This window comes from Lacerta agilis, chromosome 17 (assembly GCF_009819535.1).
Source record: "Lacerta agilis isolate rLacAgi1 chromosome 17, rLacAgi1.pri, whole genome shotgun sequence".
Lineage (NCBI taxonomy): Eukaryota > Metazoa > Chordata > Lepidosauria > Squamata > Lacertidae > Lacerta > Lacerta agilis.
Genome location: NC_046328.1, coordinates 30,877,679 through 30,947,484, shown reverse-complemented (window position 1 = coordinate 30,947,484; position 69,806 = coordinate 30,877,679). Strand labels below are relative to the sequence as shown.

The 69,806-nt window shown below is 48.3% G+C and overlaps 4 protein-coding genes across 11 annotated transcripts in view; all 4 read right to left on the bottom strand.

The window, feature by feature from the left end:
• FAM189B (family with sequence similarity 189 member B) overlaps nt 1-7,724 on the bottom strand; it is a 23,755-nt gene extending 16,031 nt beyond the window's left edge. For 2 of the 5 annotated variants that reach the window (XM_033136295.1, XM_033136294.1), the window contains exon 1: nt 190-393. In XM_033136295.1, the coding sequence (XP_032992186.1) occupies nt 190-330 (141 nt within the window). In that variant the 5' untranslated portion in view covers nt 331-393. Of the gene's footprint in view, nt 1-189; nt 394-3,134; nt 3,192-7,152 lie in introns of those variants that run through there. The other 3 variants (XM_033136296.1, XM_033136297.1, XM_033136298.1) reach the window with 2 other exon arrangements.
• An 11,412-nt stretch (nt 7,725-19,136) lies between these two features.
• Nucleotides 19,137-41,259, bottom strand: SCAMP3 (secretory carrier membrane protein 3). The gene is made up of 9 exons (XM_033174160.1): nt 41,126-41,259; nt 33,981-34,058; nt 33,282-33,416; nt 31,188-31,308; nt 28,719-28,847; nt 27,174-27,333; nt 26,036-26,137; nt 22,008-22,125; nt 19,137-19,470 (listed from the first exon to the last, which is right to left on the bottom strand). The coding sequence occupies exons 1-9, from the start codon at nt 41,180-41,182 to the stop codon at nt 19,324-19,326; spliced, it is 1,047 nt and encodes a 348-aa protein (XP_033030051.1). The 5' UTR covers nt 41,183-41,259; the 3' UTR covers nt 19,137-19,323.
• A 1,347-nt stretch (nt 41,260-42,606) lies between these two features.
• LOC117061390 (complexin-3-like) lies at nt 42,607-47,942 on the bottom strand. Its single transcript, XM_033174161.1, has 4 exons — nt 47,905-47,942; nt 44,896-45,073; nt 44,062-44,149; nt 42,607-43,333 (listed from the first exon to the last, which is right to left on the bottom strand). Exons 2-4 carry the CDS (start codon nt 45,060-45,062, stop codon nt 43,124-43,126), a joined length of 465 nt encoding a protein of 154 aa, XP_033030052.1. The 5' UTR covers nt 45,063-45,073; nt 47,905-47,942; the 3' UTR covers nt 42,607-43,123.
• An 11,124-nt stretch (nt 47,943-59,066) lies between these two features.
• Nucleotides 59,067-69,806, bottom strand: part of CLK2 (CDC like kinase 2) — a 19,260-nt gene continuing 8,520 nt past the window's right edge. For 2 of the 4 annotated variants that reach the window (XM_033174156.1, XM_033174157.1), the window contains exons 4-13: nt 68,511-68,604; nt 68,061-68,127; nt 66,164-66,280; nt 64,540-64,706; nt 63,275-63,369; nt 62,288-62,417; nt 62,040-62,122; nt 61,175-61,254; nt 60,932-61,022; nt 59,067-59,805 (exon numbers count right to left, since the gene is read on the bottom strand). In XM_033174156.1, the coding sequence (XP_033030047.1) occupies nt 59,623-59,805; nt 60,932-61,022; nt 61,175-61,254; nt 62,040-62,122; nt 62,288-62,417; nt 63,275-63,369; nt 64,540-64,706; nt 66,164-66,280; nt 68,061-68,127; nt 68,511-68,604 (1,107 nt within the window). In that variant the 3' untranslated portion in view covers nt 59,067-59,622. The remainder of the gene's footprint in view (nt 59,806-60,931; nt 61,023-61,174; nt 61,255-62,039; nt 62,123-62,287; nt 62,418-63,274; nt 63,370-64,539; nt 64,707-66,163; nt 66,281-68,060; nt 68,128-68,510; nt 68,605-69,806) is intronic. The other 2 variants (XM_033174158.1, XM_033174159.1) reach the window with 2 other exon arrangements.

Here is a 69,806-nt window from a genome sequence, read left to right as displayed (position 1 = left end):
GGCTGATGGGAGCGGGAGTCCAAGAACACGGTTAAACTACAACTCCCATCATCCCTCAGCATTAGCAGTGCCGGCTGCCGGAGGGGCGGGTTGCTGGGATCTTGGCAATGCCTGGAGAGCACTCGGTTGTGGAAGGCTGCGCTGGAGGAAGAACGTAACGTATTAGCTCTGCTCTACGTCAAACCCCACCTGGAAGTCCAGGCTCCGTATCCCCTGCTCCTTCCAGACCGCATAACGGTCCCGTTGTCTTACCGGCTCGCAAGCCTCCAGGGACTTCACCTGCTGCTGGGCATTTTGGCAGGAGAGGATGGAGCCAGCCAGGGTAAGCATGACTCCGAGCACTGAGAGGAGCGTGAAGAAGGTAATCTGGGGGGTGGCGGGGAGAAAGAAGGCCGTTAAATCCCTAAGGAAGAAGAGGGGGGAAGAGACACACACAGGAAAACGGAGGAAGAAGGCGCCTTGTACAGAGCCAGAATGCTGTACCATCTAACTCAATAGTGTCCACACAGGTTGGCAGAAGCTCTCCAGGGTTTCAGGCCGGGGTCTCTCTCCCTCCCAACCCTGCAAGGTGGGTGGGGGACCCTACAGAGTAGAGTTGGGAAAGGAGGACTTCCGCAACAGCACAAAGCAGAGGGAGAACTAATTTCACCCTGGCTAGTAGCCTTTTGACAGCCTCATCCTCGGTGAATTGGTCTGATTCTCTTTTAGGTTAGCGGCCGTCACAAATTCTTGCAGGAGTGAGTTCCACAGTTTTGACCACATGCCACGTGGGGAAATGACTCTTTTGTCTGACACCCGAATCTCCCCCTCAGTTGGCTTCATCCGATGTCCTCAAATTCCAGCATTATGGGAAAGAAAGAGAGAGCGAAACTTTCCTCTGTTCACTTTCTCTGTGCTATACAGCCTTTTATGCGCATCTATCATGTCTAGGGCTGGGCGAAATCTGATTTTCAACATCGCGATATCTGGTTCGTCAACATCGCGATACACTGATGTATCACAATGTCTGAAAAAAGGATGGAGCTGGGCTGGCTTCACGGTTTTTCACGCGTTGTGATTTTTGCATAGCACACAGACGCGCGCACACATTATGGTTTGTGATATATTGCTAGGTCAAAAATTATGAAACTGATATCATGACAGGGACTCAAAACCAGTTTTGGACAATATATTAATAAATTGCCCAGCCCTAATCATGTCCCTCTCACCTGACTTTTGCTTTCCTTCTTAAGAGAACTCAGCTCTCTCTCTTTCTTTCTCTCTCTCCCTCTCTTGATGCCTCTCTCGCCACCCGCCTTCCATTCAGAGGCCTCCTCAGAACCCACCTTTTCCATAAAGCCTTTGGCACAACCTCAGCTGGAAGGAATCCTAAGTATAAATGTGCTTCTTGACCATTTGTTTCCATTTATGCCTGCTTAGCCTTCCTTCTGCTCATCAACCCTTTCCTCCCCATTTCTCCCTTTGCATTTCCTAAGAAAATTTGCTTTTCAGAGCTCGTTCTGGTTCAAGTTCAAGACGTCCAAAGAGGAACAGATTCCGACGAATGACCATCCCTTTACAAAGCAAACTCGTTCAGGCCAGAGTTCGATTCAAGTTCGTCCAAATGATCCTCAACATTCAGATAGTTGCAAGCTGCTGAAGTATAGAATACAGTGGTACCTCAGGTTACAAACGCTTCGGGTTACAAATGCTTCGGGTTACAAACTCCACTAACCCGGAAGTAGTACCTCGGGTTCAGGGGCATAGCAAGGGGGGACGTAGGGGGCGGATCGCCCCAGCTTCCATAATGGAGGGGGTGACAAATTATCAAGGAACAATTACTGCCCTACTAGGGCAGTTCATTAAAAAAAAACTTTTTTTAAAATGCCTGCTCCAAAGGTCTTCTCTTACTATACTAGGTATTATATAGCTATATATGAAATTTCATGCATATCGGTTAATATCTTGACCCTCCTCCACAAAAATAGCTGTTTACTTGGCTGTTTTCCTATGTGGTGAAGGCTGAAATTTCAGTTCAGTGGAGCACTTACTGTTCCCAACCCTAACACTGTGGAAAGCCATCTAATTAGACTTTAATTTGATTTTGAGATGTTTTTAGGAGGTAATTTAATTATTGTTTGATTTTATACCAATGTTATGTATCTGATGTTAGCCACCCTGAGCCCGACTTCGGCCGGGGAGGGCGGGATATAAATAAAAGTTTTTTTATTATTATTACTTGTTATTATTCCTTTGTAAGAAAATATGAAATAACGTAAAACCATTTTTGCAGGGGGGAAATCAATGGGGGGGTGACAAGAAATGTTCCACACGGGGTACCACCTGACCTTCCTATGCCTCGGGGGGGGGGTAAGAATTTTTTTTGCCCCCGGGTACCAATTTACCTTGCTACGCCCCTGCTCAGGTTGAGAACTTTACCTCAGGATGAGAACAGAAATCGTGCAGTGGCAGCGTGGCGGCAGTGGGAGGCCCCATTAGCTAAAGCGCGCTTCAGGTTAAGAACGGTTTCAGATTAAAAACGGACCTCCAGAAAGAATTAAGTTCATAACCCGAGGTACCACTGTATACTTAAAAAAGACGAAGAAAACATCAAAACACACGGTGGTGTGTGAATGGTTTTCTCCCATGTATTTCCCCCATCAGTTATGTACTTTAATGGCCCGAAAAGTCCAAAGCTTATTTTTTTTAAAAAAAAGGCAAATGAAGAGAATGAACTTGATGATGAACTAGAAACCTTCCAAAGTTCCACCGCCAAAAGAACTTTCTTTGTGTTCATTTAACTTGGCAGTTATGCGAACAACTTTCAGGTGCAGCCCAGAGATTTCTGAAATAATTCAGTTAACTGTGTTAAGAAGAAGAAGAGTTTGGACTTGATATCCCGCCTTTCACTACCCAAAGGAGTCTCAAGGCAGCTAACTATCTCCTTTCTCTTCCTCCCCCACAACAAACACTCTGTGAGGTGAGCGGGGCTGAAAGACTTCAGAGAAGTGTGACTAGTCCAAGGTCACCCAGCAGCTGCATGTGGAAGAGCAGGGAAGCGAACCCGGTTCACCAGATTACGAGTCCACCGCTCTTAACCACTACACCACGCTAGACTAGTTCATTCCGAGCACGAACGAAGCGTCAATACTTACCACCGGGGTGAATGGGCGCCTCCAGGAGATGATGCCAACCACTCCGGAGAATGCCAACTAGAGATCAAGACACACAGAGAAGAGAGGTTGCCTTGATTGCCAAAGATCTACAAGTGGCTTTGAGTGACCACTGTTGGTCCTCTCTAGGTAACTGCTGAGAGCTTGGCCAGGGGTGGGACGGCCCCTTCTATGCATTTTTTTTTTTTAAAAAAAGAAGAAACATGTCTCCCCAAACTGGAAGCTTTCAGGTTGCTCACCGGGGCAAAGCGATGCGAGCATATTATACCGAAACTAATTGGCTGCCAATTAGTTTCTGGGCCCAATTCAAAGTGCTGTTTTTGATCTATAAAGCCTTAAATGTATCTGGACCGCAATACCTCAAGCACTACCTCTTTCCATATGAACCTACCCAGACCCTGAGATCATCTTCTGAGGCCCTTCTTTGTGTGCCTCCTCCACGAGAGGTCTGGATGGCAACAAAATGAGAACGGGCCTTTTCTGTGGTGGCTCCCCCTTTGTGGAATGCTCTCCCCAGGGAGGCTCACCTGGCACCCTCATTAAAGCTTTTAGGCACCAGGAGAAAGCGTTCCTATTTAACCAGGCCCTGGGCTGACATCTGATGCCCTTTTAAATATATGGTGGGGTGAGGTTATTGGTTTGTTGTTGTTCTTTATATTGTATTTTGTGTTTTTTTATATTGCAGTTTTATGTTGTCAACGGCTCTGAGATCTACAGCTAAAAGGTGGCATACAAATTTAATAAATAATAATAATAATAATTTTCAAATCTTAAACTCAGTTCTCCCTTATTTTCACATCACTGTACGGTTTGTTTAAAAAAACAACCATTTCTTCATAATAAATTGCCAGCATTTTAGTGCAAACCTCCTAGTGGGCACACTTTTCTACGCAGCATCGCCTAAAATACACATTTTTGCAATGCGTATTTCCCCTCACATTTACATTTCCCCAGACGTAATGCATTTTGGGCTGCTCTTTTCTTCAGCATATGCATTTTTAGGCATGCTTTACCTCAGCGTATGCATTTTCATGCACGTTGCTCAGCTGCAGAACTGTGCTACAAAAAAAATATGGAGAAGCACCGGTTTCGAAGCTGCTTCAGTTCAAATACAGCTGCAGAAAGTGTGAATCGGGTAGATTGATTGGCCTTTAAACGAGAAGCAAATCACAGAGATTTTTTAGCAGTTGCTAGCAAGGACCTCCTGGAAGAAGTCTCTGTCCCTGATAAAACATGGGAGAGAGGCTGCAAAGCTCATCGTTCTTTCCCATGGCTGCTGGCAGCCGAGTTGACTCTGATAGCCGATGAGGGATGTAGCATTTCTCAGTAGGCTGTGGATTTTATTATTATTATTTTATAATGGAGTTCATTCGCTCTAAATTATTCATGATTGAAAACACAGCCGGCAAAAACTGCCTCGAGCTGAGGAAACGCAGGATTGGTACCTAAAGCTAAGTCCTGCTCAGAGGAGATCCACCGATATTAATGCTCAAGGGTTAACTGAGGCCACCTCGCTGCAATGGGTCTATTCTGAGCAGGATTTCATTAGATCTCAGCCTAAAAAATGCTTAGAATGGGGCAGGGGCCAAGTATCTCTGTGTCGTTTGAGGTTTCAGGCCTTCCTCTCATAGATATTTGGAGATTGGGTGCTAGAGGACTGCCACGCACTGCACATGGGGCTGCCCTAGAAGATGACTCAGAAAGTTTGTTGCAAAATCGCAGCAGCCAGATTACTGGTTGAGGTTGCCTTTAGCACTCATAAAACCGTACATTGGCTGCCGGTTGCTTTTGGGGCATAATTTAAGGTGTTCACACTAGTTTAAAGCTCTAAAGCAGGGGCCAGCAAAACTTTTTCAGCCGTGGGCCGGTCCACCGTCCCTCAGACCATGTGGGGGACCGGACTATATTTGAGGGGGGGGGGATGAATGAATGAATTCCTATGCCCCACGAATAACCCAGAGATGCATTTTAAATAAAAGGACACATTCTACAGTGGTACCTCAGGTTACAGACTCTGCTAACCCAGAAATAGTACCTCGGGTTAATAACTTTTCTTCAGGATGAGAAGAGAAATCGTGTGGCAGCGGGAGCTAATGGAGGCCCCATTAGCTAAAGTGGTACCTCAGGTGAAGAACGGACCTCCAGAACGAATTAAGTTCTTAACCTGAGGTACCACTGTACTCATGTAAAAAAACACTGATTCCCAGACCGTCTGCGGGCCAGATTGAGAAGGCAACTGGGCCGCATCCAGCCCTCGGGCCTTAGGTTGCCTACCCCTGCTCTAAAGGACTGGAAAGCTGGCTCCTTTCCTAGAAACCCAGGAGGCTCTCTTGGTCAGGGCCGCATTTAGTTTGATGAGGCCCTGAGCTACTGACGGTAACGGGGCCCTTTATATGTCCAGTTGTCCTTTGTCAACAAAAAAATTGTTGCTGTTTTTTGTGTTGAATATATGGTAATTTATGGACCTAATAGGTATCTAAAGCCGTTTGCGCATGTTGCCATGCAACCAGTCCATGCAGAATGTAGGCACCCTATATATAGAAAGGAGCAAACCAGTGATATTTTAGGGAACAGGCTAGCAGGCGGGGCCCATTTCTTACAACATAGGAGCCTACAAAACACAAAACACTGTGGCTGGATGTAGGTTTTATTTTATTTGCTTTTAATCTTATATTTTGGAAATGTACATCCAGGTGTTTTTTCCTTTAATTTTTTTTGGGGCCCCCAAGAGAGTGGGGCCCTAAGCTATAGCTTGTTTAGTTTATATGTAAATCTGCCACCCTCAAAGGTCCAACACGGTCTTTTGGCTGTGGGTCCACCCCACCATTGACTTCCCCTTCATAGGGTGGAGAATATTCCAGTTCACGCGTTTGTTACACAACATCGCCTTGATTTTTTTATGGCAGTATTTAGAAATGTGCCTGTAAATAGTTAGTTGTTGTTGTTGTTATTTGAATTTATATACCGCCCTATACCCGCAAGTTTAACCCTACAAAAGTAAAAACCAACGCTAACTAACGTTAAAATGCCTAAATCAAATAGACGTGATGAGAGACCAAATAAAAGTTTGCCAAACCAGAGAGAACTTGAAATTCGGAATCCCCCTGGCAAAACACACACTGTGTTTGCAGAGTCGTTTATTCTCTTTGAGTAATTAATGAACTGGAATGACTACTTGCTCTCAATGCTGTCATGTGAATCTATTGCCTATTAATGGCAATCTGCATCAGAGGCCCAACTTCCAGGCACCACTGCCAGAGGTGAGGTGGGCGGTGATATCAGACAGGGCCTTTTTAGTGGTGGCTCCCTAATTGTATAATTCTTAGCCTTAGGACAGCCAGCTGGTATCTATTTTGTTTGTCTCTCCAGATCCGGGTTAAGACCTATGTTTTTAATTTCCCTGGGCTTTCAGTGGATTTTCTGCTGTATACAGTGGTGCCTCGCTAGACGAAAATAATTTGTTCTGCGAGTATTTTCGTCTAGCGATTTTTTCGTCTAGCAAAGCACCAATGCAAATAGCTGTTTTCGCTAGACTAAAAAAAAAAAATCGTCTTGCGAGGCAGCCCCATTGACTTTTTCGTCTTGCGGGACAGCTTCCGCTAGACGAATGCCGTTCGTCTAGCGAGTTTTTCGTCTAGCGAGGCATTCATCTAGCGGGGCACCACTGTATTTTAATTATGATTGCTACTTATCAACTTGCTTTCAGTTTTGCTGCTGATTTCAGTGTTAATTAGTGGGTAGTTTGTTTTTTTAAAAGATATTCATTGGAAGTGGTGGCTGATGGATGGCATCCCAGAAATCTGTTAAATAAGTAAATTTCACCACACTTTTTGCCTTTTTTTAAAAAAGCATCATCCGCATTTGGCTAGAAATATTTAAATCAATGTTTGCTGGATGGGGAAGGCAGGGGAAGCCCAATATCTATCAATAATGGATCAAAAAAATGGATCTGAGGAAAGCCTGAGGTTTCACCCAGCTGTGCTTTGCAAGATGCACTCACCGGAAAACCAGCCCAGATGGGACACGCGTTCCGGATGTGGCTCTGCGAGGGCATGTTGGTGGTTACCAGCAGGCTCAACGTCACGATCAGGACGCCTAGGATCATCTGAACGAAGCCGAGGAGGAGGATGATCTGAAGCCAGGCCCGCCGGGCACGGAGGTGCGTGAAGCTGCGGGACGTGGTGCGGGCCGTCAGCGAGTAGCTGGAGTCGCTTCGGGAGGGCATGACTCTGGCCCAGAGGAGGGCAGCTTCCGGAGAGACCCCAGAAGCAGCTGTAAACAGAAGCGACCCTGGTCCTTAAAGGCTAGGCCTCGAACCCTCCTGTGTAAGGCACAGGACCCGCTTTTCAAAAGAGGCAAGCTTTTTATGGCTGACCCACAGCTTTCCAAAAAGCAGTTTCTCGCTGGCTTGTTGTTTTAAGAAACCCCAAATCCACTTGGCTCTCCGGGCTCTGTATATTTGAGAAGAAACCAACGAAAAGGCGGGCGGATGCTGGTGTATAATCCCAAGACAGCAACACGACTTCACCAGGGCACCGCCCTAGAAGATGTCTCAATGGTGGAAGGGTGCTTCTGAGCATGTGTGGAGTGCCTCTGCCCTGAGCAAACACACACATAAATGCATCAGACGGGAGAGGGATTCCAGGAGAGGAGACAAGGGGTGTCGAGGAGAGTTTGGCCCTGGCACACTTTCGCTTTTAGCTGTACGCCTCCGAGGAGATGCAGATGCCAACTTCCAGGTCTCTCCCCCCCCCCACAAGAAAGCCACTGCCCAGGAGAAGGGACACCAGAGCTTAGCTTCAAGATAGGGATCATCCCAACCTCAAAAGCCCAGAGGTTGCGGAGACATAGCCATGAACCCAACCCTCCCGTCTTCTAAAATGCACCATGCAATTTTGAATCTGCAGGCCTTTCCGCTCTCCCTTTGGAAGAAGGCCTCCAGGCCACCAGGAGATGGAGGACTGGATGCAGGGAGATTGGTACACAGAGAAGGGGCTTTCTGTCTTTTTCCACAGCCGGGGTCCTCAAGAGAGCCATCTTTCCCGGATCAGGGATCATCATGGGCCAAAGGGGATCTTCGCCCGGCGTCCATGGGGTGACTGCTTATCCAGACAGGAGTTTGCTCCCAAGGAGGAGAGAGAATCGCAACAGCAGCAGCAGCAGCAGCAAGCGTCTGATGCTGTTTCAGAAGGATGAGAAACACGAAGCGGTTCCCGGACGAGCGATGGATTCTCAGCCGACCACTGCTCCTCTGACGGGCGGCCTGGCACCACCGCTGCCATCCACGCGGCTTGCCTCCTCCCTCCTCCCCTCAACCCAGCGTTGGCAGATGGATAAGGAAAAGATGTCCGGAGTCAGCTCCAAAACCCCAGAGGATTCTCACTGAACCGCTGGCAAACCGACCTGACGCTGCGGTAACCACCCCAAGCAGGATGGTGGCAGCTTGGCTTGGGAACGGCCGAAGGCACCAGTCTCATCCGGCACAGAGGTTGGCAATTGCCAGAGTTCAAGCATTACCCAGGAAAAGTTTTTTGGGGGTGGGGTGGGGGGTGGGGAGAGGGTCCCAGCGGTCCGGAGAGAGGCTTGTTCTTCTGTGCCGTGCAGGCAGAAGGCGTCAGCTCTTAAAAGAGGCCACAAAACTCTGAGGCATCTGAAAGACAGAAGAGCCACAGGATAAAATAAACCGTCTTGGTAAAAAGCTGGACACCTTGGCTTCCCTGTCACGGTGTGGGCAGGAGGCTCCTCTCCCTCAGCTTCAACCCCACCCCACCCCAGGTGTCTACTGGGAAGCCCCCAACTTTGCAAAACACCCAAATCCCTCCATCTAAACTGCTTCTAAGGAAGAGACCAGCCATCAGCCTGACAGGCTTGCTACAGACTGCACTCCTCCCTGCTCCCCACCCCACCCCCCTCCCCTCTGCTCCCCATCTCATCTTTCTTCCTCCTCCCCCCCCCCCCACAAACAGGAGCTAAACACAGCTGCAGACTTACCAGGCACGGGAGGAGTCTGCCTGCCCAGCTGCAGGGCAGCTCTTGGCCAGGGATGTTCCAGGAGCCACCTCCCCCTGCCAGGCGCCTGCATCCCTCTCTCTGGAGGATGCTCCGGCTGGTCCTGATGCTGCAAGGAGGAAGGGCACGCCCTGCCGTGATGCATCTTGGGAGTTGTAGTTAATCAGCCAAGGACTAGGATCCTGTGCTTTTGCCCTGCCAGGGGAAGGGTACACGGAGCCCAGCTTGAGCAGGGTGGGTGTGGGGAATTGTGCTTCCAGAGTTTTCCTGTTTGGATGGCAAGGGGCATGGGGACATAGAAGAACAGGGGAAATCTCAGATCTTTCAGGAATGAGCAAGGTATTGCTGGTAGTGGCCTGCCTACTTTAACAGGACCAGTGCTGATTTTTTTTTAGTTTTGTATTGTTTTGATTGAGAATTCGACTCATGTGCTAATCCTGGCTGACACATTTTAATAATAATAATAATAATAATAATAATAATAATAATAATGCATAGCCCCTGTATTTAAGGAGAAATCTGTTCAGTCATCCTCTGCTTCCAAAATAGGGTAATAAACTCAAGGTCTGCATTAGGCTTCAGCTGTCCCATAAAATTGTATCATCTGGCCTGTCCAAATTTACAACCAGTAATTTGGGCTTTCAGATTTCAGCAGCCCCCTGCGCAACACCAAAATCCATCCCCCACCCTCCGTCATTCAGCTTCCGTTCTAAGTCATTGTTGTCGCACCCCCAGCAGCAACCTCTCAGCTCAGTGGGAGTGAACCGGTTGCGCTCCCTTAAATCTGCCTCTGTTCACAACCCTCATGCTGAGAAAGAGGAGCTGGAATTTTAACCTGACACCAAAGGAGCTTCATCATTGGTGTGGGTGTGTCTGCATCTGAGCATGCACAGAGTGCTTCTTCTTTTGAATAAATGCAGCCAGTCAGCTCACTTCAGGGAATGGGGGAAATCAATGCTGTTCCAATGACCACTTGGAAAGGGTGATGATTATTAAGTAGTGGGTAGATGCTTTTTATTTGAAGGTTATTCAAAGTGCAGGTTCCAACCCACGCTAACTCCCATTCCTATCAGCAATAGGTTTTTTGCCATCATATAAGCAACTAATCACTCTTGGTTTAATGCATTTCCACTTTCATACATGCACAGAAATACAAATTTGTTCACTTTTAAGGTGTCACAAAGTTGGATCTATCTATCTATCTATCTATCTATCTATCTATCTATCTATCTATCTATCGTATTTTCTGGCATATAAGACGACTGGGCGTATAAGACGACCCCCGACTTTTGAGAAGATTTTCCTGGATTAAAAAGTAGTCTTATACGCCAGAATATACAGTATCTATCTATTTGCTGCAGCAGACTGAAGTGACTATCCCTCTAAAAGAGGATTGGACAAATAACGCCAAGGTTGCAGGTTTGATCCCCGTATGTGACAGCTGCTTATACCTGCATTGCAGGGGGGGTTGGACTAGATGATCCTCAGGGTCCCTTCCAACTCTACAATTCTATGAAATTCATGGAGGATAAGGCTGTCGGTGACTACTGGTCGCAATGGCCACGTGCTGCTTCCACTGTCACAGGCAGAATGTCTTTGAATGTCTTTTGATTGCTGGGAATCGCAGTTGGGGAGAACTGCTGCTGCAATCAGTTACGGCTTGCAAGCTTCCCAAGAGGCACTGAGTTGGCTGCCACGAGAACAGGATGCTGGGGCTAAATGGGGCATTTGGCCTGATCCGCCAGGGCCCCTTTTATGCTCTGGAAATGGCCCTTCTGCATCCATTTCACAGATTTATTTATTTTTCTTTGAGAGAGGATCTCTTTGTAAAATGCTTGTTCTCATACGAGCATCTGACGGTTCACTCCCTCCCTCTTCTCACCAGGGCCTGAAATTGCACATTGCCGAGTCTCCCGTTATTTGTTTACTCCCTCTGCGCTAGCTTCTCCCACCGATTTAAAAGCCAAGTGGGTGTTTGTTCTTCCAGCTAAAGGGAGCGTTTGCAAAACGCAAAGTGCTTGGTGCCGTGTTATGTATGGTTCAAAGATATCATAACCCTCCAATATTTCTCCGATGAAAATACGGGTGTCCTATTTAATAACCCTTCTGACTGGGTTGTTGTTCATTAAATTTGTATATTGCCGTATACATGTAAAGATCTCAAGGCGGTTCACAACAGAAAATTACAATTAAAAAAAAAACACATAACAAAAGTAAGAACAAAGAGAACCCAGTAACACCCCCCCCCCTTCCACAACATATTTAAAACCAGGCATAAGGCCTTATCGGTAGTTACGCCTGCCTTGTGGAATGCCCTCCCATCAGATGATAAGGAAATAAACAGCTATCTGACTTTTAGAAGACATCTGAAGGCAGCCCTGTTTAGGGAAGTTTTTAATGTTTGATGTTTTATCGTGTTCTTAATATTTTGCTGGGAGACACAGATGGGAGGGCTTTAAATAATAAACTATTATTAATTATGATTATAATATAAAAGGGTGTATCTCAACCCAAGGCCTGGTTGAAGGGGAACATCTTTGCCTTGCGCCTAAAGGTGTACAATGAAAATGCCAGGTGGTCCCACAAACTGGGAGCAACTTGCGTAAGGCTTGCGTAAGCAAAAATGTTTTTAGCAGGCACTGAAGAGCACAGAGAAGACACCTGCCTGATGTCAATAGGCAGGGAATTCCGAAGGTTGGGCGCTGCCATACTAGAGGATAAATTTCTTAAAAACACGGGACAAGTGGCAGCTGTCGCAGTACCAGTTCCCACCACCTGATTCAGTATTGTTGGCTCTGACTGGCAGCAACACCCCAAAGTCTCAGGCATGGAAGGCTCTTTCCCATGCCACAACAGCTGCTAGGATTTTAATTGCTAAAAACTGGAAAACTGAAGAACTACCAACAGTGGAAGACTGGCAGATGAAGTTAATTGAGTATATGGAACTCGCAGAACTGACCGCGAAACTCCGAGACGAGAGGGAGAAGGTGCAAGAAGACTGGAAGAAATTTAAAGAATATTTGAAACGACGTGAAAAGTTAGATCTCTGAAATTGAAATCAGTGGATATTATAGGCAATAGCATTTAAATGTTAGTTTAAAATAGAATATAAGAAGATAAAATTGTGATTTTTTCTATTTTTTGTATTTCTGTAAAGAATAAGGTGGTGGATATAAGATGATAGATAAGGAATTAAAATTAGTGGTAAAAGAAGAGTTAAAGTGGTTACAAAGTTACTACAGTATATTTGAAATGAACGCAGAAGAGAGGGCGTGAGGAAGTCCCCCAAGTAAGATTATAAACAAGACTAAAATAGTAAAATAGGTGTTTGAATGTAAGGTTTGGTTTTTTTGTGTTGTTTTAATTGTGTTTTTATGTATTGTATTAGTTTTTTGTTTTGTATCTTGTAGTTTGTATTTTGTATGAATTTTCTTTATGTATTTAGTTTAAATACCAATAAATTCCTTTTTAAAAAAAAGAAAAGAAAGGAACGCTCTTTCCCATCACTAGGTATCTGCTCCCTTTTAACTAGACATAAAACTAAGCATGTATAATGTTAAGTCTCATCACCATAAACAATAAAACAGAAATCTATAAGGTCTCTGAAAGTCACTGCTGATCATAAATGGCAGAAAGTCATCCAATGAAAAACAAGCTGAAATGTTTTGCTTTATGAAGTTCCAATGTATCTGAAGTGGTAAACGGACTGTCGTAGGTGTACAGTGTTTCCGGATATAATCCACTGTTTCGGAAGAACTTCTTCAGCACAGCAATGGAAAGTTTAAGTATATCACGAACGGTGAAAAGTTAATGAGACAATGTCCTATTTCTGCATAACAATGTTAAAAGACAAAATATACAATAATAAAGTACAAATGCAAAACACGTACCACATTTATCATGCGAATGAGTATGTACTTACGGAACAGCGCTCATAAACTTATGTAGTCACTGCTACTAAACTCACAGCTTCAAACAATATACAGGTGAAACTCGAAAATTTAGAATATCGTGGAAAAGTCCATTTATGTAAGCAATTGTTTTCATTAGCTACTGGAGTTTAATATATGAGATAGACTCATGACATGCAAAGCGAGATATGTCAAGCCTTTGTTTGTTATAATTGTGATGGTTATGGCGTACAGCTGATGAAAACCCCAAAGTTGAAATTGTGAATTTGGGGTTCTCATCAGCTATACACCATAATCATCACAATTATAACAAACAAAGGCTTGGCATATCTCGCTTTGCATGTCATTAGTCTATCGCATATATTAGTTTCACCTTTTAAGTTGGATTACTGAAAGAAATGAACCTTTCCACAATATTCTAAGTTTTTGAGTTTCACCTGTATATAGCCGACTCCAGGTGGTGCCGATTACAAGGGGATGGTGTTTAAAGGTACAGAACTAAAAAGAGCCTGAAACTAAGGCATCAAATGAAACAATTCAAATCAAATCCCGAATTGAGCCCCCCTGGGTGCATGGTTTTGAATATAAAGATAAACCGGGACTCTTGCTGACGTAAATATTTCTCATAATCCTTCCTAACTCCAATGGTCTTCTGATTAACCCACAGTACCGTAAACAGCAAGTCTGTATCTGAATGGTTGTGCGAGACAAAATGTTCTATAAGGGGCGCCTCCCTGTTAGCATTGCGGATGTGAGAACGGTGTTCCCCGATGCGGACTCCAACTGCCTGGGTAGTTGAGCCAATATACAACAAATTGCAAGGGCAACGGATCAGATAAACAACGTTTTTAGTCTGACAAGTACTGAAATGCTGAATGATGACTCTAAAATTAGATGTCTCGTCATAAATTTCTTTGGCCTGTAAGGAAAACGGGACAGGAAGCGCATCTGCCACACCTATGATGACCAATAGGCCCTGAAATCTCAGTGGTTCGGGTTTCAATTTTTTCAGAATTGATATCAGTATGGACTACTAAGTCTTTGATGGATCCAGTCCTCCTAAGGCCGATCAAGGGAAATTCATTGCAGCCTGGTATGTTCCAAAGTACATGCCAGTGTTTGTGAATAATTCTAATGACCCTGGGTCTGAGGTGTATCCCAAGGACCCCGACACACGATTATGGACACGTGAGTTGGTAGTAAGACCAAGGAGAGAAGTAAAATCCTTTGATAGTGATTTAATCTTAGATTTATTAACGATGGTAGGGGGATAACTCCTGGAACAAAGAGAAAGTGATAACTTCTCGACATTGTTATGAAAATCACGATCCAGAGAGGAATTTCTTTTAAACGTAAAAATTGACCGTAAGGTAAATTATCCCTCAAACGGATTTTAGGAAGGCAGTAAAACACTGGAATACATGGAAATGATGGTAGTAGAAATTCAAAAGTGTGTTTATCAATGACCCCAGTAGTATGAGCTTGCTGTAAAACTGTTTTAAAGATGGTGACTATAGAGTCAGTGGGATCTTTAGGTATTTTCCTGTAAAAGCGTACATCAGACAACTGCCTCAAGGCCTCTGCTATATATTGCTGTCTGTTCTGAATAACTACCGGTATGCCGCCTCCCTTGTCCGCAGGCTTAATAATAATATTGGGAAAACGCGGTAAGAGATTTCAAACAGTCACGTTGTGACTTAGACAAATTATCTTTGATTATGGTTCCCTTCTTTTCTCATTTCTCCAAGTCCCGTAGGACCAATTGATGAAATAAGGAAATTGATGGATTTGTGTTGGCTGGAACAAATGTAGATTTGGGTCTAAATTGGCATATAGCATGGTTGCTCATAGCAAAGAAGTCTCGTAATTTAATGTTACGTATGAGTTTAAACAAGTCTACCCTGGTCCGGAAAGCACTGTAGGAAGGTTTTGGAACAAAACCCAGTCCTAATTATAAAGTTGCTAACTCTTTACTGGAAAGAACACGTGAGGAGTTGTTGACAATTAAAATTTCCTCCTTGTTCAGGAGCACTTGCCCCTGCGAAAAACCCCTTGGTAACGGGATGTAATCCTGGGAGTTTTCCCCACACAGAACTGCAATTCTCAGCATCCTTACCAAGCTACAGTTCCCATGATTCTTTGTGGGGGAGGGGAGGAATAACATGATTTAAATTTACGGGGTGCCCCGGTCAGAACCGACTCCAGCTACCCTGGGCGAGCAAAGGGGCTATTGGCTTCGGTAGCCAAGTGGAACCTCCAGGTCCAGCAGCAGTATACCTCCAAATACTGGAGAGGCAACCAAACACGAGGAAGTCCACCGTCTACACATGCCCTGCTTGCGAGGTTCCAGAGGATGCTACTTGGGAAAATATAGTTATGCTGGTGGGCGACGCGGCCTGGTCCACAAATGTTGCAGCCGTTCCGAGAGGTTTGTTCTGCGGGAAGAAAGAGGCAGCGAAAGCCCAGCAGCTCCAGCTCTTAGTTCTCCTCTCCTGCCATCAAGGCAGCTCCCCAGAGGCCCTCCATTGCTGCTTAATGGATGCTCCTCCACCAGCAGCCGCAGCCCAGCTCCTTCCCCGCCCGACGCTAAGTGCAGTACGCTGGAGCTGGCGGAAACCCCAAATGGGCCAGGCCCGGTGGCTCCCTGCTCATCCGCCACCCCACAATATGTCTTTTCATAAAACACCAGCCGGGGCTCCCAGGCTTACAAGCAAAGCGAGAGCCATTAGCCTTCCCCCCCCCCATGTGTCTTTATTTATTGAAACCGATGCCAGCAGGGCTCAGATCCACCTGACAACACCACCACCACCCTGTGTGACCAGGAAGGTCTTCTCTGGGGTTTTCGGATGTGTGCGGATTCTCTGAAGCAGTGGTGGGGTGGCAAAGGCGGAAGCGCAGGGCCCCTCTTTCGTGGCTGGTCACAGCCTCTTCTCAGATTCTGCAACCTTCCAAGATAATAATAATAATAATAATAATAATAATAATAATAATAATAATAATAATAATAATTTTATTTATACCCCGCCCTTCCCACACTGAATCTTATAATTATGCAATGAAAGTCGCCCTGGGTACTTTCTGTATACAGAAAGTACCTGCAAGGCATCAAAAATGGTATAAAGTCTGTGGCGGCTTTTGAATGATCCTGGAGAAAAAGATTGTCTGTCAGAAAACGAAGCTGTGTTTGGGTTTGTAGAAGGTTTTGGAATTAAATAAAGGATAAATGAAAATGTTAAGTACTTTCGCTAGTAGAAAATGAACACTTATCAGGAAAGACAGGAAGTCTACAAGTGGTGTGTTTACTTAAGCATTAAATTATGGTTTAGTTTATGTTTATAACTTAGGTTTAAGTTAAGAAGTAAAGAAGAATTGAAATGTTTGTATGTGTGGGTGTGGGTGTGATCAGTTGTCTTATATAAGTTCTCACATGTCGTTATGTACTACTGGTACTACTGGTACTATCGGTGTTATTTTTAGTTTGTGATTTGTGGTATATTGTTGTTTGTTTATCTTCTGATTCTGTATTATTATTTTTTTATGTTAAGTTTGACTAGTGTATGTTTATGTGTTGTAAATAAACTCCAAAAAAAAAAGTCGCCCTGGGATGTACTGCAACCATCAGTGCAGATCTCTAGGTGGGCTCACATACTCAGAAGATCGCTCATCAGATGAACTCAAGTTGTTGAAACTGAAAACTTGCTGAACGTGCATTTGGCATCTTAGCAAACAAAGGATGCTTAAGAGAACAGACAGATAAAAATGGCCTCTTGGGTTTCTGCGGCGGAACAACTTGCTGTACGGTAAGCCACCCCAGCTGGGGAAACCCAGGCAGATGGGTGGGGTATAAATAATAAAATTGTTGTTGTTTTTGTTGTTAGGGTGGTGGGACAGAATCGCTGGCATTACAATCAGGAAAGCTAATGCAATGTGGTCCCCCGCCCCCAGTCTAAACGCCCCCCCCCCTCCACAGAGAAACCCCTTATACATCAGTCCAGGAGACCAGCGAGTTAAAATGTAGTTTATTCCTTAAATAAAGTTCCGTTAAGTCATCTTGCATTTGGCACAGCAAAATAAATAATAATAAAAAAAGTTGGGGTGGAGGAAGAACCACGCACGCATGGACAAGAAAGTCCAACACTGGGGCGGGGGGGGGGGGGAGAGAGAGAGAGAGAGAAAGAGCATCGAGTGAGTCAGGGAAACATTGGCTAATTTCAGACGCAGGGGAAAAAGAGAAGGGCGGTCGGCCTTGAGGGGTCAAACAAACGGAATGAGCCACGGAAGAGAGGATAAAGCCTCTGGGCTAAGGTTGAGACCTGGAACCTGCAGGAGCTGAGAGAAAGAGAGACAGGAAGAGCACAGGTGTGAAACCGAGACCGGGGGGGGGGGGGAGAAGAATCGGCAGGTCCTCTTTGCTATTCAGGGCACCCCAGGCCACAAAAGCAGGCCTTCGAGGCACAGGAAGAGGAAGGGGACGTGGCTGGGCCTCAGAACCCCCCCCCCAACCCTCACCTGTTTTACTTTTCTCAAGCCATAGCTCAGGAGAATAAGGCGAGCGCAAATGGGGACGGAAAAAAGGAATAGACCGTTTTAAGTGGAATTTGGACAGTGGGGTGCAGGCTCCCCCCTCATATCTGGAGGCAGAGAAGGAACGGGGAGTGCTGGGGAACCTCTAAAAGGGGTGCCAAACCCAAAACAGATACCTATTTATATCAGCCCCCCACCCCCACCCCTCACTTTAAAAAATGAAGACACAACATCAAAGATAAGGCAGGGCTGTGATGATGGATGAAAAAAAAAATAGGGAGAGTTGGGGTACAAAGATTTGGGGGCACAGAGCTCCCCACCCACAGGCCACGTGGGGAAAGCAGGAGGCATGGAGATGAATTTCTGTGGCATCACCCGCAAGGGTTCAGCTCAACAACGACAAGGGGGGGGGGAAACAACCCACTACTGTTCTATTTACTAAAATAATGCAGATGACTGTGTAGTAGGCCAACACCACCCTCCAGTGGCCAGCACCGGCAAGAAAAAAGCCCTATAAAACTTTGTGGAGGGGAGAGCCTAGGAGAGGGAGCCATGGCCGCTCTGAGCACAGCAGTTAGCTAATGAAGAGGGCACAGCAGAAAGAGCCAAGCGCCTCTTCTCCCACAGACAGACACACACTCACAGGCCCCCAATCTGCACTACACATTTCACATTTGCGTCATACCGCTTTAAGCAGCTACTTCGGCTTCCCCCAGAGAATCCTGGGAGCTGTAGTTTGTTAATAAGCGTACCAGGAGCTGCTAGGACGCATTAGAGGGCTATAAATTCCCAGTTCCCTGGGAAGAGGGACCGATTGTTAAACCGCCTCCAATAACTGCGTGAGGGGAAAGAAGGCCTGCTAACAGGTCTCGGCGCTGTTGACAGACTAGTTCCCCAGGATCCTTTGGGGGGAAGCCGTGACTGTTTATAAAGTGGCGTGACCCTGCTTTTAAATGCAGTGCCGAGGGGGCCACAAACGCACACACACACACAAACAAGGGTCTAGGAAGCACCCCTCTGCACCAAACAGGAGGAGGATGACCCCTTTTACTGCCAGTGTAGTTCTCCCTGCTCTGTTTTCCGCCTGCAGGGAAGATGTTGAAGGCGGCAGAGCCCCTTGCTGTTTAACCAAAGGGGGCAACCAATCAGGAAGCAAGAGGGGCAGAGAGAATTGTGGGAGATTGCGAGGATCCGGCAGCCCACGGTTGCAGCTCAAAGGGAGAAACTTGGGGAAGTCGGGGAAGTGCCCCCGCCTCACCCCACCTGGGCTAAGCTGAAGGAGGAGGGGTGGGGGCACGTGAAGAGGCTCCAGCAAATGAAGAGTCGCTCCTAAGCAAGGCCTCCATCCTCCCCGCAGCCTTGGGAGGAAAGGCAGAGAGGTCCCCTGCTGCGATCTCCGGTGCCGAGGCGATCTCGCAGAACGGTTGGAATTGCGGGAGGTGAGGCGGTGCTGCCGATTCCATGCTGGGTGGTGGTGGTGGTGCCGGGGTGGGGTGTGGGTGGGGAATGAAAGGACAGAGGTGGAGCAAGGAGAGCACAGCCTTCTAAAATCAGCACACACAGGAAGGACTTCCGAGGATGGAGGGAGGGAGAGAGAGACAGAGAGAAAGTGCAACTCGGCTTGTCGGTCAAAGCTGCCCCCACCCCGGTTGGGAAGGGGCCGGAAGAGGAAGAGCGGCGGCAGATTTCTAACACATGCGCGTGCGCACACACACACACGCACGCCTTTACGAAGGCCGGAAAGCGTTGCTCGCCGCCCCGGTCGCTGCGTTGGCGGCCGCCGTGCGGACCGCTTGGTTGGAGAAGACGCCGGCGGCAAACTCCTCCTGGGCTTTCTGGAAGCTGGCGCCCGTGCGGCGGTAGAGAGAGTGGATCTGTGGGGAGAGATTGACCGGAGACGGCGCTGGTTGTTCAAAGTGCTGGCTGTGTCCTATAAAAAGCCCGAGATTGGTCATAGGCAAACTCCGGCCCTCCAGATGTTTGGGACTACAATTCCCATCATCCCTAGCTAACAGGACCAGTGGTCAGGGAGGATGGGAACTGTAGTCCCAAACATCTGGAGGGCCAGAGTTTGCCTATGCCTGCCCTAGATGGTGCCAGCCGGGTGACGGACGTTAACTCCCTCCATGCCCACCCCGGGATGGCTGCGGGCAGGATTCCCGCATTGCAGGGGGTTGGACTACATATCCCTCAGGGTCCCTTTCCAACTCTACCATTCTACCTGCACAGGTGCTAAGATCCTCAGGTGAGCACCTTCTCTCCGTCCCATCAACCTCAGAGGTGGGGTTGGTGGTGACCCGAGAGAGAGTGGGTGCAGAGAGCCTTTTCTGTGGCTGCCCCCATTATTGTGGAATTCCCTCCCGAGAGAGGCCGGACTAGATCCTTCCTTGTTATCCGGCAGGCTCAGATCTTCCTGCTCAGACAGGGCCTTTGAAAATTAAGGTGCGGACAGGACTGATCACTAGGACTCTGTCAGGGCACACTGCACGCTACTTGCTGGTTCTGAACGTATTCTGACGTGTTTTAATGGTTGTTCTCAGATAGTTTGTTTTCATTACTTTGTATTTTATGATGATGGTTTGTTTGGTTTTTTAAGAAAAAATGTATTTAGACACCAGGCAAAAACATTCCTCTTTACCCAGGCCTATGGCTATCTATCTATCTATAAATGTAAAAGGTGGATGTTTGTGACCGATCGCCTTTCTCCGTAACCGCTTGACCGATTCCGTTGAAATTTGGACACAATGTTCCATGGCCGTATGGGAGTGTTTGTATGTGCTTACATTGTACATATAGCACACCTTTCACAGGTAAAAACGTGACTTTATGCAAAAATAGCGCCCTCCAGTGGACGACAATGATATTGTACAACTTCAAAACATCACCTTCCCTTTCCTTTCTTTTCAATTTAACACACTAAGCCACAGCAACACATGGCCGGGTCAGCTAGTTACATAATAAAAATAATTTTATTATTTGTAGCTTGCCCCTAATCTATTGCCTGTAAATTTGGGGGGGGGACGGGACTGTTACGATGATGATTATTTTACTATTATTTTACTATATACGATTATTATTTACTATTTTACTGTCAGTATGCTTTTTACTATGTTTTTACTATGCTTTGTAATGTGTTTTTCGTGTTGCACAGTGCCCCGATATCTGTTGATAAAGGGTGGCATATAAATTGAAATAATAATAATAATAATAATAATAATAATAATAATAATAATCCTCCAATCCCACTTTGGGATTGAGGACCCATCATATAATCCCTGAGTTAAGTGGAGAGTCGCCTGTACTACAATAGCTACAATTCATAGAATTGTAGCGTCAGGTGGGAACGCGAGGGTCATCTAGTCCAACCCCCTGGAATGCAGGAATCCTTCTGCCCAACATGGGGCTCGAACCCACGGCCCTGAGATGAAGTCTCATGCTCTACCGACGGAGCTACAATAACAATAATTTAAAAAAATAGTGTGGGAAAATTCACAGCAGGGTGAAAGCAAACCATAACACCACCCCCCTTATTTTTTAAAAAAATTGGGAGTTCCCTGGGAAGAGGTATCGATTGTCAAACCACACTGGGAACTGTGGCTGTGGGAGGAGAAGAGGGAGCTCGATTGACGGCTCACAGCACCCTTAACAAATTGCGGCTCCCAGAATTCTTTGGGGGAAGCTGTGGCTGTTATTGTATCATGGTGCTTTAAACGTCATTATTATTATTGTTGTTGTTGTTGTTGTTGTTATTTATTGAATTTATATACTACCCTATACCTGGGGGTCTCAGGGGGGTTCACTGAATAAAATCAAGATATAAAACCACAAAATACATAATAGAAATAAAAGCAGCAACCCAATAGCCCCCTCCCCCCCCCCCACAAAAAAGGGCATAGTATGTAAATCGGATCAACCAAAGGCCTGGTTAAAAAGGAATGTTTTTGCCTGGCGCCTAAAGGTGTATAATGAAGGCGAACTTCTCTGGGGAGAGCATTCCAGAGACGGGGAGCCACTGCAGAGAAGGCCCCGTTCTCGTGTTGCCACCCTCCGGACCTCTCGAGGAGGAGGCACACAAAGGAGGGCCTCAAAAGATCTCAGGGTCCAGGTAGATTCATATGGAAAGAGGCGGCCCTTGAGGTATTGGTGTTCTGTAAGGTAAAGGGACCCCTGACCATTAGGTCCAGTCGCGGACGACTCTGGGGTTGCGACGCTCATCTTGTGTTACTGGCCGAGGGAGCCGGCGTACAGCTTCTGGGTCATGTGGCCAGCATGCCTAAGCCGCTTCTGGAATGTGGTGCAAATGTGGCCACGAAACCACAAGGAATCTATGGCCATCTATGCCACGTAAAGAAGGAATGAAGGAAAAACAGGACCGGGAGCTCAAGCAACCTGTAGCTGCCACCATACTTACCCGCTTCAGCATGATGATGCCGAGTCCGGCGACGACCGTGAAGAGTGTGGCCACCAACATCATGAGAATGGCCACCCCAGTGTTCAGCTTCAGCGCTGTGAGGCTGACGATCCAACCACTGCAGTTGGGGGTGGGGAGCGGAGAGAGAGAGAAGGATCAGTGCCCGTGAGCAAGGGGGCGGCAATTGATAACTGTGTGTAACGCAGCAATTTTAGGCATAAAGAAAGTCTCCCCTAAAAGCAGCCACAAAGTGTAATTATTATTTATATCCCTGGATTTCCGCCCCTCCTCTCTCGCACAAAGCAACTTGCAAACCATTTTAAAAACAAAGAATAAGAGTTTAAAGAAGGGGGCCGGTCACCATCTCTTAGCCTAACCCTACCTCACAGGGTCGTTGCGAGGATGAAACAGGGAGGAGGAGGAGGAGGAGGAGGACCACATACACTACCTTGAGGTCATTGGAAGATAGAAGTGGTATACAAATACAATCAATCAATCATTTTTTTTTTTTGTTAATTAAAAATAAAATAAAATCCAGCAGGCATTTCAATTGAATTCCAGTTTTACAGTTTGGACCGATTTTTGGTTTTGTTGTATTGCGCTCCTTGTACATTGCTTAAGAGAACTCTGCAATTGAGCAGTATATGAAATGTCTAAATAAATAAGAATCGCCCCAGGAAAGCATGGGCCGCTTCCATTCCGTGAATTCTGCTTGGCCGGCACATTTTAACACTTTCCCTGCAAAGGCCCCAGATGGCAGAGTTGCTAAACTTCCCTTCAAATATCAGTGTCGCCTTTGCGAACACTTAAGAGCTTGAAACAGTCCCTCACGTGTTTTCCCTATCGTGCACATTAAGAAAGGGGTTGAGAACGCTAAATTTATCCCCTTAGGAGCCAGTTTCCTGGTCCATCCCTAAAGACGCTATTGAACTCCTTCCTTGAGAGGCTCTAATCTATTATCTATTATGAAACAGGTGGTGATAGATGAAAGGGGTGTGTAAGGTCCTCTGTTCGTTGCTCATGAGTAAGCAGGCAAAACTCCAAGTTTCCTTTAAGAGTTTTGTTGTGCAAACTATGTACAGTGCAGAGCTAACAAGTTCATGTCTGTATCGAGCGTCGTCAGAATCCGGGAATGGCCCCTTCCGGTTCTGACCCCAACAAAAGAGCTTCGGTATACGGAAACCCCGCCTCCCATCCTTTCGTTTCACCCCTCCACGCCTTTGGGGCAACGGAAATTGCGTGCCTCCTTCATCACCCCTTGGGCTAGGGGAGTGCTGGGTCTCTCCGGCATCCTCAGAGCCTCGACCCACCACCCCCTGAAACCCATGCCCCTCCCCGCTGGAAGCCTCACTGCTCCCTCTGCTGCCAGAGGAGATACTGCTGGTCAGGTGGGACCAGGGCTCTCTGTAGCATCCCAAGAGCCCTTCCACCACCTTGCGCTGCGCCGGGGACAGTTCCCTGACAGGGTGTAACATATTTTACACCCGCTAAGACAGCTCCTAATTTCTCACCTTCGCTCTTCGAAGGCTGTGGTATTCCCCCCCCCCCATTTTTTAAACGTCTGCACTTCTTCCATGGTCAGTTGACTGTAATTCTACATTTGATTGATTGAGCAACCCCATTCCCTGCCTCACCCACTTTTGTGTTCGCTCCCCATTCAGTCAGAATTATGGGGCCCAGAGTTTCCTCAGCCTTTGTTGCTGGGCTGTTCCCCAGCTCCATTAGGGTCCCCCCCCACCCACATTTCATTCTGCTGCAAAGCTTGGGGTTCCCAAATACCCAAAAGCAGTGCTGTTTTTCTAGAAAAAGAGGTGCCCGAACTGACAGTGAACACCTTCCCTCGTCCCCTTTGAATGGCAATGGCGCTCAATGGCTGGAACAGAGTTCCGGTAAGTTCCGGCTTAAAAAAAACACAAACGCCCTGCATGAAAAGCCGCCTCCTTCCCTACAGACCCCCTTGGGTGTTAAGATCAGCACAAGTGACCCTCTTGGTTCTTCCGCTGCCCTCAAAATCTTGGGTGGTGGTGGCAGCCCAGGAGAGGGCCTTCTCTGTGGCGGCAGGGGCGGACCATGGCAATATGGCTGCCCTGCGTGAGGCCAACATTTGACGCCCTCCCTGTACCAGCTTAAAGCGGGATTTTGGGAAGGAGTCGTGTGGCTCTAGCAGGGTCCTAGAGCCCCGCCTACTTCCCAAAGCCCGGAAAATGCTTGTCCGGTTTTGGAAAGGAGACAGGACCCTGTCAGGGCCCTTGTGCCTCCTTCCTGAAGCTGGCTCAACCAGGCTTTGAGAAGGCGCCCTTCTGAGCTGACAGAAAGACGAGGAAGGGGCCTGTGAGAGGCCAGTCAGAGTGGGTTTTCTCAGGGTGGGAGGCTGAGGAAATGGAAGCTCTCCCAGGTGGGAGAATTCTGCTCTCTGTATGTGTGAAGATTAAGATAAAATGGTAACTGAGGACCGCACAGATATATTTATAATTTTGCGTTATACAGTTGTACTTTGGTTGTCGAACACCTTGGTACTCGGACGTTTTGGCTCCCGAATGCCACAAACCTGGCTGGAAGCGAGTGTTCCAGTTTGCGAATGTTTTTTGGAAGCTGAACATCGGATGCAGCTTCCAATTGAGTGCAGAAAGCTCCTGCAGCCAATCAGAAGCTGCGCCTTAGGTTTTTGAACCGTTTTGGGAGTCAAATGGACTCCCGGAATGCATTAAGTTCGACAACCAAAGAACGGCTGTCTGAGGATCATATGAGAATTATTATTAATGTATCTTTCTTTTTCTCTTTGGTGTTTTTTCCCCTGTTTTATATATTGTTTTCTATTATTCTTTTTAGCTTAGTTTGAATTTCATGGTATATTCAGTTGAAAACCTTTAATAAAATTGATATTATTTTTTTAAGAGAGAAGACGCCCTCCTCGGCTGTGGGGAGAACCTGTGGCCCTGCCCCTAAGCTATGAAACTCCCTCCCCACAGAGACGCAACCTGGCACCTTCATTATACAGGTGAAACTCGAAAAATCAAAATATTGTGGAAAGGTTCACTTCTTTCAGAAATTCAACTTAAAAGGTGAAACTAATATATGAGATAGACTCATGACATGCAAAGCGAGATATGTCAAGCCTTTATTTGTTATAATTGTGATGATTATGGAGTGCGGCTGATGAAAACCCCAAATTCACAATTTCAACTTTGGGGTTTTCATCAGCTTCATGCCATAATCATCACAATTATAACAAACAAAGGCTTGACATATCTCGCTTTGCATGTCATGAGTCTATCTCATATATTAAACTCCAGTAGCTAATGACAAAGGTCCGTATAGTTAAAGCTATGGTTTTCCCAGTAGCGATGTATGGAAGTGAGAGCTGGACCATAAAGAAGGCTGATCGCCGAAGAATTGATGCTTTTGAATTGTGGTGCTGAAGGAGACTCTTGAGAGTCCCATGGACTGCAAGAAGATCAAACTTATCCATCCTTAAAGAAATCAGCCCTGAGTGCTCACTAGAAGGACAGATCCTGAAGAAGACTCCATAGAAAAGACCCTGTTGTTGGGAAAGATGGAGGGCACAAGGAGAAGGGGACGACAGAGGATGAGATGGTTGGACAGTGTTCTCGAAGCTACTAACGTGAGTTTGGCCAAACTGCAGGAGGCAGTGAAAGATAGGCGTGCCTGGCGTGCTCTGGTCCATGGGGTCACGAAGAGTCGGACACGACTGAACGACTGAACAACAGCAACAGCTAATGAAAACAATTGCTTACATAAATGGACTTCTCCACAATATTCTAATTTTTTGAGTTTCACCTGTACAGCTTTTGGTGAGTGCTGAAGGTGCGTCTCCTTTATATCCCTGGTCTTTTCACGCCCGAGACATATATTTCCAGGACCGGCCTTATTTCTGTGATCGCCAGTTGATTTAGGCTGTTTTCAACGTAAGTGCTTCAATTGTTTTAGCTTACCCTGGGACCTTAGGTAATAAATTAAAGTGGCAATACTGCAGGCCACAGAGACAGCGAAGAACAGGGCGCCTTTACCTGAACCCCCAGCCTGGGATGCCAATGGCCTGGAGAACGTACACCACATCTTGCGCAAAGAAAATGAAGAAGAAGACAAAGAAGTTGAAAGAGCTGTCACTCCTGAAAGAGAAGGAGAGAAAGGAAGCGTTAGGCCCTCTTGCCATTAAAAGGGTTGTCTCTATTTATAAGAATATTTACATACTGCTGTTCCACTGAAATAAATAAATGCCAGAGTGGTTCACAACAGTCATACATAAAAATCAGACAGTAAAAAACACTCTATCCATATAAAACTCTTATCCACAAGAATGGGGAATTGGTGACCCTTCAAATGTTGCTGAGCACGGTTGCCATGTGTCCTCTTTTTCCAGGACACATCCTCTTTTGCAGGGGTAAAAATTCTGTCCGGGTGGTTTTTTTTATTTTTATATTTGCCAAATTGTCTCTGGCTATAACTTCTGGATGAGACATAGACATAACTGGTGGGTGAAGACTTGCTTTCTTCTTTTCTCCTGCCTCCCCTCAGCAACAGATCACAGCTTCTATAGCCTACATATAGTAGAGGTAAGGGAAGTGGGTGGCGCTGTGGGTTAAACCACAGAGCCTAGGGCTTGCCGATCAGAAGGTTGGCAGTTCGAATCCCCACGATGGGGTGAGCTCCCGTTGCTCGTTCGAAAGCGCGTCAAAGTGCAAGTAGATAAATAGGTACCACTCCAGTGGGAAGGTAAACGGCGTTTCCGTGCACTGCTCTGGTTCGCCAGAAGCGGCTTAGTCATGCTGGCCACATGACCCCAGAGCAGTACACCGGCTGCCTCGGCCAGTAAAGCGAGATGAGCGCCGCAATCCCAGAGTCAGACACAACTGGACCTAATGGTCAGGGGTCCCTTTACCTTTATAGTAGAGGTATTTAAAAATGAGAGTCGTCGTGGCATCCTTGTTTTTGCTCTTCAAAATGTGGCGTTCCCCTGACTATGCTGGCTGGGAATGAAGGGAGTCGTGAGCCCAGGACCGTTCGGGTGGGGCCAAAGCTTCCCTCATGCCTTAGGCAGCAGAAACCAACTCCCAAAATACCCCTGCCCAATTTGCCTGCCGTCAAGTTACCCCGCTCCATGACAGCATCGGGCCTCACAGCCGCACACCCTTTTTCCCGCCGTACCTGAAGGCCTTGTACATGGGCCGATACCAGCAGAGGAAGGAGCAGGGCGTGAAGATCAAGGCCCAGAGGATTGAGAGGCCAAAGCCTGAGCCGCCCGCAGAATCCACGCAGAAAAAGGCCAGGGAAGCCAGGAAGTTGAAGAAGAGGGTCACAATGCTGGCTGTGGGGACGGGAAAGGCGGCGTGGATTAGCGGATCTCGAGGAAGTGGAGAGAGAGGGGCAAAGGCGGCCCCCAAAACTGCAGCTACCGGGGGGGGGGAGCTAAAGCCCTCTATCGGGACGCAGCTGTGCCCCCCCCCCGCCCTGTACAGAGTTAAGACCAGGGGTAGGCAACCTAAGGCCCGTGGGCCGGATGTGCCCCATTGCCCAATCGCCTTCTCAATCCAGCCTGCGGATGGTCCAGGAATCAGCGTGTTTTTACATGAGTAAAATGTGTCCTTTTATTTAAAATGCATCTCTGGGTTATTTGTGGGGCATAGGAATTTGTTCTTTTTTCCCCCTTCAAAATATAGTCCCCCCCCCCACAAGGTCTGAGGGACGGTGGACTGGACCCCCTGCTGAAAAAGGCTGCTAACCATTCTTTTTAATTCAGCTGCGCAATCTGCCCTCAAAAGGCTGCTCATTTATTTATTTGTGGCTTGGGTTTCTTTACTATCCTGCCTTTCTCCCACAGTGCACAACCCAAGGCAGCACAGAGGATAAATTTGAAATGATACGCAACTTAAAAAAAAAAAACACCCCACAATAAATATAAATACAGTGGTGCCCCGCTAGACGAATGCCTCACTAGACGAAAAACTCGCTAGACAAAAGGCATTCGCTAGTGAAAGGCTGTCTCGCAAGACAAATTTTCCTATGGGCTTGCCTCGCAAGACGAAAAAAAAAATTCCCGTCAAACCGCTATTTTCCCGTTGGTGTTTTGCAAGACGAAAAATTTGCTATACGGCAGTACTTGCAGAACGAATTATTTTCGTCTTGCGAGGCACCACTGTATTTAAAGAAAACAAATTGGTACCCCTATTCAGTGAAAACACCAAGAAGCCTTTAAAAGCACACCAAAAATAAAAAAATGATGTGGCTTGTGTTTCCTAGTTAATTTGTAATTATGCCGTGAGTGAGTGTGTGTGTGTGCAAGCTTGCAGGGCACACAGAACGCTTCTTCAGGTGGCTGTTTGTTTCCTGTTTTGAAGCTGCAAAGTAACTAAAGCATGTGAGGAGGATCCCCATTGACACAGTGGCCTTAGGCTAGTTTATCTACGTTCTCCCTGCGCTGACAGAGACAGCGTGGCTCTGAGCTGCCAGTTGCCGTGAACCTCAAGCGGGGAGAGTTGTTGTTGCCCTCAGGTCCCCTTCCTGGGCTGTCCATAAGCACCTGGCTGGCCGCTGTGAGAAAGAGGACGCTGAACAATGATGGGCCTTTGGCTTGATCCAGCAGGATTAAGACTACCTGCTCTAAGTCCTCCCTGTAGCTGCTGCTGGGGACTCAACCTTCTGCCTGCAGGACATGGGACTCCTCTGCCGCTGTGCTGTGGCTCAAGGGCTTACCCATCCAGAGGTAGTACATAGTCGTGACCGTCTTCTGGGAGTCCACGGGAATCTCCACAGGGATATCCTGATAGAAACACGGCTTCACGGGACAGAAGGAAGGCAACGGCGGCCAGTTGTTCTGATGGGCTGCGAATCCAAAAGCAGAGAAACAAGAGTGAGGCAAGCATGCATCTTGGAGAGAGGCAGTGGCAAATTGAGGGTCCTGTCATGATACTCACAGCCAAGCCCCCTCTAAGATTATGCAATAATCTATATATATATTGTCAGGACGTTCAGTGGTTGCTCATGAGAAATCAGCCAAACGCAGAACTTCTAAAACTAAGTTCTTTATTGTGCAGATATTTACAGTGGAGCAAAAGTTCAAACGTCCATCTCATCCCTCTGCAGAGTCCAGGAATGAACCCTTCCGGTTCTTTGTCCAGCAAAAGAGGCGCGGGATCCTGAACCCCCGCCTCCCCCTTCCACGTCTTTCCTGTCTGCGAACTCGGGGCGCGAGAAACTGTCCCTGTTCCCCGCTTCCCCCTTGGTGCTCAGGCACTGCGATCTCTTCACAGCCCCTGCGCCGACTTCCTGCCTCTAACTCCCCCTCCCCACTGGAGGAACGGTCGCTTCCTGCAGAGGAGGGGGGTGACGAACTGGTGAACAAAGGGGGTGGTCCCCTGTACTGCAAGCTCTCCCAGGATGCTACCTGTCATGGGGAGGGGGGTTTCCTGACAGATATATATATAAATGTTCCCATTGCGTGCGCGGCGGTTACCAACTTGCTCCGTAACCGCTGGACCAAATAGCATCAAATTAGGACACAGCATTCCATGACCAGCAGGGAATAACATGGGATAATTAATTTTTTACAAAACCACACCTGACATACCTAAAATAAAGAACAAACGCCCCCCCAAAATTGGCGCCCCTATTACACGTCACCAGCAAAAGCACTGAAGGCTCCAACACCATACAATAGAAAGGCGGATTGCCCGGCAGTGTCACAGAACCTGTGCAGACAAAAGAACCTCCGGCGCTGGGCTGGAGGGGCGGGAAGGGGCCGGGGCCGGTGGGGGACCAGGCTGAGAGGGCAGGATAGGCCCAGTGGGCGGCGGAGGCAGAAGCCGCTTCCCCTTCTCCTCCCCACCCACCTCCCCCTGCGGAGTCCAGGCTGAGCTTCCCTCTCTGCCTCCCCTACGGAGCTCTGCCCGTTCCCACACAGGGAGGCTGAGGCGCGGCCGCTTCTCATGCAGGAGGAGCCGAGGACGGGGAGCCGACAGAACCCCTCCCATTACACAAAATCAGACGCAGCAGGGCGCGGCTGGGTCAGCTAGATAATACATCGCAGTGATCCATGCAGATCTCCACCATGCAGATCAACTAGATCAGGCATGTTCAACAGGTAGATCACTGGACGTCTGCGGTAGATCACTGGTAGATCATTGGCTTCCCCCCCCGAAAGAAGCTGAACAACTGTGGCTCCCCTAAAAAAAGCTCAACATTTTACCTCCTCCCTGAAAAAAACTCAACAACTTTGACCCAACTCCCCCCCCCAATGGGCCTTCCTCCTTCTTAAGAAAAGATCAACAACTTTGACCTGAACCCCCAAAAAGGGGGTGGATCACTGCCAGTTTTTAACTCTGTGAGTAGATCGTAGTCTCTTGGGAGTTGGCCACCCCTGAAGTAGATCTACTATTTTCTGCGCACCTACATGGGGGCAAATGATTCGGAGCGCTCCAATATATTTTTTTTCAGAGTAACTTACTGTATTTTTTCCATTTATAAGACTAGGGTTTTCTTCTTCAAAAACTAAGCTTAAAAATTGGGGTCGTCTTATACGTGGATAGTGAAGAGGTTGGACAGGTGATCGGTAGCTGCCGCGAGCCGAAGATTGTCAGCGGCGTTTCGGCGGGTGATTTGTTGTTGCGGCAAGTTCCACAGGCTATTATTGGCTGCTGCGGCAATTGGGCGGGCGACTGCCGTTTGCTGTCGGGGAGCGATCCGTGCGATCGGCTGTCTCAGCCCCACAATTTTTGGCAAACCCCCCCCCCCAAAAAAGCTCAACAACTCTGGGCAATCCCCCCCCCATTTTCTCAATTGGGAGTCACAAAAAAAGAGGGGGCGTGTTATACACGAAAAAGTAGACTTTTTCCATTGTACATAACAGAACTCGCATGTCGTTCTCTTGAAACCGAAGCACCTTGTGGTTTCGGTGTTCCTAAACACTTTGCTTTGCAGCCTACAAAACAACCTCCTTTTTTTCTCCAGAGTGACCCCTGGAGCCCATCCTCAGAGGCTGACTCCCCTCCTTTCACTCTGACTGGCTCCAACCCGGCCCAAAGGGCGAGAAGATTTCCTTTGCAGTGGCTAAAAAGCTCCCCTTTCGTGCCGACTGGGCAACTCTGAGACAGACCCTGCTCCAGGAAACAGTTGTGGTCTTTGGCACCGCGGCCCCAGATCGCTCACTGCCAGGGTGGGCTATACCTGCTCCGCCACTCAGAGCAGCGTTCTGCAGTTCTCGCTCCCGCCGGTCCAGCTCCTCAGCTTTGCGGTTCAGTTCCTCTTGCCGTTTCAACAGTTCTGCCGCGGCGGCCGCAGTCGACTCCTAGGGGGAGAGCAAGAGGAAAAATCAGACGGAGGAGGAGGAGAAGAAGAAGAGTTTGGATTTGATATCCCGCTTTTCACTACCCGAAGGAGTCTCAAAGCGGCTCACATTCTCCTTTCCCTTCCTCCCCCACAACAAATACTCTGTGAGGTGAGCGGGGCTGAGAGACTTCAAGAAGTGTGACTAGCCCAAGGTCACCCAGCAGCTGCATGTGGAGGAGTGGAGAAGCGAACCCGGTTCCCCAGATTACAAATCCACCACTCTTAACCACTACACCACACTGGAGAGGAGGAGGAGGGACAGTTCCTCCCTATGTATATTTTTCATCCGATTTATTAATTATTATTATTATTATTATTTAAATTTTTATGCCACTTAATTTGGTGCTTTTGTTTTTGCTATTTATTTTGTGTGTGTGTGTGTGTGTTTTTTAAGGCTTTTTCAGTTAATTTGTTTTTTGACTGTGTGGATCCCAGTTCAGCTACTGATTGATTGATTGATTGATTGTGTGACTGCGTAAATGGATAAAAGCCCCCCATCCAAACAATGACTAACATCAGTGCAGGTAAGAAAAAATAATAATTTTAACTATTACCATCTACAATACTGTTTTATTTATTTTATAGCACAGAGATGGATTGTTGCTTTCGTTTTGTGGATCAAATGGTCTCGTTAGATAGTAAAATTCATGCTAAATTGCTGTTTTAGGGGTTGTTTTTAAAAGTCTGGAACGGATTAACCCTTTTTTGCATTACTTTCTGTGGGAAAGCGTGCCTTGGTTTTGGAACGCTTTGGTTTTGGAACGGACTTCCGGAACGGATTAAGTTTGAGAACCAAGGTACCACGGTACATCACTACTAAATTATTTTAAAACACAAACACTCCAGCCAATAACACAAATTTGGTTATATGAACATTCAAAAGCATTGAAAAACAAAACTGTCAATCGGACAAACATATCAATGGTGTCACTGAGAGGGAACAGACTTCCAGAACGGATTTTTTTAAGTTTGAGGACCAAGGTAACCACTGTAACTGCAAAGCCTCGATGTACAGAAAGGCAGTCCTGGTAAAAGAGCCTTAAACTACTGCTCCAAAGGGAAAATGAGAAAACTATTCCTGCCTGTGGTACATCAGAAGGTCTCTAATCGGACAAAGGAGGTGCAGTGTAACCCATCTATGCAAACAGTGCGCTGTTTCTTTAAGGGAAGTGGTTTGGGAGTGTCACAGGGAGAGAGGTCTGATATGTCTCAGAGTTAAGTCCCACTCTGCTGAGTCTTCTGAGAAGTGAAAGCAACTGGGTTTCTCTTTCTCCGCTCGTTCGCTTCCTTTTCTATACGGTTTGTAAAAGCAGCATTCTGCTCGACGTAAACCAGGCATGTCTAAAGTCCATTTCAGGGGCCTAATCCGGCCCTCTGGTTGGTTTAATCCAGCCCCTGTGGCAGTTTATTTCCTGGGGTAAAATGCTAAAAAAAACCTCAACAACTCCAACCCTAAAAAACCTCTACAACCTTGGTTGGCCCTTTGGTTGGCCCTTCACTTCATCAAATCTGGGCATCTTTATAAACGAAGTTTTCCAGTTAGTCAACAAAGATCTGCGTTAAAAGAAGCCAAGCTTCCGAGAACCGTCATTCCGGTTAAGAAAGCCTCGGCCGGCGCAACACCACGTCATCACAGAAAGTGGCAACGGCCTCAGAAAGCAGCATTATAAGAATACCGGTTTCATTTCTTTTTTTTAAACCCACACAATTACAAGCTGCTAGTCCTGAAGATTCCTCTCTTGTTATTTCCGTCATAAAAGCAATGCAGCGATGAAACAAATCGCATCGCCTGAACTCGCCCACCGTGCAGGAAACAAAAGCTGTTTTGGAGGATTTGAGAAACGGAAATAAGAAAGTAAAATAAAAAGGTGACCATCCTGGATTTATAGTCTCGAACCCAGGAGCGTTTAAACGCAGGCACTTCCCCCTTACCTGCGTGCCGTAGGAGCCGTAGTTCTTGGGCTCGGTGGGGCTTGGCTTCTTGGCGGGCTGCAAGGCAGGAGCTGGCGGTGCTGCAGGGGGGGCCGGTGAAGCCGAAGGAGGGGCATCGTAGGGAGGGGGCAGCTGCTGCAGAGGGGAGAACGTGAGAACATAAGATGCGCCTGGTTGCTGGATCAGGCCAATGACCCATCTAGCACAGCATCCTGTTCTCACAGTGGCCAACCAGATGCCCCAATGGAAAACTCTCAAGCAGGATTCGAACACAAGCCTGCGGTGCCCAGCAACTTTGGATTCAGAAGCATTCCTGCCTCCAACCGTGAAGACAGAGCATAGCCGTCATGGCTAGTTAGGCTACTGGCAGCCTTCCCTTCATCCTCATTGCCTCATCCTCTCTTAAAGCTGTCCGAGACGGTGGCCATCACGGCTTCCTGTGGCAGGGAGTTCCGTAATTTAACATGCTTTCGGTCTCCCTACATGCTGCCCTGCCAGCCTCAACAGAACCCCAGCCACCATGCGCCCATGTAAAGAGAGACACGGCAATTTCTCTCACAAGCACACCAGTTCTAGAGAGTTTCCCCTCAGCACCCCATACGCCGAGTGCAATCTCAGCCTAGCTGCAAACTGGGCCTCGGAGAACTTTCGTTCCCCCTACAAAAAGAAGCAACAGCGAAATTGGTGTAACGCTCCTACCGCTGTGTTGTCAAAAGGGTTGTAGACATCCAAGGTGGCATAATCCGACATCGGCCTGTGCTGTACGATGGCGGGGTCCTGAGAAGACAAAAGAAGTTGCGTTTAGATTCGAGAACTGGTGTAGATGTCGCGATGGCAGCCACCTCCGGAGGCTGTCTCTGATACGGTAGACTAGCCTTCCCCGACTTTGGATCCCCAGATATTGGTGGACTACAATTCCCATAATCCCTGGTCACTGCGCCATGATGGAAATTGTAGTCCAACAACACCCAAAGACCCAAAGTTGGGAAATGGCTCTCAATGGCTCCTAGACTTAGTCATCATCATCATCATCATAAATTTATACCCCGCCCATCTGGCTGGGTTTCCCCAGCCACTCTGGGCAGCTTCCAGCAAAATATTACCGTAATATACAATAATTCATCAAATATTAAAAGCTTCCCTAAACAGGGCTGCCTTCAGATGTCTTCTAAAAGTCAGATAGTTGTTTATTTCCTTGACATCCGATGGGAGGGCATTCCACAGGGCGGGCGCCACTACCGAGAAGGCCCTCTGGCTGGTTCCCTGTAACTTCACTTCTCGCAGGGAGGGAACCGCCAGAAGACCTTCGGAGCTGGACCTCAGTATCCAGGCTGGATGATGGGGGTGGAGATGCTTCTTCAGGTATACTGGGCCGAGGCCATTTAGGGCTTTAAAGGTCCTCACCAACACTCTGAATTGTGCTCAGAAACGTACTGGGAGCCAATGTAGGTCTTTAAGGACCGGTGTAATATGGTCTCGGAGGCCACTCCCAGTCAGCAGTCTGGCTGCAGCATCTAAGGCAACAGGCCTCTGAACGGCTGTTACTGGGGAACCCAGACTGGGAATGTTATGCACCTCCAGATGGTGGAGATGTCAGGTGCCATCCTGGCACCCAGGCATCCTCACTTGGTCGCAGGTGACTGATAAAAGGTAAAGGGACCCCTGACCATTAGGTCCAGTCGTGGATGACTCTGGGGTTGCAGCGCTCATCTCGCGTTACTGGCCAAGGGAGCCGGCGTACAGCTTCCGGGTCATGTGGCCAGCATGACAAAGCCGCTTCTGGCGAACCAGAGCAGCACATGGAAACGCCGTTTACCTTCCCGCCGGAGTGGTACCTATTTATCTACTTGCACTTTTTGGTGTGCTTTAGAACTGCTAGGTTGGCAGGAGCTGGGACCGAGCAACGGGAGCTCACCCCATCGCGGGGATTCGAACTCCCGACCTTCTGATCAGCAAGCCCTAGCCTAGGCTCTGTGGTTTAACACACAGCACCACCCGCGTCCCAGTAGGTGACTGATAGCCAGGTGCAAAATGCAGGACCCACAGTTTAATGCTCCCCTCCCAGCTGAGCAGCGCAAACAAGCTGTGTTGTCCCTCCTCGCAAGGCAGTGGGGTGAAAGTGTATCTCCAGATAGTGATGTCTGGCTGGTGATACATCGTGATGTTTCTTCTTATTATTATCATGCCACTGGATTGCTAGTCAGCATTGTTTATGGTTGGAACCAGGGTGGATTTGATTTAAATCAAACTGATTTAAATCACGATTTAAATCACTAGTCAGTAAGGCTTGATTTAAATCACAGTTTTCTACATAAAGACTAATTCTTGCTGGTATAACTTTAATATGCAAGTAGATGAAGATTTTTAGAATAACAACTTCTCATATTAGTTTTTTTATCCACAGTTCAATAGGTTAATCATTCATATTTGGACATTTCTGTTGTACTTAGGAAGGAGAAAAATAATCATTACCTTAACAATAACAATTTAAATAGATTTATTAGATCCATTCCACTTCAAACAATCAGAAAAATATTGTTTCTATTCTATTCACTGAACTTCTTGAAACTTAACACTGAAGGGGTTGATTCTGTATCATAGGTTTGTAGAACAATAGGATTAAGGTCTTTTTCTCAACTCTGTTCATGTTATAACATTTTTGCTGTGAAGAAGAGGCATGTGATCTCTGCTGAGTCAAATTCAGTTTTGAGAACTGCAAAAGTAAACCAAGCATCTGTGATAATATCTTGTAGGCAGAGAAACTGCCCAATAATCTTACAAAAACCTCTGGAAGAGCATAAATGGCATTGTGAATGGATTAATGGAACTTATTTACCAAAAAATTAAACATATACAGCCTTATTCTACATAATTAAAAAACTAATCTTTATTTCATGATTGAATAACCTTTGGATGGTAATATATTTTCCCCAAAAAGCATTTTATTTAAAAAAAATCCGATTTAAATCAAAAAATCCGATTTATATTTAAAAAATCCAATTAAAAAAAAATCCAATTTAAATAAAAAAAATCTTTTTTTATTTTATTTTTAATCATTGGTTTTTATCCACCCTGGTTGGAACTCCGACAGTATCTGACATCGCCCAGCCCTAGGGACTAGTAACCATTGGAAAAGTTATCCTCTGCCAATTTGTCTAATCGCCTCGTGCTTCGTGGCACAAATCCGCTGGATGCCAAGGTGGCAAAAGGGAGCCACCTTGTGCCCTGCCAATTCCACATAAAGCAAGGGGGTGAGGGGAATGCTTTGAATGTGTGGCATGGATATGACCCCCATGATCATCCCAGGAAACCCCCTGTCAGTTCTCTGGAAGGCTCTTTCCTGTTGAAAACAGACAGGCACCTGCAATTCTGCAGAAACCGTTTCTGCTTCACCCAGCGTTCTCAGAGAATTAATACGATTCATTCACTTTGAATTTCATAATCTTAAATGTTTGTGATGTTTTAAGGATTCCCTTGTACGCTGCCGTTGTGTATGCCAACACTTTCAAAATATGCCAGCACTTTCAGTCCTAATATCTGTTTGCTGTTCGCTGTGACAGCAGCTGAATGGAGCCCCCATCTTCTGAGGCAGTCTACCTCCGAATGCTCTGTGTGTTGGGAGGGTGGGGGAGGGAGGGTGTGCTCCCCCCCCCGCTTGTTGGCTTTCTGGAAGCTTCTGGCCAGCTGTTGTTGGAAACAGGATGTTGAAGCAGATGGGGCCTGATTTCGCAAAGCAGGCCCTGTGTTTTAATCACTGATATGCTGGCCAGTCGCTGTTACTGTAACTCTGCAGTGGGGGGAAACCTTGTGGGAAAGGAGGGTTGAAATGGGAGCGCTCTAAAGCTACTTGTTTTGATTTGAAGCTTGCCTTCGGAGCCTGAGGAGGGTGGCTCAGCTCTCGCATGGCTTCCTGCGATGGGCAGGATGTGGAGGAGAAAGCTTGAACTCTCTGCCTCTGTCAACAGCTTTGCCAGATCGAGCCTAATTGCTCACCAATGCAACATCCTTGTGATGGCCTGGGAGTCAGACTCTGATGCTGAACCTGAGGGATCCCAGCCTGCACAGGATTCCCCGCCTCCAGAACCAGCTGAGCCGGGGCCAGGGCTTGAGCCTGAAGGATCCCCACCTGTGCTGGATCCCCAGGTGCAGGCATCAGCAGAGTCTGCTCTGGCTCCTGATGGGAGGGAGGACCCATTGCCTGCAGGTGCTCCACTCCCAGCCTCTTCAGAGGAAGCTGAGGCATCCCCTGGGTCCAGTAACCCACCAGCCTCTCCTGAGCTACAGAGGCTCAGGGCAGAGAGGCGAAGGGAGTTAAGTGTCTGCAGGAGGAGTGCTCGCCTCCAGGCCCGGAGGAGAGGCGAGTCTCCGGAGGATCGGGACCGCCCTAAGCATAGGGCCAGATAAAAGCCAGCCAGACCCAGCCCAAGTTGCGTGAGCAACTTAGTTGCAAGCGTGTGCTCAACCTGCAACCTTGTGCCTGAACCTGCCTTGGACCTTGACCTGCTCCCTGCCTTGCTCCCCGCCGGATTGACCTCCTTTGGACCCCTAGACCCAGGACTGGACTTGGACCTCGCTTCATGGACAAACCCTTGGGGCCAGCACAATCCTATTCTCACAGAGGCCAACCAGTGGAATAGACGCCCCTTCATTGGAGGTTTCTTGGCAGGCCATCTTGCAAGGATCCTTTAGCCGTGATTCCTTGCATTGCAGGACTAGAGGTCCCTTGAGGCCTCTTCCCAATTCTATGATTCTACAACCAGATGCCTTCTGGGACAAATAATAATAATAATAATAATTTATTTATACCCCGCCCATCTGGCTGGGTTTCCCCAACCACTCTGGGCAGCTTCCAACAAAATACAGTGGTACCTCTGGTTAAGAACTTAATTCGTTCCGGAGGTCTGTTCTTAACCTGAGGTACCACTTTAGTTAATGGGGCTCCCACTGCCGCCGCAATTTCTGTTCTCATCCTGAGGTAAAGTTCTTAGCCAAGGTACTACTTCCGGGTTAGCGGAGTCCGTCACCTGAAGCGTTTGTAACCCGAGGTACCACTGTGTTAAAATACAGTAGTCCATCAAACATTAAAAGCTTCCCTAAACAGGGCCGCCTTCAGGACCTTAGTGCGGGAGACCTCGGCTAGTGCGCAGTGTTCAAAATTAGCCAGGCGCATTTTGCACCCAGCTATTGGCCACTTGCGACCAAGTGAGGGTGCCTGGGGGCCAGGAGGGCACCTGACATCTCCGCCATCTGGGGATCCTTGGATCTGGACTATTTCCCCACACGTTAACACCCGATCCTGTAGAATTCTGTCAGTTATATTTTTTTCCTGCACAATCAGAAATCATTTCTGGAACCAAAATGCTTATTTCTGTGCCAGCCGGAGCAGGAACAGCGAGTGACGTTCTAGTGAATTGTTGCCACTTCTCTTCACTTACCCCACCCTACTGCCCTGGTCATGTCTGTGAAGAATATCCCAAGGTTATGAATGGCCCATGTCGCCATTAAGAAAAAGAGGTCGAAATAAGCCAATATACATGTGGACTGTCCCTGGGTCAAGTGGCTTTTCTTCTTTCAGTTCTCTAAGCTCTTAACCGAGCTCAAGGTTGCCATCCGAACTAGCCAGATGTTTAACTGATCATCAATCACAGCCAGTCCGTCATTTGAAAGATAAGACTTTAGAGCTGTCTTGCCCCAAAATGGCAACTAGACCTTCTGCTTTGACGACTGTACCCTTGGTTTGAAGCTGGAGGAGACTCTTGAGAGTCCCATGGACTGCAAGAAGATCAAACCTATCCATTCTGAAGGAAATCAGCCCTCAGTGCTCACTGGAAGGACAGATCCTGAAGCTGAGGCTCCAATACTTTGGCCACCTCATGAGAAGAGAAGACTCCCTGGAAAAGACCCTGATGTTGGGAAAGATGGAGGGCACAAGGAGAAGCTGGGACGACAGAGGACGAGATGGTTGGACAGTGTTCTCGAATCTACCAACATGAGTATGACCAAACTGCGGGAGGCAGTGGAAGACAGGAGTGCCTGGCCTGCTCTGGTCCATGGGGTCACGAAGAGTCAGACACGACTAAACAACAACAACCACCCTTGGTTTAAGGAGCTATTTGGTGCCTAGGTTATATATCTGAGTTTCTAACACTGGGCAAGAGTACCTCTGAGCACCCACAGATAGCACCCACACAGAGGCTTGAGAGAAAGGCTTGTGGAAAGCAAGACCTCCAAGCACTGTTCACACCTCTCTCTTTTGACCAAAGAATAAATATTGACCCAAGCAGTTACTCATTGCCTATGGAGCTTAGGCAACCCATTTCACTTAGAAAAGTTGGGTTGGGCCTAAAAAGCAGTGGAAGGGGCAAGTAGACAACAGGAAATATTTCCCGGCCTGGAGAAGACACTATTTGACAATTTAAAAATTACCACACTTGAGAAGGTAAGTCAACAACAGGCCTGCAACTTGGAAGGAACCATGTGCTTGGGATCTCATATGAAAAAATCCCAAGGTTGATAACCCTGGGTAAATATCGAGTTGGCAACAGATTACCCCACCTCAGATCCTGGTTATCTTTAGGAGAGATAAGTGACGCAGTGAACTAGGCCAAACCTTAAGAGTTTCACAGCCGTGGAAGAGGCAATTAGAATGAAGTGAAGCGGCCAATTATCCAAAGAGATCTGGGCTGGGCTAGCAACTAGATTCATTTAATCCAGAGATGGGACAGAATGCAGCAATTCTCAGGAGGTGGAGATAAACGAAGGCACCATGGGAAATACCATTTGAAGAAGTAACTGTATGTGTATAGCCCCTCAGTTATTCTAGGGTTCGGTTAGCTCCGTAACAGGCAGCCTCCAGTTATTCCTGAGGATTTTAAATTTATTTTTAAGGTAGTGCAGGCACAAACACTGCAGCGTTCTAGAATAGTATGGTTGACTAAACAGATATGGAGACAGCAACGGGGGGCCAAATCCAGCCAGATCAAGTGTTTCTTACCCCAACTGATGAGACGGGAGTGGAGAGAGAGGCCCTCATTCCACTAATAAAGGGTAATTTAAAAATTAAGCCTGCCCTACAGGCTCGGCTACAAAGGATCCATTGACCACCAGATTCAAAGCAGCAGCAAACGACAACAACAATTTACTGACATCTCGCTCTTGCTCTGCCAACAGTCGCCAGGAGGAAGAGTCGCTTCTGAAGAGTCGGTATGGGGGGGAAGCAGCAGACGTTGGTTCATAAGGAGCCAAGTCCTAGGGGCCCGAGGTCCCTTACGCCTCTCCCCAATAAAATATTTGAGGGGGCGAGGCCACCCGCGCGCCCCCACCAAGTCGATAGGCATTACCATTCAAATAGTATGCGTGTGCCGCGTCTTGTGATCGATTATGTGGGGAGGGGCTTACCTGCCCCTCCAATATTATATTCAAGTGGGCACCCCTGCCTTGGTTTATTATAAGTGGGGGGGTGGTGGTGGTTGGGGATGGGAGAGAGGCCGGCACCCCGCAATCGCAGCACCAGGGGCAAAAGCAAACCCAACAGCGGAGAGCCAAGAAGGCGCCCGACTTACTCCCAACTTCGGATTTACCACGGGAGGGTAGTGGGAGGTTAAAACCCCTCTGCTCACCCCCAGAGGGACTGGGGGTAGGTAAGCTACGAGGACCCACCCACGTAAAGACAATGGGCAGGGTGTCAACGAGTTCAACGCCCCAAGGGACAGCCTTGTCCCCGAGTCCCCGATCCGTATCCGGGTAAAGAGCCCCTTTTACCCCGGAATGGGCATCATCACCCCGGGGGAGGGGAAACCGCGCCCCCCCCGCCGCCGCCGCCCCCGCGCGCCCGACAGACGCACCTGGAAGGGATTCCCCGTCTCCCCCTCGAAGGGGTTTCCCCCGCCGTTCAGGGCCATGCCTGCCCGTCCTGCCCTCCCTCCGCCGAGCGTTCGACTGCGTCGCCTCGCCTGCGATGCTCAACGCCCATTGGCTGCCAAGGTTCTGAGCGTCACCCGCAGAGAGGGAGGGGATTCCTACGCACGTGACTGAGAGGAAACGGGGAAGTGGAGCCGAAAGGGAGATGCCCCGCGCGGGGATGATGGGAGATGTAGTTCTCTACCCGAGGCAGAGCTTGAGCTTGGAAGGTACTGGGCGCAGGGCATGCTGGGGGCTGAAGTGCAACGAAAAGGATATCAGTCATGCTCCGCACCAGGGGTTAGGCAACATGGAGTCCTCCAGGGGCTGATGGACTCCAACTCCCATCAGCCCCAGCCAGAAACGCCGGCGGCTAGGCGTGATAGGAGCTGTAGTTGCTGGATTACAACGCCCATCATCCATAGCCATTGGCCGTGCTGGTGGGAGTCCAACAACAGATTCCGTGCACTACACACGTTGCGTGTAAAGCACATGGCACCTCCACAAAATCATGGGAATTGTAGTTTGTTAAGGATGCTGGGAATTGTAGCTCTGGGAACTGTAGTTCCCAGGTTTTTCCAGGGGAAGCCGTGTGCTTTAAGTGTATGACATAGGCCCAGCCTAAGTTTCCAGACATGGCTACTTAGATCAGTGATGGCCTCCAGGTGACCGATTTGTTGAGCATTCTTTCTGATTTCTTGCACAAATTTTTGTAGGGCAACTGTACAATGCCAGCTGCTTATTAAGAATTAATTTTAATGCACAAAGTTTGGTGCACGTATATGTGTGTGTGTTGTGGGGAGCGTTGTCCTGTAAGAGCACCAGATCTACTTTAAGTGAGCAATCTGAATTTGCAGGCATTCAATGGAATCAGTCCGTACCCCAGCAAAATAGCAGGAGTCTGGAAGCATTCCCGGTCTTGCTTTTGAGCTGCAAGCTGGGGCTGTCAGATTACTGGGTAGGGCTCAGGGATTGTGCTGCCTTTTCAAACAATTCACCTCTGACTCTCTTTCTCTCTCCTTCCTGCCCTGTTTCCTCCCAGCTGGCTTTCTCCTACAGCTCCACCCTCCCGGTTTGACTATTCCCACAAGCTGTATGAAGCTCCAAGAATGAACAACAGCCTGGGTAAAATCTCCTTGTAATGGAGAATTAACAAGAGCCCCTCTTCAGATAATAATTCTGATTGTTACCGATAGCAAGAATGACAACAAGAACAAAAGATCAACTGTTTTATTGAGACAAGGGACTCTGAACCCACAACATCACCCCAAAGACAGCAGGAAAGTGGACTGTCAGGAGATGGACCATCTTGCCAGGGATCACCCAACCTGGCTGGTGGCTGCTCCCCAAAGCCCCAAATCCTTCTCCTCCCACACTGCCCCAAATCCCAGCACCCAAAGACACTGGGGGACTGAACCATGGGCCCTGTGCACAGAGGTGATGCCCTCTGCCACTGGCCAGCTGAGTTCTACTTGTGGCCACTTCAGAGCAGCCATGCTCACGGTGGTACCACAGATTTTCTTCTTCAACAGACTTTTGATGCAAATATCTTGAAGGACCTAACACTGGCAAGGGCAACCAGGCTGTGTGGAAGGAATCATCTCAGGGAACCTCCCAGAATATCAAGAAAACGTAAACAGTGGCCATGCAGCCGGTTCCCAGGTGGCATCATCCATGATGGGGCGCAACCACTTGTCCCATCAGAGAGCCAGAAATTCTCCTACAGCAGCGGCAGGGAAGCTCTGTCTTACGGGCTTCACAAGACCCACCAGGACTCCCCCATCCAACCCACAAGTCCTGGGCTACAGAACGAAGACAGCCTTGAGTTTGGTGGACGCTGGGCCCACGTCAAGACCGTGGAGGGGCTTTGAGGTCCAGCGATCCACAGTCACGAACCCCGGTGAATAATAACTCCTGTGTCCGCTGGAGTGAGGGGGGCTCGCTCACATGACGGGGCACTGCATGACGGGGCGCTGCAGCGACTGCACGGCGCTCGCTGCCGTTACCCGCAAGGCGCTGAAATCCAGACCACCGAAGCTGGAGAAGATGGAGGTGGGATCCGTGGCAGCTTTGGGCTTCACAATAGCCAGGAGGTCCTGGGGGAGTTTCGTCTTGCTCCCAACCGCTTCTAGCTGCTTCTTATCTGTCCGGTTCTGGGAGAGGAAGAAAGGGGTGCAGGGTGAAATTAATGCTGGACCGTGGCTGTCGCCCTTTGGGACTGGTAGGATGGAAGGCAAAGAGCCCAACAGTAGATGGCGCCAGTGGCAGGCAGAGCTGGCTAATTATGGCTTCCTCGCCATTGTCTTGATTCACATGTAATGCTAAACCATAGCTAATGCTAACCACAGTTAATGCAGAAGCCTTTGACAGACAATCACTTAAACCTTGGTTTCTTGTGTCACAGGCTAGTTAAATGCACCAGCGGGAGCAGCTGAGCCATCAGAGTGGTTTTGATATTTTTGCAGATCTGTAGCTTCTGGGCAGCGATGACTCCTTAACCGTTGTTAAGGAGGGCATCCAGGTTTGCGCGTAATACTATGGTTAACATTAACTAAGGTGTAGGAAGGGACCAACTGCAAACCTTGGTCTACAAGAGACTGTTAGCCATAGGCAGTAAACAGTAGTTAGCTGGGGAGCTGGGCTCATATATAACACTAAACTGTGGTTTAGCAAACCGTGGTTTAGCAAACTGTGGTTTAGCAAACCATGGTTTAGGTCACTAACTATGGGGAAATGGAGTTTGGAATGCCACAGTTGGGACACCACCACCAAGAAGCCCCTTCCCCTGCAGCCAGTTGTTTAATCTCTGGATATGGGGACAAAGGAAGGCCCCGTTGGAGACAGGCAGGGCAAGACGTGTCAGGGAGAAGGCAAGCCTTACCTTGGGCAGCTGGTATTTCTGCCGGAGGTGGGCCCTCATGGTGGCCCGCTCAGCCTTCTGTTGAGCAAAGGCTGCGTCCCGTTTGCTCCTGGAGGAAAAAGAGAATCGAGATGAGCCACTCAAGCACGGGAATGAGATGCTTCAGGTGTGTGGAATTTGTCAAAAGTTCCAGACTTGTCAAAAGTTTGGACGAGCAACTGCGGGTGCTTTTGTGTGGGTGCTAGACTTCAGCCGTGCGTTTTCCACAATTACGGTCAAGCGCAGAATTAGCACGTGCAGAATTGGGTAGCAGGGAAACCTTGAGAATTTCGGAGAAATATTAGCATCATCTTCATTTTTTAAAAGCGGGTTTCTAGACCTTATGGACGAAAGGGTAGGCAAACTCCAAGGGGCTGAGGTCCCTTCGCATGCCCCACCCCATAAAATATTTGAGGGTTGATGGGCACTGCCATTCCAATGGTGGGTGGGTGCCACGTATTGTGATCAATTATGCAGGGTGGGGCTTACCCGCCCCCAAATATTTTATTCAGATTGGCACCTCTGGGCCACATCCTTCACCAGACTTACTTTGCACTTTCCTATGGTGCCGGAATATGTCCCTGGCCTGTCGGTTGTCTGGCTGGAGGACAATGAGGGCCATTTGTGAGCGTGTGTGGAAACTAGCAAAAAGTGAAATTTACACCTGTTGCCCCTCCTACTTTTGCCTCTGGCCCCGCCCACCACCTGCATGCGGCCCCCGAGAGGTTGCCGAGAAGGGAATGTGGCCCTCCAGTTGAACCTCCTGGCTTAGGGTTTTGAGATCCTCGGTCACGAAAGGAGTAGAGGGACTCTTACTTCTGCTTTTCGTTGACTGGCTTCTTCCGAGCTGGATGCTGCTGTGCTCGATTCTTGCTGTGGCACCTTGGAGAGCTGATGTCCTTCTCCCTGGGGAAGTCGGCCGAGACACAGCACAGCAGCTGTCTGGCCGGCACTCCAAACGCCGATTTCACTGCGGACCCCATAGGGAGGACTGCTGGAATGGAGGGCAGAGAAAAGGAGGGGACGGGGATGAGCATGGTGGTTTTCAATGCACGATGTGAAACGCACAATCTTTTTTTAAAAAATGAGCATTGTGTATTGTTTCCTTTGCCAGCTGACTAAAACAATATTTAAAACGGAAAAAATGTGTTTTAATCATTATTCCAGATTAAGAGCCCTGGATAAAGTCCTCGATCCCATTCCACTCTCTGCCACGAATGCAGTTTAGGATCAAGGTTTCGTGGCTGCTAAGGCTGGGCGACCTATCGATCTATCACCCAAAACTGGTTTGAAGTCCTTATCGTGATACCAGTTTCATAATTTTTGACATGGCAATATATTGTGAATCGTGGGGTCAGTGTTTGTGTGCTATGCAAAAATCATGATGCAGGAAAACCCGTGAAGTCGGCCAATGCCTCTACTTACATGTAACTTCATCCTTATTTCAGACATCGTGATATATCGGTATATGGCAATGTTTAGCTGGTCATATATCACAATGTTGAAAACCAGATATCGCCCAGTCCTAGTGGGTGCAATTTGTTGTCTGCAGGACAAGAGCAGTTATTTTATCTGTATAAGCTCTCCATCCTAGGACAAGGAGAGAGAACCAGTGGCGCACTCACATAGAGTTTCAGAAATATTATTTGAAGCTATATAAGGAGGATAAGGGGGGAGGGGAACGGGTGGCGCTGTGGTCTAAACCACTGAGCCTCTTGGGTTTGCCGATCGGAAGGTCAGCAGTTCGAATCCCCGCAACAGGGTGAGCTCCCGTTGCTCGGTCCCAGCTCCTGCCCACCTAGCAGTTCGAAAGCACGTCAAAGTGCAAGTAGATAAATAGGTACCGCTTTGGCGGGAAGGTAAATGGCGTTTCCGTGCGCTGCTCTGGTTTCGCCAGAAGCGGCTTAGTCATGCTGGCCACATGACCTGGAAAAACTGCGGACAAATGCCGGCTCCCTCAGCCAGTAAAGCAAGATGAGCGCCGCAACCCTAGAGTCGTTCGCACCTGGATTTAACTGTCAGGGATCTTTTACCTTTAACTTCAACTGAAGGAGGATAAAGGGCCCTTTGGGCTGAGAATCTGGGGTGGGGGTGGGGATCTCTCCCAGTTGGTTTCCTCGCAGTGATATTTGCAGCAAAAAGGAAACTCTTGCAAAACCATCACAGGTGGAAGAAATTAAGAATGTTATTTGTAATATGAAGTCTGGGAAAATGTGGGGGGCCAGGCAGTTTCCCCATGGAATAGCCTATGACATATTCCATAGCCCAAATCATATGAATCAGCAAAGACTGCTCTCTTTGAAGAACCGTCTGGTCCAAATTTTGTTTGAAGATCAAGACCGCCTCCCCCCATCCATAGAAAGTTAGAGCAGGAGGAACCATGAAGCTGCTAGTTCACAGTGAGCAGGCATTCGCGGGTCCCTATAAGAACATAAGACGCGTCTGATTGCTGGATCAGGCCAGTGGCCCATCAAGCCCAGCATCCTGTTCTTACAGTGGCCAACCAGATGCTTGCAGTAAACCCTCAAGCAGGATTCGAACACAAGAGCAACTCTCCTCGCCTGTGGTTCCCAGCAACTGGGATTCAGAAGCATTACTTTATCCAACTGTGAGATCCATACTTAGAGGAGACCCATTGAAATCAGTTGCGATCCACTGATTTCTAGGAACCTGCTTGGTGTATTACTTCGCCAGATCTCACCCAGTAGACGCTGAACTTCCCAATCCAGCAAGGATCTTCTGGCATGCTCTCACCCAAGCCCTAGGTGGGCTACTTTTCCCCCATCAAGGGCCGCATTCCCTCAGGAACAATCTTTTAAGGGCCTCATGCTGGCGGGGAGTCAGACCCAATGATGGTTAGAGCCAGAGATGCAAAAATATTCCAGGTCAACTACAGTAATCTGGGATAAAGACCACCCTGCTTCAAATTTCACCACATATTAAGAATTCTCAGTCTTTCATATTCTCCAACATTTCTCCGATGAAAATAGGGACGTCCTATTCCATAATAATAATTTTATTATTTATACCTCGCCCATCTGAGTTGTTCCAGCTACTCTGAGCAGCTTCCAACATATATAACAACATAATAAAACATTAAACATTTAAAACAAGGGTCAGCAAACTTTTTCAGCAGAGGGCCGGTCCACGGTCCCTCAGACCTTGAGGGGGCCGGACTATATTTTGAAGGGGGGAAAATGAACAAATTCCTACATCCCACAAATAACCCAGAGATGCATTTTAAATAAAAGCACATATTCTACTCATGTAAAAACATGCTGATTCCTGGACCATCCGTGAGCCGGATTTAGAAGGCGATTGGGCCACATCTGGTCCCCGGGCCTTAGTTTGCCTACCCATGATTTAAAAAACACAGGGCTACCTTCAGCTGTCTTGTAAATGTTGTATAGTTACAGTGCTTTTTTTCTGAGGGAACGCAGGTGTAAGCATACCCCTAAACATTTTTTGAATCTTTGTACTTTTGTCCATTTACTGTATTTATTTCCCCCGACTTGAACTATAAAATGGTTATTTTCTTGAGTCAAAGTGACTCAAGAACATTTTTTTAAAGGAAAAAAAGCACTGGTTACTTATCTCCTTGGCTCAGGGATCACATAACTCCAGACCCTCCAACCTTTCCCCGATGAAAATAGGGGTGTCCTGACCTAAGGTAAATCGGGGACCGTCCCTGAAAAATAGGGACACTTGGAGGGTCTGGTTTTTATGCAGGCTTGACTCTCAGAAAAGTACGGACAAAAACCAAGGCACATCCCAGCTCCTGCTGGCATCTTCTCACCTGAATATTGCCCCGTTCAGTAAGCTCACCTGGGAACCTGGGAGTCTTTTGTGCTTCTGTCAGGCATAGATAGATAGATAGCTGGTCTTCTCTCTCCAAGTGCCCCAGAAAGAAGATTAGAGCATTCAGGCAGCTCAAGCTATTTAAACAGGGATCAGAAGCGACGCAAAGAATCCGGGTGACGCCAAGCTGCCTCTGATCCACCTGGGTGACAGTCAGGCCATCCAGATGGCACCTTGAGCAAAACATCCGCTGGCTTGCCGTGTGGGACACCCGGCACGTGCTGGTGGCCTGTGACACACTGCTCCATTTCCAAGGTGTCTCGAACAGCTCGCTGGAGGATATCGGAATTAGCTTCATTCCCACCCCCCACCCCCCCTAATTGCAAGTTCCTAGTCCTCATGGCTTGCTCCAAAAGAGGAAAACAAAGCAATTGCCAAGAACTGATATCAGTACAACCCCGGCACATTTGTATTTCTAGTTCAGTGTTTCCCAAACTTGGATCTCCAGCTGTTTTTGGACTACAACTCCCATCATCCATAGCTAGCAGGACCTGTGGTCAGGGAGGATGGGAATTGTAATCCAAAAACAGCTGGAGACCCAAGTTTGGGAGACACTGTTCTAGTTTATATATGGTCAAAACACCTCTGGCCACGTCACTCTTCCGAATTTTAACTTACCTTTTTTATGCGTTTGCTTGAATGTCACTTCAGTAATTGAAGTTTAATTGTATTATTCAATAATTCACAGAGTCACAGACTCGTAGAGTTGGGAGAGACCACGAGGGTAATCTATTCCAACCGGTCTTTTGCCCAACGTGGGGCTCAAACCTATGACCCTCAGATCAAGTCTCATGCTCTACCAAATGAGCTATCCCTCAACTCCCGTAATAAGAAGACATCTTACTGTCTTTCACCTGTTGAGACTGGTGGGTCGAGGAATACCTGCAGGAAGTATCTTCGCCTTATTAAAAAAGAAGTACCACCTTCTTGTACCCTTTTTATATATAAAAAAATGTATATTTCAAAGTGTTAAATGAAGGAATGGTTCTAGTATTAAGGCTTTATTGGGTGAAATCAATTTTTAAAAACAGGCCTTTTAGAAACACAACTTTTAACTGGCTTTCAAGGTGCACCCTGGTTCATAAAGTACCAGGTTTTTAATTTTCACCCACGACAATTCTAAGATCGAGGAGTGTGGACTGAAAACTGTCTTGTGCAATGTCACAAAACGAATTATTTACGGCTTTTAAACTATGCTGTTTAAATGGGAGAATATCAGTTATTAGGCAGTATACAAAAATTGTCAACCAGCTAGGAATAAAATCAGTTTCCACGGAAAACGTTCTTTTATCCATGATCAAACCTCTCCATACGGATTGCATTATTCATTCCTAATATATTGGCCTTGAATGTCTCGTGGACAAAAAACAGGGACACAGCTTCCAAATGCCTTGACGCCAATGCGCAGGATCATTGCCTCCGAATCGCATCTCAACCATTGCATATTGCTGATGACTCTCCTCTGCCTTACGCTCCCCAGTCTTTGCCAACCCGGTGCCCTCCAGAGACTTGGGACTGCAAATCCCATGAGACCACAAGAAGACTTCACAAGCTTTTCTTTTGCAACCAAGAGACCAAGGAACATTTTTAAAAATAGAAATAGAAATGAGAGCTGCAATTTGTAGAACTCTCAATTCAGTGGACAGTTTGGGCTCCCATCACCCACTTCCAGGCAGAAATTCCTCTGTGTTTCCGTATTAGGCCAAGTGAATCGCATGACACCCCACCTCCGCCCAGGTTACTCAGAAATCTCCCCTTCCCTCCTTTTGCTCTAAGCTGCTTAAGGATAACCCAGGACTGGGTCCTGCCACCTGCCAGGGCTTGTCCTTGGCCCGGGAGTCCCCCAGCTCATCGTGCTGCAATCTGTTTAGCGTGGCCTAAACCCCCCCGACCCATGCGTCACTCTGCTCTGAAGCTCCGCGCTTGATGGATTGCTTTAGACAGGAAAGCCTGCAGCGAACGCTCCGACTTGGGAGCCAGGTTGTGCCAGGGTAGGGGCAGAGAATACAGGGGGCACGCGACCCACATTAGCAGCAGGAAGCCATTTCCTATGTACCCTCCAACATTTCAACTTCCTTTTCCAGTGCATCAGTTCTGCTAAAGATTCCCTCTGCTGTACATTTAAGAGAGGAGACGTTGATCATGCAAAATTTCCCACGGTAAGGGAGTTGCAGTCTTTTGTTGTGGCAGAGTCTATTATGCCAAGATTATTATGCCTAGTTGAGGTTTTGTTATATGGAGGAAGCTGAGGTTGCCTGGGAGCCTGTGTATATGCCGGCTCCTAACAAGCCCGGATCAATTGACCTATACTTCCATCAGAGGAATATGTGGCAGTACCTCTGAGAGAGCCAGTGTGGTGTAGTGGTTAGGAGCGGTAGACTCGTTATCTGGGGAACCGGGTTCGCATCTCCACTCCTCCACATGCAGCTGCTGGGTGACCTTGGGCTAGTCACACTTCTCTGAAGTCTCTCAGCCCCACTCACCTCACAGAGTGTTTGTTGTGGGGGAGGAAGGGAAAGGAGAATGTTAGCCGCTTTGAGACTCCTTCGGGTAGTGAAAAGCGGGATAGCAAATCCAAACTCTTCTTCTTCTTCTTCTCTTACTTGGAATAAAGCATCTCCGGCCGCAGTACTTGAACACTCAACATGTAAAGGGCAAAGGCTTCAAGACATATTAATTACATACTGCTTTGCAGTTAGCTCTCCCTTGGCTGAGTCACAATAGTCCAGCACTGATTTCTGGGCTAAATTTAGCAATGGAGTTCTGGGCGCTTTAACTGCAGCCACGTTAAAACTGCAAAGAATCCTTTGGTCAAGATGGTCTTCTAAAGCGTTTCGTATCAGTTAAGAATGCCAAGCCAAAACAGGTGATCTCTCAGCTCCTGTCCTCCAATTAAAATATATGGCGTTTGAGCCCATGTATTAAGTAAAACGGGTATGTCCCTTGCCTGTATGTATGTAGCAATTAACACGAACTGCTGAGCCAACTGACTTTAAAACTATTTAGGATAAAAAAACCTAAGCCCACTAAATCCCGTTCTATAGATAAACATGTGGAGAGGCTTTGTCGAGAACTGAGTATGTGAGATATGTTGAATGCAGTATTTTATCCTCAGTTGCTTTCAGGCTTTCATCGTATTTTCATTTCATCTTTGTACGCATTTGATTGGTCACTTACTGCTTTTAACGTATTTTTTGTATGTGTTTATATCTATCTATCTATCTATCTGTGAGGATCTGAAAGGGTTACACACAGATCTAGCTACGCCGTCACACAGGAACTGACATGTGATGTTATGCTTTGTAATATGAGACTGCTGTAATTCTCAGACCGAGTCTGAAGTCTGTGTGAGAAGGTTGCTTTCGTTTTTGCCTGTACCGGAGAGGAGCCATGAACGCCTCATCTCCGGGTTTTTGAGTTATGCTACGCTGCAATAAATCTGCTTTGCTGACAGTGGAGGAGTCAGTGTACGTTTGTTAAAGACTGCTGATTAACAAAGACGATATTGCAGGGGGTTTCGCTTCAAGAACGCTGTGTATTTAAACTCTGCTATGAAGGTGAAAGTGTTTTGGAACTGCGCGATCGGGAAGCCTGCCGGACCCATTTTGGTGATTTATGGCTTCTGAACGCGGGGGTTTTATTGCTCCTAACCCCTCGCAACACAAAAGGTTATGGGCAAAAGGTTATGGCTTTGCTAATTGCCTGCCTGCTATCGTCTTCAAAGGGAGGAATGGACAGCGTGCCACGGCAGTGAAACCCAGCTGGAGTGCAGCCAGGGCTGGCACGCATTCGCTGGTGGGACGACGCCATTAATCCGGAGCCGGGAGTTTGAGTTCTACAGCAGTAAGTAGAAAAGCCCCGGGGGGAGAGAATGGCTGCCGCTGCTGAAGGAAATGAATCCTTTTCCTGCCCCTTTCCTCCACTGAATGGAGAAAATTATTTGGAATGGAGAGTGAAAGCCCAAGCTTGGATTCTTGCCAGAGGGCTTAGTGAATGCCTGAGAAACCCCCCTGTCCAAGCTGCTGCTGGCGCTGGAGCTGCAGCGGTCGCAGCTGCACAAGCTGAGCAACGCAGGGATGAGAGAGCCAGGGGAATGCTCATAATGGCCCTGGAAGGTTCCCAATTGCCCCTGATAGCTGGACTTGAGAGTGCCCACGCTATCTGGGCCGGGCTGGAAGGAATTTATATGAGACCTACAGCTGGTGCAAAAATCCATTTGACCAGGCAGCTGTATGGCTTAAAACTGGCTCATGGACAGAGCGTCCAAGAACATGTGCAAAAAGTGATAGCCACGTTGGAAAAGCTGAGGCTTTTGGGCATCACGTATACGGAGGAGCAGAAGTCGTATATCTTGCTCACTTCTGTTTTTGATGAGTATGAGAGCCTTTGTCTCACTCTGGAAGCCATGCCTGCTGCAGATCTTAATCTACGGTTGATTGCGGGACGCTTACAGGAGGAGGAGAGTAGGAGGCACAGTGACTCCGGCAATGGATATGCTGGAGGCTGCCCTGTTCCCAGCAGGAGAGGGGGGGCAGCTAGAAACAAAAGCCATGATTTTACTGTGCAGGCCTATGCTGCTACACGTCGCTGTTATCTCTGTAATTCGAGTAGCCACCTGCAACGAGACTGCAAGGCCAGAGGCGCTGCTAATGTAAACACACAGATAAGAGGTTTCGGCAAGCCTGGAAACGCACGTAGGAGAGGCACAGGTGGGGGCTCATCGTCTGGAGGAAACCCACGTCATCTTGCTGCTGCTATGGCTACCGTCAAGGACGTTCCTGTTGCTAAGTTACAGTTCATGATTGACACAGCAGCATCTCACCATTTTGTGCCATCTGGTGACCATGCTCGGGACTGCAAGGACATTGTTGGAGGCAAACAAGTTTCCCTTGCTGATGGTTCAAAGAAAAAGCTACAGACTGAAGCTACTGTCTTTGTTGATTTTTTACAGGCTGATCTTCAATGCTTTGTTCTTCCAGGCATGAAGCGCTGTTTATTGTCTGTGTCTTCTCTTTTAAGGGATGGGTATGTGGTTCATTTGGAGAATGATGTCTGTACCATCTCTAAAGGGGGTAAACTGTTGGTCAGTGTTCCTTGTAATGATGATGGAGTTTTTGTTTTGGAAACAGGTAACAGTACCTCTGACACAGCACAGGCGCTGTGCGCGAATACGCCGATGCATCGTGATTGTTTACACTTATGGCATCGACGCTTTTCTCATAGGAATTGGCAGTACGTAAAGAAGGCCCCAGGTAACACGCAAGGGTGCGAGTTTTCACCATGCTCACGGTTTCTTGACTGTGCTGCATGCAAACAGGCCAAGGTAAAAACGTGCCATTTTCCTAGATCAGATAGAGTCACCACGGAGTGTTTTGCCCTAGTTCATGCAGATCTCTGTGGTCCGTTCCCGACGCCCAGCATGGGCGGAGCTAAATTCATTCTAACTCTCACGGACGACCACTCGAGAGCAGGATGGTCGATTCCGCTCAAACACAAGGGGGAGGCGGCCAGCATGATCAAGGAGTGGGTCGTTGCGGTTGAACTTGAGTTTTCCTGCAAAGTTCGCAGCTTTCAGTCGGACCGAGGAATGGAATTCTTAGGGTCCACACTGCAAGGGTTTTTCCGCCAGAAAGGTATCAAGCACAGGTTGTCAGCTCCATATGCTCCTCCCCAGAACGGAGTTGCCGAGAGGAGGAACAGGACGCTGCAAGAGGCGGTGTCAGCCATGCTTTTCGATGCTAAGTTGCCTCAGAAGTTCTGGGCTGAAGCATGGAAGTGTGCTTCTTTCTGTTTGAACCGCACCTACAATTCGGTGGTAGGTGACACGCCCTATGCTCTGTTGTATGGCAAGAAGCCAAAGGTTCACTTCATGAGAGTGTTCGGCTGCCAGGCTTATGTGCTGCTGCCTAAAGCCAAGCGCCGCAAAGGTGGACCTAGATCCCAAAAGATGATCTTCGTCGGGTACGAGCCAGCCTCCAAGGCCTGGAGGTTCGTCTACCCTGAGGGGAAGGATCAGTCTCGGGTAGTGCTCAGCTGCAGTGCTGAGTTCTGCGAGCAGGAGGGGTGGAAACGCGTTCACGGCAATCCAGAAGTTCTCACTGACATTCTGGAAGGTCCTGAAGATGTGGGACAAGCAGGTGCACCACCGGCTGGTGGTAGTGGTCCGGGTGGTGGTCCGGCTGGTAGACCAGGTCCAGCTGGCGGACCAGCCCCGGCCGTTGGTACAGCTCCGAGAGGTGGTGGTGCTGCCACTCCTGGCACTTCTGGTGGTTCGGGCCGAGCACCCAACCAAGGCCAGGTTGCACCACGTCCAGTAGCTACTCCGAAGCAAGAGCCGCGGAGTGCACCAGTTTCTCCAAAGGCCAGATCTGGAAGACAGTTCAAGCGCAGTAGAACGTCTCCAGAGGCTGGTTCAGGGGAACAGTCCAAGAGGAGCAGGTCAGTAGGAGAGTCACCAGACGCCAGGGACTCACAGGCAGAGTCCAGCTCGTCTGGGTCAGAGGGGGACTCCAATGACACACTGAGGAGGTCCCAGAGGACCACGAAAGGAATTCCTCCTGACAGATACACAGCCACTAGCGTGTGGGCTTGTATGGCTCTGTGTGAGCCAGAGAGCTTTGAGGAAGTGCAGAAATTGCCTGAGCCGGAAGCCAAGAAATGGCACCAGGCAATGCAGAAGGAGATGGACTCCATGAAGGCACTGAAGGTGTTCTCCACAGTGACGCTGCCCAAGGGCGAGCGTGCTGTGAGCAGTCGCTGGGTGTTTAGGCTTAAACCCACAGCAACTGGAGAACCTCAGTACAAAGCTAGGCTAGTAGCCAGAGGCTTCACGCAGAAGAAGGGCTTGCATTACACGGAGGTGTATGCGCCGACTTCTAGGAGTGAAACTCTTCGCTTTTTGTTAGCTGTAGCTGCTCAGAGAGGTTTTGTAGTGCACCACTTTGATGTGGACGTCGCTTATCTGAACTCGTCTTTGGAGGAGGTTCTGTACATGCTACCTCCACCAGGGTTCGAGGGCAATAATCCAAATGTCGTGTGGAAGCTACACAAATCCATTTATGGCTTACGGCAGTCCGCCAGGAACTGGAATTTGTGTCTCCATCAAGCGCTGGAAAGCATGGGTTTCCAGCGGAGTCTTGCTGACAGTTGTCTTTACCTGGCAGGTTCCGGCCAGGAGCAAACTCTGGTGCTCTGTTATGTCGATGACATCATTTGCCTTGCCAAGTCAGAGAGTCAGGTGCAGGAGTTTGCACAAGAGCTTAGTAAGCACTTCAAGCTCAAAGAACTAGGTCCAGTGAGTGTTTACCTAGGAGTCAAGATTGAAAGGACTGAGGATGGCAGTTTCTTGCTAAGTCAGGAGAGCAAGATCGAACAGCTACTAGAGAAGTTCAGGATGTCTGACTGTGCCAGTGTCAGAACACCAATGGAGGCTTGTTACGTAAAGGACAGTCAGTCCGGGGAACACTCTGCGTTCCAGAGCCCCGAGGTGTTCCAGTCAGCACTTGGAAGTCTGTTGTATCTCTCCCAGTGGAGCAGACCGGATATAGCCTTTGCTGTAAATCTGCTCAGCCGGGAAGCAACACAACCCAGTGTGCATGCCTGGAATGGCATCAAGAGGGTACTGAGATACCTACAAGGTTCCAGAGATTGGCGCCTCAAGCTGTCATCAGAAGGTGGAGCACAGCTTTCTTGCTGGTCTGACAGCAGCTGGGCCAATCTGGACGACAGGAAATCAGTGTCTGGACTCGTTGTCAAGTACGGGGAGGCTCTGGTCGGGTGGAGATCCAGAAAGCAGAGTCTTCTAGCTCTCTCCTCTACAGAGGCTGAATTCAGTGCGTTATCTGAAGCCTGTAGGGAGATGGAGTTCTACAAGTGCTTGGTCCAGGAAGTCAACGGGGAGTGTTGTTTACCCATCACAGTTTGGGAGGACAACCAGCCCTGTATGAAGCTGGCAGAGACTGGACAGTTCAAGTCCAGAACCAAACACTTGGACATCCGGTTTAAAAATGTTTGTCAGAGTATTCAGACAGGCTTGGTAAAGCTGAAGTATTGTCCAAGCCAAGAGAACCTAGCGGATGGGTTCACCAAACCTTTAGGGTTCCAACTGCATTGGGAATTCTGCAATGGTTTGTATCTGGTGTAGGCCACAACCTGCACCATGCCCTGTGTGTCCGGCGAGAGGGGGTGTGAGGATCTGAAAGGGTTACACACAGATCTAGCTACGCCGTCACACAGGAACTGACATGTGATGTTATGCTTTGTAATATGAGACTGCTGTAATTCTCAGACCGAGTCTGAAGTCTGTGTGAGAAGGTTGCTTTCGTTTTTGCCTGTACCGGAGAGGAGCCATGAACGCCTCATCTCCGGGTTTTTGAGTTATGCTACGCTGCAATAAATCTGCTTTGCTGACAGTGGAGGAGTCAGTGTACGTTTGTTAAAGACTGCTGATTAACAAAGACGATATTGCAGGGGGTTTCGCTTCAAGAACGCTGTGTATTTAAACTCTGCTATGAAGGTGAAAGTGTTTTGGAACTGCGCGATCGGGAAGCCTGCCGGACCCATTTTGGTGATTTATGGCTTCTGAACGCGGGGGTTTTATTGCTCCTAACCCCTCGCAACACAAAACTATCTATCTATCTATCTATCTATCTATCTATCTATATGTATACACACAAAACTAGAACAGACCGCAGAGCTCAAGGACAAGCAGCCTTACTCGTCGCCATCTTCGCCTATAAAGTCCTATTTATAAATATATACAACCTGAGCATGGATTGAAGAGGTTCAACAGCCATGAGGAAAGGCCTATCCATTTGTTTCTACGGCAACCTCTGTGGACTAGCCCAGGGGTCAGCAACCTTTTTCAGCCATGGGCCAGTCCACCGTCCCTCAGACCTTGTGGTGGGCCGACTGTATTTTTTTTTGGGGGGGGGAGGGAAATATGAACAAATTCCTATGCCCCACAAATAACCCAGAGATGCATTTTAAATAAAAGCGCACATTCTACTCATGTAAAAACACCAGGCAGGCCCCACAAATAACCCAGAGATGCATTTTAAATAAAAGGACACATTCTACTCATGTAGAAACATGCCGATTCCCGGACTGTCTGCGGGCCGGATTGAGAAGGCGATTGGGCCGCATCCAGCCCCCGGGCCTTAGGTTGCCTACCCCTGGACTAGCCAAACAAAGGCATTACCTTAACATAGGAACTGGTTTGGCAAGATTCTCCTTACACATTCTAACCTCACAGATACAAGACGACAGGTTCTGATCCCCCAAACTCATCTGGAGCTCCATTCAAACTGACCCCCCCAAAAAGCTCCTAACTACACACGCGCACACATTTTACACAAGTCAATGAGAAATACTGGGACCCCATCCCATGAAAAACCCGATCCAGGGAAGCAGAATAAACCCCCATCTTCCGACACACACATGGCTTGCTGTGGGGCATTTTAATACCCACCCCCAGAAAGTCATATTTTTGCAGTTGGCATCGAAGGAGGTTTAAGGGTCGTTTGTGCTTTGATTAAGACTTTGCACTTGTTTTAACAGATTAACACACTAGCCCTCTGGAACAGATCCACAAGCAGGATCAAGAGCAAGAACGGCCAAGGGGGATCTGCCATGGGTCAGCCCTTGTGACTTTCTCATTTAAGCCTGCAGAGATGGCCCAGCCACCACCAGCCCCACTGACTTGCAAAGCTGGAAGGACTCCAGCTCCCTGGACACACACGCTTTTAAAAAAAGAACTCAAAAAAAGAACACACCGTGACGCCAACACCATGATCCGCCTCTGACCTAATTTGTGTCACCTGATGTCATGCACAGATCAGAACATTGGGTTTTCCCCCAGTATTAGTAGACCCATTGAAAGTAATAAACAAAACCATTTCAATGAGTCTACTTTGAGTAGGACTAACACTGGATAAACCCCATTAATTACCCATGCTTGCTTGTCTCCAGATTACGCAATGTATTTCTCAGCACAACGTACCCAGGTGAGTAAAAAGACTCCCGTTTTAGGGTAAAATGTGCTTAGAAATGCTTACATTTCTCTCCAGCAGCCTCCAAATTGCAGCACTCCCTTCCCAGAGAGGTGCATCTGCAGCAACTTCATGGAACAGCTTCCGCCGTATAATGAAGATGCGACACTTCAGCCTGGTATTTGACAGCTAAGGGCATTTTGTTTTACTAAATTTATACTGCTCTGTTCCACTTTGGCTGGGTTTACTCATTTTATAGTCGTTAAACATTTTCCTCACCATTTTTCGTAACTATATATTATTGTAATTTTAGGGACCTTATAGGAAAAGTTGATGGTGGTAGGAAATATTACGGGGACCTATTTAAATACAAATCTCTGTATCATCATTAAATTTATTGCCCAATCTGCAGGTCCCAAGGCAGGGTCCAACTATTTAAAATTTAAAAAGTTAAAACAGATTAGTCATAGGAAGAAGGGTGTGAGCCCCGAAAACAGACACCTCAGGTGTCAAAGCCCAGGGCAAAGAGGTGTGTCTTCAGTATTCACCAAAAGTTGTCTAGCGAAGGTACCAGGTGGACTTCTGTGGGAGGGAAGTCCACGACTGAGGGGCTGCCACCGAGAAGGCCCTCTCCTGGGCTGCCACCACCCAAGCTTGAGGGGGAGTGGAACTACTCAAATTAGACCCAATGACCTGAATGGACATGCCTAGAGCTGGCCGGTTAATTTCCAATAGGTCTACTTTACGATTGACTTGGACGCAACCCCGCCCTCCACAAATTGGTGGTGTTGTGTGTCTTTTGAGGCAGTGACTGGCCCAAGGCTACGCAGCGAGAGCTTCATAGAATTGTAGAGTTGGAAGGGACATTGAGAGTCATCTAGTCCAACCCCCTGTAATGCAGGAATCTCAACACGGCTGAGTGAGGATTTGAAACCTGGTCTCCCAGGTGCCAGCCCTCCAACTACTATACCACCCATTTTAATTTTACCAAACTTTAAATGATACTTGGGGCAGAGGTCCATTAAGACATTCCACTTCCCGTTGGAATCCTATTAACCAATGTCAGGATTGAGGTGGGCAAAAGAAATAGAGAAGGGAGAAGGAGACAGGTACAACCAGAATCCCAAACAGCAACCCTTGTAGCATTAATTCATGTCATATTTTATTTTATTTTCCCACAAAGACTGTACAAAATCCATATAAAATCCTGGCATTGGAATGGGCTATGGTTTAGTATCCAAAAATAATTCCCCAAAGGGGATCCCACCAGCCTTATAACTTACATGGGGACGTGGAGAACACGCTGCCGGGGGGGGGGGGGGAAGAGGGGCTGGAATTATGTACAGCAGGAGCAGGAGAGGAGAAGAGGGTCCCGATTCAGGGGGAGAGTCACAATATTTACAGGAATGGGGCAGGTGGGAAATGCCACAAGATTTCCTGCATGTTTATATATATATATATGTATTTATATATATTTATATATACACACACTATCTCACATATTAACAAGCTTTACATGATCAGAAAAAAGGGAGCCTGTGGTGAATCAGGACGCAGTCTGTATTATCGTCGTCCCTGTTATTATTATTTTTAAAGCACCAAAATGCATGAGCGTAACCTGCACGAGCCTCCACAGGGGCCGAATGTGCGTGAAGGTATCGGGGGGGGGGTGAGGGTGAGTCAGGAACTACGCTGGTCACCGGCTGATGTCACGGCTGGAGTCCCAGGCTTTGGGGCCAGGCTGTAGCTTCAGGGAGTCAAAGAAGGGGTGCTTCAGGGCCTCGGCCAGTGTCAGCCGCTTGGCCGGCTCGTATTCCAGCATGCCCTCGATGAGGTCGAAGAGCTGGTGGTGTTCTTCGGCCTCGGAGGCCAGGTACCTCTGTGGGGAGAAGGCGGCTGTCAGAACGCAAGGAAAGACCGGCTGCTGGAGGCAAACCTATGGGGATGCTGTGTGCCGTTCTGGTCACCTCGCCACAAAAGGGTTTATTGCAGAGCCGGGGGAAAGTTCCCCAAAGGGCAAGCGAAATGATCAAGGGGATGCAGCAACCTCCTCATGAGGAAAGGCGATTCTTAGGTTTAGAGCAGCGTTCGAAATTTGCCAGGCGCATTTTGCTCCTGGCTATCGACCAAACGCGACCGAGTGAAGATGCCCGGGCGCCAGGATGGTGCCTGACGTCGCCACCATCTGGAGATGAATGCCGGGGGATCCTTGGATCTAGATTGTTTTCACACACTAATACCCCATCATGTAGAATTCTAGCCATTATATTTTATCTGCACAATCAGAACGAATTTCAGGAACCAAGAAGTTGTACTGGAAAATGTGACCTTTGAGCCTCCTGGCCCCCAAATGGCAACTTACGGCATTCTGTTTTGGGGACTGTAACCCTGGGTTTAAGAAGCCATTTGGCACCTAGCTTATATATCTTTTAACACTGGTTTAGAGAAAAAGCGAGTAACAGGTGGCATGACAGAGATGTATGGCTGGAGAAAGTGGAGAGGGAAAAGACTCCCCCCCATCACTCATTAACACTATAACTTGGAGGGCATCTAAGGAATATGAATGTTGGAAGATTCAGGACAGATAAGACACGGCACTTGCACGCAGCACACAGCTGAAATATGCCACTTGCTCCCGCAGGGGGCAGTGAGAGCCAACAGCTTGGATGGCTTTAAATGGGGGGGGGGGGTGAGCTACCAATTGGCTATTCCATGGCCAGAGGGGAGTTGGTCTTGTGTTCAGGACCTGCTTGAGGGTTCCGCATTGGGGCACCTGGCCAGCCACTGTGAGGACAGGATGCTGGACTAGATGGGCCACTGGCCTGATCCAGCAGGCCCTCCTTATGTTCTTATGGCTCGGTATATGACCACTTCATACTTGAAAGCGGCTCTTTGCTTCTACCCAGTTTCCACTGGTGCCTGCCAACCTGCCTTGCCCAACCCTTCCTCCCAGACCCTGTGACATCCCTCCAGAATCTCCCTCTCCCATCACAAAGCAGCCTTACTCTCAGCGGCTTGCAGTTCTCTCGAACATAGCGCCCAGCAGATGTGTTCTCGTCCCAGTCCAGGCGGCCGTGATAGAAGTATTTCTGCTTCCTGCAGTGAACGAGAAATGGCCAGGTGAGGTCCATAGTACAAAGGTGAGAAGAGGGGTTAGGGAGCAGCCACCCACCCAACAACCCCAAAGGAAGGAAGGGTTTCAGATTTTTCCCATCCCATCTCACACATGAGCACCAAAAAGCCCCCACCTGGTCTTCCTGGTCATCCTCGATGGAAGGGGACCCAGGATTCGCTCCATCATTGCCAGATGCTCTCTGTTATCATGGGTCTGGGAAAAAAAACAGCTTGGGATTGAAAATGTTTTTTGGGGGGGAGGGGAGGAATGAAGCACCATGCTGGGAGCTTTAGTCCAGCGGCGGTTGGTGGGCAACATGACTGGCTATCTCCCTGCTGGAGACATATGCCAAAATAACATTTCGTTTGGAAGTTGGTGTCAAAGCTCTATCAAGGCTTTAGGGAATTATGATCCCTCCTCCGGTGGCAGTCAAAAGGCAGATAGCCGAAAGAGTTCTTACCACGTAATTTATTCAGTATTCACAGAGAGAGACAAAGGAACGCTGTCTTTACAATAATGGTGCTGCTCCAAGTAAAGTCCCATCCCTTCAGTCCCTCCTAATATACATCACCCCTGCGCAGGCTAGTCAGTGCTTTCTGCCTCTGAGATTTCTGTTCTGCTACTCACACAGCCCATCTGGGTTTGGGAGAGGGAGGATCAGGAATGCTTTCAAGAGACACTGAGTCTGTTAACTGTCTCTCCCCAGATGCTTCTCCTTCCTGCTGCTCCCCCAATATATCCCAGCTTTCCCCTTCGTCAGCCTCTGAACTATGCCTTTCGGCAAACCACTGTTCTAAATCTACACTGTTCTCCTCTTCCCTGGAAGCTGCAGAGAGATGTGAGCGGCAGTGGCGGCGGCTCCCACCATTCCTCCTCAGTCCAGCCCCTGACAGTTGGTTGCCAGTGTTGTAGTGAGGTCTTTGTAGATATACTGGGGACGGAGTTTTGAGAACCGATGCTACAGGCAATTTGTGCTACAGACCTTGTGGGATGCTCACCTGGAACAATGTGAAGCCCATGTAGTACTCAAAAATGATGCAGCCGATGCTCCAGACGTCACAGGGCTGGGTCCAACCGAGCTCTGTCATACCGAGAAAAAATTTCAGCAGGTTGCCCCGGAGCTGGCCAAGCCCCGCCGCTGCCCCACCTCTCCTCACCAACCCAGTCTTGTGCAGATCTTCCTGCCCTGCCCACCTGCACAAACTCACTAGCAACCCCAAAATCAAGTGAGCGCCAAGACACTGACCCAGGATGACTTCTGGGGCCCGATAGTGCCGCGTGGAAACGATGGTGCTGTGGTGCTCGTGGTCGAAGGTGGCGCTGCCGAAATCGACCACCCGGACGGCCGTGTTCTTGACGCTCCGCTCATCTCGCTTCTTGTGGGGAGGGGGAGACGAGGGAAGAAAAGAGGGGGAAGGGGCGGTTAATGCAGGGTGGAGGGGGCATCAGGCTCGGGGGGCCATGTGCAGCCCCCCTCCCCAAGGCCTCTATATCTGGCTACACCCCACTTCCCCAGGCCACATCCCATAGCAGTTCTGCTTCACCTCCCACCCTAGCTTCCAAGCATTTTTTGCTTGGCTGGAATATGCCCTGGGGCTCCCATAATGCATTTTGCTTGGATGCAAGATCAAGAAGGGGGGTTTGAATGTGGGTAGCAGTGTTTCCCAAACTTGGGTCTCCAGCTGTTTTTGGACTACAACTCCCATCATCCCCAGCTAGCAGGACCAATAGTCAGGGATGATGGGAATTGTAGTCCAGAAACAGTTGGAGACTCAAGTTTGGGAAACACTGAAACTAGTCTACTGTACACTAGGGAAACCTGACGTTTGTTGTTCTGCACACTTTTGCCTCTGGTCCCTGGAAGATTGTCCAAGAGGGAATGTGGCCCTCAGGCTGATGTCCCAGGCAAGGATGGGGAAAGGACACAGCTTTACATGCAGATGATTCCTGGTTCATTCACCAGCACCTCCAGGTAGGGTGGGTAGAGAGTCCCTGCCTGAAACCCTGCAGAGGTGCTGCCAGTCAGTGTAGACAGTACTGAGCTAGATGGTGCAATGGTCTTGATTTGGTGCCTAGCAGCTTCCTATATCCTGCCAATCGGCCCTGCTCGTCACTCTTTCCACCATGGATCCAATGCTGCACAGACTGCGAAACGCAAAGGGAGCTTCGGCCACCCCTGCTGCTGGCCTGTTTGTCGCAGTAAGATACGGATTTATCCAATGCACAGACTCACCTTTTCCAGGTTGTAGGTCATCTCATAATCAGAGTTGACAAAGAGGATGTTTTCAGGCTTGAGGTCCGTATGTGTGAGCTTGTTTTCATGCAAAACTGGAGGGGGAGGGAGGAAATGAAACCAGGTCAGATTTTGACACGAGAGGTGGGTACAAGGTAGGATGTTAAAACTCGCAAAGGAAAAGGTGCACTCGTTCATCCTACACAGCTCTAAAAGTTCTCCACGTGAACCAGGCCACAGGTCAGCACCCCTCCCCTCCAAGCCCTCTCCTCGGAAACCTTTTAAAGACAACATTTTCATCTTTCCAGGTTTAACGCATCCACTTTTAGGGGACACTTCCCTCCTGGATGCAGCTGAACATAACCAAGTTGCTTTCTACAAAGAGAGACTGCTGGAGAGTAATGTCTCATCAAAGGGCACACAGAGGTGTTGTCTGGCTTTTCTGCCTGGGATCATTTTAACTGGAGATTTCAGAGTGTGGACATTTTTCGTGCAAAGCAAGCCCGGCCTTCCAGGGATCTATGGCAGATGCGAGTGAGGCACTGAAGACCAAATGTGGCCCCCAGGTACCTCGCCACCGAGTCTTTATGAGGCTCCTCAGACTACACCTCTCAGCAGCCCTGCTCTGTCTCCTCCTGAAGTGGATTTGTGTGGCTGGAACGTGTCCTTGAACTGCGACCATCCCTCTGGCTTGCCAGGATGGAGGACAGAGTGGGGCAGGGGTGTCTGCAAAGAGGCAAAAACCTCTCGACTTTGTACAGGTGGCTACCTTCTGGGTATGCAGAATGTAAGAACCTGTTCCAGATTCTCGAGTCCAGGAAGGGGGAAGACGGCATGTTCCGGGTCTGTCCCTGCAACTCCCCTGTGAGGCAACTTTGCAGTAATACTGCTGAATACCAGCTGCTGAAAAATGCAAGAGGGAACTGCATTTTTCTGCTTGGGTCCTGCTTCCCACAGGCATCTGGCTGGCCACTGTGAGAACAGGATGCTGGACTAGATGGGCCATTGGCCTGATCCTGCTGGGCTCTTGTGTACTTTCTCCAGGCCATGCTTTGTTTTACAAACTTCCTGTCACCTCTTGTTCAGCTTTTCTATAAACTACAAAAAGCTGCAACTCATGAGCTGCAGCCTTTTTTTTTTTAACGGAAATGGTCTAAATAAATAAATGCATTCAACCGTCCAGATCCACCAGGCCTGCGTCTTCCTGCAGCCTCTTGTCCCCACTTGCCCTCCCACCCCAGTCCATGTCTGCTCTTGGCACTCACATTTGACAGCCAGGCACACTTGATAGGCCATGTGCCTTATCTGGTGCAGGGGGTAAGGCAGGTAATTGTTGTCCTTCAGGAAGTCAAAGGTGCTGAGTCCCAGCAGCTCGAAGGAAATGCACATGTGACCGTGATAGTCGAACCAATCGTACATCTGCACACACAGGCTGGAGGACAGAGAAAGGCACAGGCAGTTGAAGACTCCTCCCTGCAACCAGCTGCAGTTGTTTTATCAGGCTACAGGAGGAGGAGAGTGATGGGACTCGCAAATATTTATTGCCTATTCTTTTAGCGGCCACTCGGCTAGATATGGCTGAAACCTTGAGGGCCTTACACAAGGATTATCCCATGACTCGGGGTACAAAAATGTCTGGTACTTGGCCACTACTGAGAAAATAACTCAGAAGTGATAAAAGGAACAGAAAAACTGGGGGGGGGGGGATTGCAGATGTTGGAGATTCATTCCCCGTGTCTGCAGTCATGGGATTGTTGTCTATCACATGACCGTGTATGTTTTCATTCCACAGAGTGGGAAGTGACGGAGACAGGATGTTTGTGTTACTGTGTTCCGTGAAGTGGGACTATTGTGCTTTGTTCTTTCTCTTTGCTGTCTGATGCTAGAGAGGGAGCCATGTTGCAGTGTTCCGTGTGTTTATATGTAAATAAAGTAGATTAGCGAAAACGCTGAGTTGCTGAGATCTGTTTACGCATGCTGCGAAGACTTTGCGGATCCCTAAGTGTGCTGATGCTTCTTGGTATCAGTCGCTGTGAAGTTCGGCCAGAAGAAAACTTTTGAAGCTCCCGAACAACCGACCAGGAGGGAGAGAACATGCCAGCCGGGCATGTGTCTTTGCCAGGGTCCTACACAAGAGTAGGACGCTCCTGCTAACAGCAATATGGTGGCCATTTACTCCATATACAAACGAAACTGGTCTTGAAGATAAAACTCTCCAAAGCAACTTTGCATGTATTGCTATCCTGAACAGGATGGCTTGAACTTTATTTCTTCCTTGGGAATGACTGAGACAGAAAGCACAATTTTTGTGCTGTCTCCAGAACATTACAGGCCGGACATTTAGATAACTTGCAGATATTTATAAGAATCGTTCATGTTAATGTGCAACCAGATACCTATTATGGGGATGGGGGGATGTCATGCTATATAATTGCTATTATATATAAAACAATCCAACAAAGACTATTATTTTCAAAAACCCTCCCCCCTCAACTAGCTGCAGCCATTTTATCAGGTTAAAGCAGGAGAGAGAAGGCCTCTCCATTGCCTCCGCTGAGAACAGCGATGCTCAGCTCCCCCCTTGGCTGTTGCAACAACTCTGCTTACTAGGTGGGCCATAGGCTGGCTGCTCCTTCTCTCAGTCTAACCTGTCTAACCCAATGGCCACCAGCTACCGCTGGTAAAAACATTTCTACACTGCCCTTCAGTTCCTTTACAGAAATAAAAGTAATTTCCACTAGGTGGCACTGTAGGAGAAAGCCATGAGTTCCTGGACCTGGTCTAAGAAGGCAAACCAGGAAAAAAGGGCTGGGCCAGAGTTCCTCTCCTTGACAAGAGATTTTGCAGAGGGTGCACACACCTATTTCGAGATCTGTTAGAGCTACTCACTTCTTGTTCTCCGGATCCTTCTCGTTAATTTTCTCCAACACGTTGATCTCCAGCCGAGCTGCCTCTTTGTACTTTTCCACATTCTTGATTATTTTTAGAGCCACCCGTGTATTGCCCCTTGGGAGGAATGCAAGAGAAGTATCTCAGAATCAAGGTATTTGGGTGGAAGAGGGCGGGGAGAGATGCTTAAAATGCTATTCATCACCTCAACTTCTGACTATAGAGAACCTGTGGAGCCCCCCAGAAGTGGTTAAGACTCCAGTTCCCATAATCCGTGACAATGGTCATGGATGCTGGCTGCTGGTGATAATGGGAGTTGGAGTCCAACAACATCAGGAGGGCCCCACAAATTCCACCACCCCAGCTTTACACCTCTGTAAGTTCGCTTAAAATATGATCCCTGATTGATTGGGACACAATTAGTCTAAGACAGAGGCCGGCAAGATTTACCTTGCCTGGGCCGGATCAGTCCCGCGGAGCCCCCTCTGTGGGCCGGATAGTGAGCGTGCATGAGCACGTGCGCTTGCCATTTCTGGTGTCTGCGCGAGTCTGCACATGTGCAGACGCAATTTCTGATGCCGCAGAAGCGAGTCCCCGCGCCGCGCCAGTTAAAGGCGCAGCACAGGGACTCGCCAAGCAGGCGGCTCAGTTCTGGGGCAGCTTATAGGTCGGTTAAACGGCCTCCGCAGGCCGCTTCCGGCCCATGGGCCACAGGTTGCCGACGCCTGGTCTAAGACAGAGGTGGGAGCCTCTGGAGGTTGCTGGACTACAACTCCCATCATCCCTGACCACTGGCCATGCTGGCTGTTGCAAGTTGTAGCCCAACAGCATCTGGAAGGCTCCAGAGGTTCCTCATCACCTCATCTAGGTACAGAAGTACATCTTGGACTGGCGGGTTGCCTATGTCTACAGCAGGGGATGGGTACCTGTGGCCATGGAGATATTGCTGGACTCCAACAACATCTGAACGGCTCCTCAGATTCTTGTCTACTCCCTTACCCCCTCCTCTGCTGCATTTCTTGCATACATTTGGTCTTTACCTAGATACACATGCATTTCCTGGCAGAAATACTTTTTACCAATATGGGGAGAAGTGTGTCTGCGCACCATGTGGTCATATATAAAAATCTAGGCACCAGCTAAGGTTATCAGTCCACACCATCTGATGAAGTGGGCTCTAGTCCACAAACAAGAGCAGCCCTGCTGAATCACAGCAAAGTCTATGTAGTCTCCAGCACCCAGCTTCACAAAAAGCCAGGTCTGAGTTAGGACCATAGGAAGCTGTCTTATACTAGTCAGACCATTAGAACATCAAGCTCAGTACTGTCTACACTGACCGGCAGAGGCTCTCTGGGGTTTCAAGGAGGGGACATTTCCAGCCCTACCTGGAGATGCTGCAGATTGAACCTGGGACTTCTTGTACGCAAATCAGATGCTCTACAACTGACCTATGCCCAACTGAGCTACCGCTGTATCAAGCAAATATTACAGAGACACTCTGGGAATCTGCCTTCTACTGAGTCAGACCACTGGGTCCCTCTAGTTCAGTACAGGCTATGCTGACTTTCCTGGATTTCAGACAGGAGCCTTTTCCCCAGCCCTACCTGGAGATGCTGGGGATTGAGCCTGGGACCTCCGGCATGTAAAGCAGCTGCTCCAGCAGTGAGCTAGGGCCCTTCCCCACAACCCTTGAGCCACCCTTTTTTTTCTAAGCTGGAGGATTCCCAGGTGCTTTTGCTGTTCCTCACAGAAAAGCAGTTCCAACCCACAATGCAAGATTCAGCCCCATAAGCCTTTAAGCAGAACACATTTGCTATGTTTGCTTCAAGTGACCAGCACAGCTGCCGCTCAGACAAGAATCCCAAATGCGGCATCCTTCTGCCACCGGCTCACTCACCTGCGGTGATCCACACACTGTACCACCCGGCCAAAAGTGCCCTCTCCGAGGGTGCTAATAATCTCGTCTGAGAAAGGAGAGAGAGACAGAGACAGAGAATGTGAGAGAACAAGCAGTGTCTGGTTGCAGCGCATAACACACCATCACAAAGGCTGCCTTTGCCAGCTCAAAGAGCCAAGACAGGGAGGCCCCTGCAAACTAATTCAATCCCTGACACTTTGGGTAACAATATGAAAAGATAACAGAGAAAGGAGTTGGGAAGGGAGACCCTTTAAAGAAAAGGAAACAGAAGAAGGGCTGGGCTTTTTTTTTCCTTAAAAAACAACAACAATTAATACTGCGAAGAAAAATAAAAAAGGAACAAGTAGGGAGGGGGAAGGGAAGAGAGCAACTGCGCGACTGCAACGGGAGCTTAACTAGAGACTAGATTATGTTACGATTTGGCTGTACATCTTTCTTGAAGCCAGTCGCCGATGCGATAGACGAGGTGGCCTTCGTCGTCGTCTTCCACGCTCTTGGCTCTCCGGCCGCTTTGCTGACTCCGCTGCGGGCGGGTCCCCAAAAACGCAGGCACAGGCAGAGGAGGGGAGGGTTTTCGTGTTTTCATTCATTCATTCACCCGGCCAATTCGGGGCGTTTTCAAACCAGCGCAGGGGCAAGCCAGCCAGCCAAGCGTCACCCATGGAAATGGTAGGTAGGCCCGTTGGCAGATTTGAGGAAGGAAGGAGGGACGATTCCCAGGCCAATTCATACGGCGCAGAGGCGCATATATATATAAACGATAAGGGATATTGCAAGGGAAAAAAAAGTCAAGATAACACACACACTAGCTTAGGAAATCTCTCTTTTTAAAAAATAAAAATAAAATGTATAATCAAAGAAGTAGTAGTAATATATATATATATATATGGAGAAAGTCTTCCACAAAACAGACCCACCCAAGTCAGTACAAAAGGACAGGGCAGAGAGAAAAGTCGGGTCCTTGCATGATAGGGTCTACATGCTGGAAGAGCACACAGACAGTGGCTCACCAGCCAGAAGCTCAGCAACCACAGGAAAGGGATGGGGCTTGCTTGAAGCAGACCCCACCAGACAATCAGTGGCAAGGGATGGAAATCCTCCATGGGCAACCTCATCCTTTCCAGCCTCCTAGACTTGCTTACCCCCAACATGCAGAGAAGGGAAGGAACTGGACTTTGATGGCTGAGCACATGCTCTGTAGACTGAAGGCCCAGGGTTAAAACCCTGGCAACTCCAGGCAGCTGGTGATGGGCAAGACCTTTCTCTGTCCGAGATCAAGGAGAAGCACAGAGAGTCAGAATCTACTGGGCTAGATGGGCAAAAGGCCTCAACTGGTCTAAGAAAGATCTCCCATGTTCCCAGAAGCTGTAACTTCAGGGAGCATTTCCCCCAGTTACTATAAGGAGAGAAATTAGGTTGAAGCGCACAGCTCTCCGTAAGGTAGAACTTTGGCTGAACTCTATCCACTAACCAAAAAAGCTGGGTCAATTGTATACCTACGTGATGTACCAGAACATTTCCTAGTTCAAGGCTCCCAAAAGTCCAAAGGACTCATGAGTGGAAGAGCTTGACTGTTGTTTCTCTGCACCATTTGCCGCTCTGGCCATGCCTCCTTCTGAACAGCTTCTGCTTTGGGGGGAGCAGATAATTTTGCAGCATGTTTGCACAGTGTGTGATGGGGTGATTTCAATTCCTCCCGATACAGAGAGGCAAGAGCTCTTGTAT

Bases quoted from the DNA above. Each gene is read 5' to 3' on its own strand.
- SCAMP3 (XM_033174160.1), bottom strand. From the start codon at position 41,182: ATGGCCCTGAACGGCGGGGGAAACCCCTTCGAGGGGGAGACGGGGAAT. The intron at 34,059-41,125 runs GTGCGTCTGTCG...TTGTCTTCTCAG, and splicing joins AGACGGGGAATCCCTTCCAG to GACCCCGCCATCGTACAGCA. The intron at 27,334-28,718 runs GTAAGCCCTTGA...CCGTCCCCACAG, and splicing joins TATGTACTACCTCTGGATGG to CCAGCATTGTGACCCTCTTC.
- LOC117061390 (XM_033174161.1), bottom strand. From the start codon at position 45,062: ATGGGGTCCGCAGTGAAATCGGCGTTTGGAGTGCCGGCCAGACAGCTG. The intron at 44,150-44,895 runs GTAAGAGTCCCT...TTTTTCCTCCAG, and splicing joins CCAGTCAACGAAAAGCAGAA to GAGCAAACGGGACGCAGCCT. The intron at 43,334-44,061 runs GTAAGGCTTGCC...TTCCTCTCCCAG, and splicing joins AGAAATACCAGCTGCCCAAG to AACCGGACAGATAAGAAGCA.